The sequence below is a fragment of the Filicampus tigris genome, chromosome 2 (assembly GCF_054856515.1).
Source record: "Filicampus tigris isolate MCC_2025a chromosome 2, RoL_Ftig_1.0, whole genome shotgun sequence".
Lineage (NCBI taxonomy): Eukaryota > Metazoa > Chordata > Actinopteri > Syngnathiformes > Syngnathidae > Filicampus > Filicampus tigris.
The window spans coordinates 17,523,224-17,595,312 of record NC_141218.1 but is presented as its reverse complement, the minus strand read 5'-3'; the positions used below and the strand labels follow the sequence as shown (position 1 = coordinate 17,595,312).

Below are 72,089 nucleotides of genomic sequence, written 5' to 3'. Positions count from 1 at the left end.
CCGGAGTACCCGGAGAAAACCCGTCTGCCTCACAGTTCACAGGTCGTGGGTTCGATCCCGGCTCCGGCCTCCCTGTGTGGAGTTTGCATGTTCTCCCCGTGCCTGCGTGGGTTTTCTCCGGGTACTCCGGTTTCCTCCCACATTCCAAAAACATGCTTGGTAGGTTGATTGGACGCTCTAAATTGCCCCCAGGTGTGATTGTGAGTGCGGATGTTTGTTTGTCTCTGTGTGCCCTGCGATTGGCTGGCAACCAATTCAGGGTGTCCCCCGCCTACTGCCCGAAGACAGCTGGGATAGGCTCCAGCATGCCCCGCGACCCTTGTGAGGAGAAGCGGTATCGATAATGGATGGATGGATGGTTTTATTATTAAGTCTGCAATGCATGATTTCCGTTTGCCGTATTGCTAACATTATATACAGGGTATTGACACGCGCATACACCATGGCGTTATGGGAAAAAATGCTGAGCAGAAATCATGCACTGCAGACATAATAAACCATAAAAGGTCGGAAAGAAATATGTTTACTTACTTAATTTTCAACTGTATTTGTAGAATATAGGCCAATGCTGAAAAAATAGCATTTATTCTTACTTGCACATATGTAAGTCAAAACCCCATTATGGCATTATGGGAAAAAATGCTGTTTTTAACATTTACCCTTCAAGTACATTCTCGTATAATGTTCTCCTTTACTTAACACCTGAGACTACCAATCCATCCATCCATTATCCGCACCGCTTATCCTCACGTGGGTCGCAGGCGTGCCGGAGCCTATCCCAGCTGTCTTTTAGTAGTAGGCGGGGTACGCCCTTAATTGGTTGCCAGCCAATCGCAGGGCACACACAGACAAACAAACATTCACACTCACATTGATACTGAAAAACAATTTAGTGCGTTCAATTAACCTACCAAGAATGTTTTTGGAATGTGGGAGGAAACCAGAATACCTAGAGAAAACCAATGCAGGCACGGGGAGAACATGCAAGCTCCACGAAGGAAGGCCAGGGCTGGATTTGAACCCACATCCTCTTCACTGTGAGGCGGATTTGCTAACCACTTTGTCTTTGATTTTCATTAATAGTACAAATAAAAACCATGAAGACCCAAAGAAAAAGCTTTATGCGAATTCAGAGGCATACTTTCACCAAAAATCTAGGCAGAATTCCGAATTGTGTGACCTCAGGGGTGTTAGACTTTCACTATCCACCGCATTTATGATCATATGATGGAAACTACTTTGAACTTTTTATATCAATGACCTCTACCACACAAAGGAGATTTTATTATGTTTACAGCAACATAATAAAACAGGAGAGATAGAGAGGATAGGTATTTTCTCAAAGTGCATTTGTTGAAAGCACATGAAGACGCTGACAAGCTTAGTGCTGTCATGTGATGTGTGTTTCTCCGAGTTGGATGACGCAGATGTGACATCACCGGCTGGTGAAAGGGAGCCTTTGATAGCATGGCCGAGTCTGTGTGCATCAGTAAAATCATTTAACAACGACTTTATCTGGGGGCTAGAGCGGGCCTTCTACTCGTGGAAACCCAGAGGGACTTTTCTCATTATTTGTCGGTGCTAGCATTCTTTCGGGGCTACTTGTTGGGGTCAGTCCCGGAGTCAGTTGTGGCTGGAGAGCAGCTCGTTTTACAACACTGGAAGTGTTTTTTTCCCCATGGTTTTTTCCATGTTTCAAATGTAAAACAATGTACAATTTGTCACTGCAAGGGATGCCGTGGTAGTGATTATTTTATTTGTTTTATTTACATTCAGCTAACGTTTCTCCTGGCATTAGTGGTCATTCAAAATGCTATTTAGTTTTCACCAGAGCTGGGCGTTCCATCTATCTTGTGAAAGTTTAGTCAGACTCACCGACGGCCGGCCGTTTAAAATTAGAGGCGGAGCGGCTTATGGACGGATCCTATTTTTTTCCACTGTGAAAAAAGGGCGAATGACGAAAGGGTACCCGCACTGCAAACGGATGACGAATATCGGACGCTCAATTTTTTGTGAAATGCCCAGCTCTGGTTTTTACATATACATAGTTAAATATTTACATATACAGTACATTTATATATCCGATTTTTAACACTAATCGTTTGTTGTGTTATTCCCATCATCGTCTTAAGAAATGAATGAGATGCGACAAAAGTGCTTGAACCCTCACATTATCTTTTATGAAAATGCATCGAAGATTGAGATCTATATGCGTCACAATGTTAAAGTATCGGCACGCTCAGTCAACCGCAAGACAGAAGTGCTGGTCAAAAGATTAAATTAAGAAAGCATAATAACCCCAGAGGGGAAGAGACAGCTCTTAACTTGGATTTCGCCAGAATCTAATTTCAAGCAGGCTGAACCTTTTAATAAGGAAAAGGCTCAGAATTTAAGCATATTAGGAGACGATGGATAACAGTCGGCATAAGATGGGTTTGTTGAGTGAGGAAGCAAAAACCCAACCAGGCACACCAATCAACACTCTAGGCAATAAAACAAAAGAAGTATGGCAGATTAATGGTTAGTTTGCTGAATAGGTAAGAAAATGGGAGTAGCAGTGATATCATACTGCAGCTAATAAACATTATTAAATTAGGTGGTTTGGAACAGTCCTCAATGCTTCCTTTGGCAGACACATGCGCACACACACACCCCCACACACATAAAGAATACAGGCCAAGGCATATTTATTGGACAGATAATGTCCAAAGAGATAGTCTGCTCAAATCAAATCAAACAGGAGCAATCTGAATGGAAGCTGCTGTCCTTGCAGCCATAAAACAGCTTGGTTTATGTCCATAGGCATGCCACCAAATCTATAAATTAACAGGCGCATTTTGAATTATGAATGATCCTGGGGAAAGAAACCACAACATTAGGGCCACAGGACAGTAAATATAAGGCAATGATGGTGTTTGTTGTTCTACTGTCAGGCAACCTCTGGTGCTCAGATGGCATTTTTCTTTTCAGGTGAACTCTCAAAAAGCAGCTTAATGTATTCCTTAGACTTCTTGTCTTTGATCGCAGCTTTTCAAAAGCCGCCAGGCTGCTGATCCTAGGCTGCCAATGGCAAGCACACATCACACTGCCGCTGCCTACCGAGTACCGACTCCATTTATTTCCTTACTAACTTCACTGCTTTCATTTCCACAACCAAACAGACTGGGAAGCGTCTGGGTCATCATTTGTCTCCCTCTGTTGGCTGACTCAAGACGCCCTGTGATGAATTCAAGCATATTCCAAGACAATCCAAGACAAATGTGGCATTCCAATTGTTCCCATCAGAGGACATTTTTGCCGGTGGACAATCTGTCAATAACATCACAAGACGGTGTTCAGCGTGTTCAAGGACTCGTGGAGCTTTATATACCAGCACACATGTCATTGTGGAATCAGGATTGGCAGGGGTACGGTGGCCATCGGGAATTTCGGGAAAATGTCTGGATTTTCCCGAATGGCCGGTTCGAATCAGGGCTGGTTGCAGAGCGTGATAGACTACTTCTATCAATGCACCGATTCGCTGGCTGATGGCCAATCAAAGTGACCATTTTGCATACGGCGATCATTGGCTCATTCATTCAAATCATATCCAAACAGCACAATGACACAAACATCTCTTAATTCTTCACAATTTTAAACTTTGCTTTTAACTTGGGTTTGTTCCTGCTTGTATTATGAGTGTGTGTGCAAGATTGGTATGTGTGCGCATTTTATTTCATGAAACCATGACAGTGAAAGGTGTGGTAAACAATGACTTCTGCGACTTGTTTGCTTGCTTTGGTGTCAAAGTAACAATTATCATAGATGTTTACTGTTAAGAATTGAATGTGCAGTATTTAAGACAGATTTTTGGTGCAGTTTACATCCAGATCAACTTTTTTTTTTTTTTAATGCAGCCTATATAAATTAAACGCCCAGTTCCTCCTGAGGAAGGCCTCGGTAACCCAAGTCTGAGCAAGGGAAAACTGAATCCATTTTTTCTTATTTGTCATAAGGGGTCTCTGAGCCGTCCTTGGTCCGGTCCCTCACCTAGGACCTGTTTGCCATGGGTGACCCTGGCAGGGGCATAAAGCCCCAGACAACTTAGCTCCTATGATCATCGGAACACTCAAACCTCTCCACCACAATAAGGTTCATGGAGGGAATGCGTATTTAACGTAAAATCGGCTGGATGAGATGCGGAGATGGTGGGGTCAAACCATTTCCACATATTTTGGGAGTTATAAAAAAAAAAAAAAAAAATGGTTGGACATTCATTATCATTTGCAAAATGTATTTCATATTGTTCTTCCCCTGTCCTTTAAATCGATGCACCTGGGTAAAATGGATCTGCCACACGTGATTAATAAGGACAAGAAACTCATTTACATTCTACTGGCGGCAAGTAAAAAAGCATTGACAAGGAAGTGGCTCGAACCTAAGAGTCTAATGACAGATGACTGGAGTGAGGTTGTTAGTGAGACCTTCATTATGGAGATTTCCTTTACACTCAAGTTACAACTGGACGCTTTCCACTTAACATGGTCAGAGTGGACAGAATTTGTTAAACCTATACGAGGTGATTTCGTTTAAACTCCTACGTTTTCCTTTTGTAAAACAATGGCAGTGCAGTAGGTCCCCATGCTCCTCTGTTGATTAGTTCATTTTATTTGTCAAATGGAAAAGCAATGAGAAATTGTTTATATTTTTTATTTGAATGCGCAATGTGCTTTTCAATAAACAGTTACTTCATGGATTAAATTGACGATACACCTCCAAGGACCAAGTGAACGGGGCATCTTCACAATTTGCTTCACTTTGCGACATCCAATACGGCTGCGGCACCCACGTCCTCGAAGGTGTCTTAAGTTTATGAATTATGAATATTGACTCTGATACGTGCTTGTGGTTGTCGCAAAGGGCACCATTCAAGAGTATTGACGGAGCAACGCGAGTATACGGTGCAAAGAAAGTGCTGTCTGTAGGGTATTAGTAATAATTAGCCACCCCATGCATTTCATGTGCCCCCCCTTAAGGCTGGGCCGTGCTGATGGGTCTGGCTGTTCCCTTGGTGGTCCTACACCAGATGCTCTATAGCCTCATGCCTTAAGGGAGAGGATCAAAGAGTGGGTGTGAGGTGAGTGCAGTCCTTGAGGATGCACAGCAGTCTTTCTGCACCTACTGGTAGAATGTCTGCGGTGGTGGGAAGTCTGCTCCCCACACTCTGCAGTGCCTTCGCCCTGTGCAGCCGACGTGCACCCGCTGTGTAACGCCGTGATGCTGTGCTCAGGGCGCCCTCCACCCCACACATCTGTAGAAACTCGTCAGGGTGGAGCTCCCCGGTCCAGTTTGAAATGATAAATGGGAGATGTGCATGAGTGGTTTGGAGTTTAACGTTTGGCCCCGGAACAGATTGTTTCGATTTTAATTACAGGGAGAAAGGTTCAGAATGCGTCGTGCTCCATTGTACCGTATTTGATATTGGAATTGTTATGCGGACCAAAAAAGCTGCTGAATAAAACAAGTAGGTTCCATACGATCACGATTATTCAGGTATACCTATAATGGTGTGGCTAGTATATTCAGAGTGCAAAACCAGTGAAATAGTCAAGAGTAAGACAATCAGTCCCTTGATGGGTGTATCAAAAAATGATAGGCGTAATGATATAAATCCTTTAATATATGAAAGAAGCACATTTCAACACAATATACAGTGTAACAGACCATGTCCCACAGTTTTCATATTTGCTGACAGTATTTATTTATAAGGCCATCACCAGAGCCGTGTTTAGAATGTTCAGTGGTTTCTGTAAAGAAAAAACATACATGACCGGATGCATCTTGTCGAGTGAATTCCAGATCATTTACACTTGATTACCGACATGGCGTTGAGACCTGGCAGGCCTGATGGAGCGCATTTCTGTTGTTAACAACAATCATGCTGGCCCGAGGTGAGGTAAAATGATTGATGATGACGATGATGATCTGGTTTCTAACAACCCTTTTTCCTGAAGACACTTTCAAGCATGGGAGCCGGACAATGGCTTCTTTGCAAATTAATGTCAGTGCCCGGAAATGTAAAGAACGGAATGTTCAAACTTCTTTCTCACTCTTACATCGAGACAAGAAAAAAAAAAAAAAAAAAAACCCACTGACGACACCTTTCTATTCACATTCCTCGTTTGTGCTGTGCATTGCATAAAGCTAACTTGTGGCGTGAGGAGCGTGTGCTAGGTCCATGCTGTTTCCCACTTAAACATTCATGGGATGCATAAGGCCCCTCATGGGAATGATTTAAATGCCCACTGGGAAAGCTGGGGAATTAACAAGCTAGTTCATGCAAGGCCGTTATAATAAAAGGACAATGCAGAAGAGCTTTGTTCCCCCTCCTACATTAAAAGGCATTCAAAGACAGAATTTAAAGGGGCGGGGAGAACAGGTCACCAACAACTTTAGAGGATTCAGAACACTGCTACACAATAATATGGCATTATCCATTAGCCGGTATGCCTCCGCATGTGCCACGTTTATGAAGGTAAGAATTTCCCCGGAGTTCCCCTTTTTTTTTTATAAACACACCCACAATCTCCTACCACACTCAAAACGTGACATGGGGACCAGGTGTTTCAAACCCTGAGCAAACACTTATGTTCAAAGGCTTTCTGAACAAAGCGACGCATGACTGATTTCACTGCGCGTGAAGATCAAACTCAACATCTGTGATAGTTATTGAAAGTAAACAACTGTCACAATCACGCAAACACAGCATCAGTTGTCTTTGATGCTGTAAATAATTCTACATTGGCTCTGAAGGCAAATGCGTGTTCTCCCGTGCTCACCTACCGATGGCATCTAAAAAGTTCTGAAAAGCATTTATCAGCACTGAGAGAAAAGGCGAGGTTGCGAGAATTTACTTTGAAACCAAATAACGACTAGTGTGACTAGTTCAAACAAACGAAGCGTGTAAAAATATATCCGGATGACAGGCTACCAAACACGGTCGCGTAGGCGAGCGCGCCATGTGAAATGTACCCAGCGCTTCAGATCACACGGCGTGACAGACTGAAATTCCATATACACATTTCCACAGGTAAAAAACGTTGCTGTGCTGTTCCCGGAATATCTTTTTTTTTTTTTTTTCCTTCTTTCCTTTTTTTGGACTTGTGCTTGAGCGCATCACAGCAACGTGTTGACAGAGTGCTACATCACTTGCAAAGAGACACAAACATCACGCCATGATGACAATCCACGTGGCGTGATGGTCTGCTGACGAGTGGGACATTTGCGCTTCGGATTAAAGCAACAGCTCGAGACGAGACATAAATGGCTGAGGTGCAAATTGAAACAATCGGAATAATTCATTAGCCTGGGGCCAATACCGTTGCAAAATGACAGTAAGAGCCATCACGCTGTCATAGTCTAGTTCAAGTTCAAGCAGCATTCATATTATATTGACAATGTTTAAATGTAACGTACTTGTTTTCGTAATCTATTTCAACCATCCCAAACAAATCGCAATGACTGCACAGATGACAAATGGTGTTTCCTGCAACTATGTTCATTCGCTTCTTGTAAACTGCGATTCCCCAAATTAAAAGGGATGGTAAATTCACATTTTGCTATATAGAAAATGCTAATATTAATGTCAGCTCTTGAATAATAATTACACAATTGAAAACCATTGCTTCTGGGCCACTGATATGTGGTCAGACGAAAAATTTGCCATTTTCTTGCCAAATGCTTGGTTTAAAAAAAAAAAAAAAAAAAAAGGGATTTTTTAAAAATCTCTATACATATAGCTATATGAAAGAATATAAAGGCTAAAACACATTGTTGGAGATAGGGTTTAAGAATAAGACAAACGTGGTAAAAGGCCCCAAACCAGCAATCCCGTGTGCCTGAGGGTTGCTGTGAAACAAAAAGTCTTAGGCGGCTAAAGTTGATTCCTCTCTGCATAAAGTATGCCCATTGTAATTCACCAGACACGGACGGAAAGAGAAATATATTTTAAACAAGGCCGACACGATCGATTTTCAGACAGGCCCTGAGGTATTGTGGGCTCGTTGCAGACAGGAGGACAATCGCTGGAAATTAATGGCACTTTTTACATTTCGACTTGGGCTATAAATGCGCTGGAACATCAGAAGTGTCAGGCATGACCATCCGGAGCTCAGGGGTCACCAATGAGAAGACAAACAGTGATGTGTCCCTTAATGAGCGGAGAAAAATGACAATGTAACACTTGACCGAAAGAAAGGGGTCATTTTCCTTTGCTGGAGTCCATTCAGTGGCTTTTAATATCCCATCTTAATCTTAGGAAACTGTAAAAAAAAAAAAAAAAAAAACCGAGAGGGGTCATCATCAAGGATCTCCGTAAAATCCCAGTTGAGGGGATAACAAGGTTTACTTTGAAACTGTTCATGTGTTCGTGTCTGAAGGCTTCCCACACTCTACTATAGGAACAGTTTTGTGTAAATGCTCAGAGCAGTTACACATCTGACAGGAGGGCTGCCCCATAGACTTGCAGGGCTCCTGAGGGACTCCTCATGCCACCTCCCCGGTCACCAGTTGGCTTTGACAGCTTTGATGTCGCTGACCAGGTTTTGAGCGAGGCAGATTCCAAAAATCTAGAGAAGCCACACAGGAAATGAGAGAATTAAGGATGGCCATATTGGATTTTTGGGGGGGGAGAAAAGCGGCAGACTGCTGCGCTGCGGGGATTTACTCAGCTGTGGCGATCTCACCACAAGGTGGCAGTGATGACACAAAATCACAGCCCCCTAATCGGCTCTGGTTTCCCCATTGGTGCTCACATACATGAAAGTGACTTACCTGTAAAAGTGCGATCCCGACAAAGGTGCCGGCAACAATAATGAGGTTGTCCTGCAGCCACTTTTCAAACTGCCCCACACAGCCTTTGGTATAGATGTATTTTTGTTGATCCAGCTTCTACACAGAGCAAATGGGGAAAAACAAAAAGTATTGAGACAGAAAAACGTCTATTTCAAAAAGCACACAAGTGATCTGCTCTGACAGGACAACAACCTGCCGAACTCTGACCGATGACTAAAGCGGGACAAAACATCAAGGCAAAGAACGTTTGACTCCTGTGTCCCAGGAAAATGTGAGTGATCGCTGAGTCACTCTCTCCTTTAGAACAAGTGGGGCTGCTTCTTGTGCCTGACAAGTTACTACTACTATTAACTAGTAGATTTTGTGCCATACAGGGGAAATTCGGTATAACGGACTGATCGGGGTAAGGGGTCGTCTGTTCGATTGTCCATTACATCAAAGTACTTTTTTATCATGGCCTAAAAACATTCAATATAGTACAAATTGCTTTTCCCTTTTTTGTAGAGTAAAATGCCTAGTACAGTACAAAATTATTGTATATCTTTTTAAAAAGTTTCTAAGTTTATCCAACCTTACCTTGTTGGTCCTCGAGGGGAGGATAATAACATGCATCTGAGTGTGCTCATGAGTTGTTAGCGCTTCCTTTTTTCACCTCCGTTACAATTAAGACACCATAGATAAGGGCTTAGCAATATACAACTGTGCACTGTACCAAAAATTGCATTTTCACGCCTAGTGCCCGAGTAAAAAAACAACCATAGATATGAATAGGAAGATACGACAAGTTCCTTTTGAGCCGCGTACTTACAGGGGAAATCAACCCAAACACATTTTTTCAAGAATATGTTCCCAGCAGGCCCACTAGTTGAAACACTGTATTCTGATTAATATTGCGTTTGTGGAATATGAGTTAAGCAGCAAAATCCACCCCTTTTTAGCCATCTCGGGGGGCGGCCATTTTGTCACTTCTGTCCTCTGAAAATGATATAACTGCTCAGGGCTCAGTTATAAATTATACATATTTATAACATATAAACATATAACATATATAGTTACATATATACAATCACGGCTCAGGTTCAGAAAACAGGTTAGCCGTGATTGGTCGTTACCTGAGCCCTGAGCAGTTGTGATGTCATTTTGCTGCTGTGTTCATATTTCTAAAATACAATATTTATCAGAATGCCTTCTTTCAACTCGTGGGCTTGCATAGAACATATTCTTGAAAAAAATACGTTTGGGTTGACTTCCACTTTTAGGCGATGCTAAGTTAATTTCCATTCTTTCCATTACCTGTAATGGGACAGTCGGCCCCGCTAACACTGGCGTCACATTTGTGCATGCATTGTTTTTGATGGGAAGGTCACCCCTGCCAACATGGCCGCCACATTGACGCACTTTTTAGCCTGCTCTAGTCTACTGTAAAGTTTGTTTATCCAAGACGAGAGAGCAGCACAAGCCGGAAACAGGTGACCAGTCTCAAAGTGGTGTTTAGAGTAGATTAGAAACTATTTTCGGTCCGATGAATCTGGGGCCCATTGGTTTCGGGTCCACTGAATCGAGGTTCCACCGTACTATGTGCTGTGTTCACTAATGGGCAAAATGCTTTTGTTTACAAGCACAACCTGATGCAAAGTTTTAACCAATAAGGGATGAAGGGAGAAACTTTGTAACAAATTATTTAGGTGGTCAACTTTTTCAGAAGCTATTTCATTTTCAGCCTTGGCCGTACTGCTGGATTCTCAGAGTCTCTCCATAAACAAGCTGCGCATCACTGATAGCGCCGGCAAAATATTAGTCGCTGGGGCGTAAACAGACACAAGGAAAATGAATTCATACCTACTCCGCGGCCAGCAGTTCATAGCGCTGCAGTGTGCCTAGCAACAAGCAATCTGTCGGACTGCAGTGCAGTGAGTTGTAACTGCCACACCCACCCACACACACACATGCACAAAACGAAGACAGCGGACTGGCATAACCCAGCCGATTGCCAATTACAGAGTGGCGTAAGGCTGCACTCCAGGCTATAACGGGAGGCTAATTATACCTGCTAGAGGAACAATCTGTTATTAAGGCAGGAAGCGTGCAGAGGAGCCTGGGTAATTAACTCTGTAGATTCTCAAGTTCTGCTGTGATGCTCTACTGATATTTTAGGATATTTTTCGCTCTACTTTTATTTTAGTATGGTTATTAGGAATTTAAATCGCTCTCGACTGCTCAAGTTGTTTCAATCAGCTCAACCTCGTGAGCTCAGAAGCTTGTGATTTCTAAAAAAATAAAAAATAAAAAAAAACGGGCAGCTCCATGCTATCCATCATCATGCTATCCATTTATTATGTTGACTTTGGCTTGAATTAAACAATGCAGCATAGGGACAGGCATTCAAGAAAAATAAACCCTGGTTTTCATGCGGGAAATTAACATTCGTGTAAGCGGTTGTAATTTAAAAAAAAAATTAAAAATATCTGTTATGGGATGGGAAAATCAGTCTGGATGTTCTGAATTTGTGTTTCAATGCCAGTGCAGTATTAATGTGGCTCAACACAGTCCATTGTCATGTTTGACACTAGCTCTGACTAAATCAACAGGGGTCGGCAACCCGCGCCTCTTTCATCCTTATATTGCGGCTCTGCGTGGCTTGGGAAAATAAATTATAAGTGTCCGATTGACGTGTATGTTATTTGTCTCAAAAAGGTGCATTATGTCTTCTTAGTAAGTCAAAGTTTTTAATTTCTTCCTTCAGACCTTGTGCAATTTCGGTGATCAGCATTCGCCTTCTTCAGCACTTAACTTGTCAGCAGGCATCCGGCGTGCTCGGAAAGCCCAGTGACTACAAAACTGCTCAATATCTGAACAAAGTATTTTATTTGTGTTTGTTTGTTTGTTTGTTTAATTGTAGTAGTAAATTGTAAGATTAATTTGACCACAAAATATTAAAATAAAATTACACAATTACGATTCGATTACGTTGGCTTGTTTAATATGGATCGATGAGATGCTTCGTTACGAAAGACGAAAGTGAGGTAGGTCTCCGTTTCATTTTAATATGCACTTTAGACAGGGTTAGTTGGATCATTGTTTTATTTACTGCATCACTCATGGCTTTAAACCTGAAAGTAGGTGTTTTTTGTGTTTTTTTAAGGCCTTGTAGCCAATATGAAGATGTATTGGGCAGGTGTGTTTGCTGGTGTGACGTTTCTACTTTAATCAATTCAAGCGTCAAATTACTGATTGAATGTATTTTGTTGGTAGTATGGACCTAGGTAGTCATGTGGACGTGAGTGTGCAATAAGGTATTATAGTACTTGAACAAAGCGGTGACTGGGAACTCAAATAAGCTAGCGTTTTTTTGGAGGTTAATGTCAAAGTGTTTGCAGCTCCCAGTATTTTCTTTCTTCAACTGGCATGATGATAATGTATCACCAAACAGCTCTGCACAACCGACAAAATTAAGAATTCTGTCAAGAATTCTGTGTGAATTATTCTTAACAATCAGATAATTGATTATTATGACCATCTATATTAAGTAGAGAGACACCACAAAACATGTCTGACATTACCTACCTCTTCACGTCGAACATCGTAACCACACTGCGTGTTGATTACGCCCTGTGAAGAAAAAAAAAGAGAAGTGAAATCTAGGGGTATAATGTGTCAGTTCCTTGTTTTCATTTTACAGTTTCATTACTTAAGGACCTTGAATATTATCCAGTAAAATAGTCTCTAAAGTCAGGATTTGACTATAATTTTCAGGAAAGGGACACTTCTAAAATATAAATACAGTGAAACCCCCTCCATCGTGGGTTTATGGTTATGGTATTTCACAGATTTTGGGGGGGGGGTCATTATTTTTACATTTTCGCCGTTTGACAGCATTTTGCGGCGTTGTTTTGTTTTAATCCCAACGCGTCACGAAAAAATACCCATATGTAATGATTCAGCCAATCAGGGCATCGCTACCATTTTTTCAGCCAAATAGTGCGTTGCTATCGTTTCGTCGGCTGCTGATTGTGTTCTGTCAGTAGGGACACAGCGCACTTCACTTTTTAGAGCAGGTTTGCTAGTTTTCATTTTGTAGAAAAGCTTCATTTTAGTTTAGTTTATGTATTTATTTATTTTAGTTTTTAACATACGTTAGAGTATTTGTCAAGTGCAGGATAAAAAAAGAAAAAAGGTCACTAAGTCTTGTGTGATAAACTGCAATTCTCAAACGACTGCTTGACCTTACTTCTACTGTACACACGTACAGCAATACCGAAATTAATATATTTTAAATGAACGCTGAAAGCCCGTGTGTGATGTTAATGGACAAAGGTGCAAATGAAAGGCAATTTCACTAACTACAGTTAAGTTTTATTAACGTAACATGTAGTTCTATATTACGGATTCCACTTATTGGAGGAATGCTCTGGAATGTTACTAACCCCCTGCGATGGGAGTGTTTACTGTATTTTGATGTCATGCAAGACGTAACCAAATCTCGCTCTGTAAATGTTTTATTGGTATTTACATTTTCTAGGGTTCTTATTTTGCCTGGAGTTAATCGAAGTTTTATGAAGTGACTGATTCATTCTACTACCATTATTACTTAAAACGTAATCTGAATATGAACAAACTGGAGGTTAATCCCAGAGCAGATTGCGTTTGACCTCAGAGGGTCCACTGTATCAAATCTACGGTGCAATAATTGGTTTCAGCGCCTCACCACAGGGTCTTTGACACAGCAAGACAAGGGGACACCACAGCGCTCCCTACTGTGGTTCTGTTCAGTACAGTTGAAGTACATGTTCAAGTTCCAGTCATCGGGCCCGTGAGCGCCACAGCATGACCACTGAGAAACAAACAACAGGCAGAAATGTAACTAACTGGCAATTAGTGAACAACCAACAGACACAGATTTAGTTTGATCTGGTCTTGGAAAGGCTCTGAGAGGCAGCCCGAGCTCTGCTTGCGTGGGCTGGCATCTAACTGTGGCAAACATAACGGCTACAGATAACAGACAAAAGAGAGGCTAATCGGATTTATGTAGTAACGAAGTCCATTGTTTTCACATGGGAAACAATTATCTCTGCCACCTCATATAATTGGATAAACACAATTAAATTACTTTTGACATTGCAAGCAGACTGGTCCCCGCTGTCCACAACATATGCCTCCATTCAAGACTTCAAAAAGTGTGACATCTGCGTGGACAGGAGTTTTAGGCGGCAGCGGCAGACTTACATATCCCTGGGCAAAGTCAATGAGATTCTGCAAGTCGATGTCATCGCGGTAAGCTTTGATATTGTTGTTAATGAAGAAGTTGAGCTGGTCTTTGATCCAATCCTTAAAGACGAAGGCGAGGATTCCTGCGGCGAGCTCCAGAAAGAAGATCAAACCCAGGAACACGGAGAACTAAAAAAGGTCACACACATGGAGATGGTCACATGGAGACTCACTACCACTTAATATTATGTCATTTTACTAGCATTTGTTCATACAGACGGTCTTGTTGAAGGCACGTCTCCATTTGCTTGGCAAAAAAAACGTATTCCCAGAGGTAGCATTAAATCATCCTTTTACAGTAAACGTAGGTGGAGACAGGCTAATGATTAATGTAGCAAAACCCTATTAGCTCCTCTCTCTGACGCCTGACTTACTGCTGCTAATGGAAATCGGCTGGAGGTAATAGCTACTCAGAACTGCATGCAGCAGGTTGGTGTGCATCAGCTGTGAGCTGAACAAAAATACATCCCCCGAAATGGAGTTGTTGATTTGGGCTCAAAACTATTCGACTTTATTTCCACACCAAAAGGAAAAGAGCCATGTTAGGGAGCGCGGATCCGCGTTTTTTGATGTTTGGCGACAAGACAGCACATTCTTTTTCTGTTTGTGTGTGCGTGCGTGTGTGAGACGCAAGCTCCGATTCTCTTCCAAGTGAGTCACAGCGACACCTGTGACTTTGGCACCCTCTGCTCTGGGCGTGAACTGCTCTTCTAAAGAGGTCTGAAGTGGTTAGACTGGTGTGTGTGTGTGTGTGTGTGTGTGTGTGGCCTTTGAAAGTGAGGAGACAGCTTACAAATTTTAGCAGGCGCGTGTTCTCTCGCAGTGCTCCAATGCATCCAGCAAAGCCCAGCACGAACATGACCCCACCGACAACAATGAAGAGCCAAACGGGGTCGAAACCTCCAAGATCTGTGATGGATGACAGATTGGACAGCACGCCCTGAGGGAGGAGGAGACACAAAGGCAACAGTGAAAATGGTATTTCCATCAAATTGGATGTCTTAACTTTTTCTGTGGGATGTCAAAGAGAAATATTTAAAACTCAACTTATGACACAGATAATACTCAAAAGTATACAAAAAAAAGTTCAAGGGTTGCATTATGAATAAAACGTTTTTATTATTTTAACTGGCACATTTTGATACAGCTGACAATGCTGTGGAACAAAGTCACATTTATCAGGAGCATAGTTCACAGGTGTCTGCCAACGTTCACAAATGTGTCCTTCCTCTGCACATCCTGCCCACACCGGCCATGCTCCACCTAGTTTTCCTCTTACTAAACTGTCTTACAGTGAATGTAGTGTTTCTTTTTATTGCGTGATATACATTCTCATGTTAGTGATGTGAAAAAAGATCAAATCGAAACAAAATCCACTACACTCCCTCTTTTAATGTGCAATACACACTGCAAATGGTTGTAGACAGCCAAAGAGTGTTCCGTCAGGCATTTTCCGAATTATTATGATGTGGCATATGCACCGTAAGAGTTGTTTAACAAAACTATCAAATTCATATAACAAAGTCAGTTCAAATTACTTGATGAAAAAAAAAAATCATAATTTCATGTTGCGATCTCATGTACTGAAGATAGTAATTGATTAACTATTAATCTAATGTATACATTGGCTACCACAGATAAGAAACAGAAATAAATTGGGCCTGGCATAAGTTAGGGTTGGACGATTATGGAAATAATAGTAATCACAACCATTGTGATTAAGATTGAAACCACGATTAATACAATAATTATATATTGACTTCAAAACTTAGTATTTATTCAAACTACTAAAACTCAATACTCAAAACGATCATAATAGCCTCATGCCCACTCATCCCTGCATGCTGGACACTATTGTTTTTGTCAAGTACCAAATGAACTTGTAATTATCATGTGACATTCAAGCCTCTTGCATTTTCAGTCCGATACACCTTTGATGCCATGCATTTTTGCATTAAAGACTTTAATAAGCATCTCCCCTTTCTATTCATTCTTTTTATTTTGTCATATGTTATCTTTTTCACAACACACTCCCTTCTTCACATTAATCGTTTTTCTTCGATTATAATGTTTTGAACATCGAGAGAAGCCAAAATCAAAATCCCGATTAAATTTAACATGCCCAGCATAAGTAAGATTTTGTGTAAATACAAAAACGTAAAGATACAATCTTCATCATTACAAGTATTATTATTATTATTAATTTGTGTATTACGTCATCATTATTCTGTACAGGAAGTCCTTGAATTACGACATACGCGACCTATGACGTTTCGACTTTACGACGCCCGTGCATCTTCCGCCATTTTGTTCCCAGCACCATAGTGACTACATTTACATTCAGGCAATATTCGGTTTAAGGTCAAAATTCCGATTTCTGAAATATTCGGAATAACCCCGTTTACATGAACGAGCGCACATAGTTGCACCGGCATTTGAATAACCCACTGTGAACTGCGGCGCACTGCCTTGTTGTGACTCAGAGGACGTCATTTCCGCTTGTTACTTTCAACTGTCAATAAAACACTCAATATTCGTGTCACTCACCACAGGAATGAAGCAGCCGGTTTTCCTCCTCCAAAAGTGTGCTTTTGTGCTGCGTCTCTGAGCTTGTTTACCTCTGCTTGTGCATTTGCGGTGGGTTGCGTGCCAAACAACGCACTTCCGCATACAAGCACTTCCTGTCCTACAAAGACCAGCATTCCTTGCGGTTGTGCATGCGCAGTGTCTCGATCGTGTCTGTTTGCGTGTCGGCAGTAGCTTTGCCTTTTTCGCCCTCCTCTCCTTCTCCGTCCACCTCTCAGCACTAATGGTAATTACAACATATTATGTTTTTATTTTAATGTATGATGTAAATTTAACGGTGAAATCTTATATATACGTGGAAATTTGGGTTACATCGCCAGTGTAGGAACGGAACTCGTTTGTAAATTGAGGACTTCTTGTATTGCATTTTAGGCTATGGTGAGGAATAAAACAGCCTTCACTTGAGTTTAAAAACAGATAAATAAATGCACACTAGATATCTAAATGCAGTTGTGATGAGAATAATTATTTTAGTCCCTGAGACGCAAACCGACCATCATTACAATCCTGTACCTGCTATTAATCATTCAGCCTTAATCCCTTCAAATTATTCAAGATGTTCCATAAAGGGATTTGGGTGCAGGCAATTTGCACAGAGTTCATGGCCACACGATACTAATCAGAACGAGCTACCACAAAGACACAGAATTTAGGGAACTGGCATGTATAATTTCAAGATAATTGATGAACATATTCACTGGTAACAGGACTTGAAGATGTCTGAAATGTTTTTAATGATCCACTGTTAAAGGGAGGTAAATAACAGGGAGTGGCCTTTGATGCTCACATACGGTTACAAATACAGAGTTAGGACAGAGTCATCTAAAAAGATCCCTGATCTCACAAACCTGAAAACAACTATAATGCTGAGATAGTAGGTGGCGTGCTCATGCACTACTAATCTGCTCAGACTTGAATACGATTTGTCCGTGTATACGGTGCACTTTAAAAGTATCGGAACAGTAAACAGGAACTTTAAAAGGTAACATTATTTGTAAGAAAGAACAAATATTGGAACAGAAAGTCTTAAGACTGTTCAAGTCTCAAATTTCCTAATTAAAACTCAGGCCTCTGGTGCAAAAAGTGTATATGAAGATAAATACTGCTGATATTTGAAATAAAAATCGGACAGTAGACTATGTTCTAAAATGCTAATTAAGTACAGAAAGTCCTCGAACTACGACGTACACGACCTACGACATTTCGCATTTATGGCCCCCGTGCCTCTTTCTCTTCTGTCCCAAGCACCATAGGGACTACGTTTACATGCAATCAATATTCGGGTTAAGGTCAAAATTCTGATTTCTGAAACATTCTAAATGTCCCCTTTACATGAATGAGTGGTCAGAGTTGCTCCGGCATTTGAATAACCTACTGTGACGGCGACGCACGGCGTCGTGACTCAAATGGACGTCATTTCCGCTTGTTACTTTCAACTGTCAATAAAACACTTGATATTCATGTCACTCACCACAGGAATGAAGCCGCCAATGGCTTCTGAGAGGTGGATGTAGAAGGAGAGGAGGGCGAAAAAGGCAAAGATACTGTCGGCGCCCAAACAGACACGATCGAGACACTCCCCGCATGCTCAACCGCAAGGAATCCTGGTCTTTGTAGTACAGGAAGTGCTTGTATGCGGAAGTGCGTTGTTTGGCGCGCAACCCACAAGCAGAGGTAAACAAGCCCAGAGACACAGCACAAAAGCACACTTTTGACGGGAGGAGGAAACCGGCTCCTTCATTCCAGACATGAATATCAAGTGTTTCATTGACAGTTGAAAGTCATGACGCTGTGCGTCGTCGTATACAGTGGGTTATTCAAATGCCGGAGCAACTCTGTCCGCTCAATCATAAAAACTGGTTATTCAGAATGTTTCAGGATTCGGAATTTAGACCTTAACACGAATACTGAATGCATGTAAACAAAGTCACTATGGTGCTGGGGACAAAATGGCGGAAAAGGCAGTCGAAACATCGTACATTGTAATTCGTGGACTTCCTGTATTTCCTTCCTGCTTGTTGCAGTAAAAATATTGGAAGAATGCCCGCTATGCTTGTGAGCACTGTATGTGCATATGTATGTGTTGAAACATACCTTCTCCGCCCATGCCCACAGGCCTATGGCTAGGAATGCTGCTCCCAGTAACTGTAAAACAAAGAGCAAAGAGAAGAGGCCTTTGTCAGATAGAACACTAACAATGTGATAGGCACAGTACGATATAAAACGTATGTGAACAATTAGGAATCTGCACACACATATGCAAAATAATGCAATGTCTACATGTGGAAAATTCATCTCATTGCAAACAGCTAAATCTGGAAAACCGGTATTCGGAGGTTTCAAAGAGAACTAAAGTCTGAGAGAAGTTAAACATTGCATTTGCAGGTTGAATTCATTGCTCCAGGGCACTTAAGAGGCTGAGGATGCGATATCCGGAGGATTAGGGAAAAATCTTTCCAGCATTAGCTTCCTGTTGCTGTGAGGGATGAACACGGGTCTCACATTTGGGGGGAAAAAACAACTACAGCACTTTTAAGATGGCTCATTTATTGGACTATACTATATAAAACCACACAAAAACATAATATTTTCAATGAGAGAAGAACAAACGTTTCTGATTTTAAGATAACTTTACAAACCTAATCTAATGAGTTTCATGAGTATTTCTTGTGGTGGTAATTCAAATTGATGATATGGTATAAGATGTATTTACATTTCAAAAACCAGAAGCCATTCATTTATGAATGTGATTGCAATTTAGTTTACATATTTAAATGTTCAGATATTAAGATTTGAATGAGGCAAAATAACATGCCCTTTCTCTCAAATATATTGTTATAATCATTTGTTTCAGATGTACTGTAATTATTTTCTGTATAAAAATTAATTTGGTGTTAAAAAAACTTTTTTCAAACTTGAGTCTTGAAAAAGAGGGGGTCGTCTTATAATCGGAGCCGTCTTAATCTTCGGGCCAATACGGTAATTAACTTGGAAATAATTTGGTACTTGAGTGCTCAGTGTTTGGCATTCATGTAACAACCGTACCAACTTGTAACAACAGAGTAGACCACAACATTCAATAATCTCCTGTGAAAAATCGCCTGAGTGAACTATATTTATTTATTCATAGCACACTGCAGGGAAGGTTTGATTTAAAGCATATATCATTTTCAACTTGTTTTGCATAAGTTCAGTTTTGGTCTCACAAGTCACACTCCTGGACCAAGTTTTCTGAGAACCGGCCAAACATTCTGCAATACATTGTGACTGGCCCTAGTTTTTCATCATAAAAATCCATTATTGCATTTTCTCATGCTCCTTTATTGGACAAACAGAAAACTACAAAGTACATTGATAACTGTTGTTTTCTGTGTTTAAATCAAATATTTTGCTGTCATTGCTTGCTCCTGAAAATGTGACACGGTTGTAATCAGTCCGCAATGATAAACAACTATCAAAACAAACTGCGGTTTCATGCCTATTCGAGCTTGAAGGTTTGACATAATGGATTTTCACAAATAACAAAAATGGCTGCCACTGATGTGAAGCCATGTGTTGAAAGAATTTTAAATCACAAAATTAACAGGCAAATCGGACAATATGTTTTCTCCCAAAGAGGGCCAAGTGCAATTCAAGCTGTTGTAGACGAGAGATGTGTCTGCATGAATCACATGTTCGTGTAGCTGACTGGGTGTGGGCAATTGCTACTTGAGGTAAGAGGAACTTTCTTGTGTGACTTAAGATAATGAGATATAAATACAGATTAAGAAATTCTGTTTTTTTCTCAGTCACTGACGGTATAGTGACTCACTCCCCTGAATTTCGTCTGGGGAGCATGGGTTTAGTTCTCACTCAATGACTGCGTGAATGCGTGTGTGAATAATTATCTGTCTATTTGTGCCCCGTGACTGACTGGCAACCAGTACAGGATGTCATCTTTGCCTTTTTCTTGTGTCAGCAGGGATCGGCTGCAACTTTCCGTGACCCTGACCAGGATAAGCACTGTCGAAAACGAATGGGCTGACAGTCTCTTCTCGAAATTAGCATTGTTCTGAAAAAGTAACTACAAAACTTTGTTACTCAACCAGATGGTGGCATTTCATCACTGGATGAATGCCTTTGATTGACTTTAACTAAGCCACCGCTGATCGGTGTCACCTATCTTTTGAAAACAGGAGGCGACAACACTCTTTTCACGTATAAGTTTACTACCACAAGTAGCAGCAATAAAGATCACTGCGCAACAAATGAGCAACAGGATGCATTTCCCAGCCAACTTCCCAATTGCCAAACATGTTAAAAGTCACAGCACTTTAACAACAATTAGAGGTGCTATTTGTATACAGTATCTTAGACTATGTATACAGTATGTTCGACTCTAAGTCAAAGATGTTCTAGTGTAGTTATATAGTTTTATATATATATATATATATATATATATATATATATATATATATATATATATATATACAATTAAGACACTAGGCAGACAAAAAAGCTTGTTTTGTTATCTACCCAGCAATATTTTGCTTACTTCCTATTAGGTAATTGCACAAAAAGAAATTGCAATATTCTTTTCACAGCCTGCTATCTTAACTACATTATTGCCACGCTATGAAAAAAAGGCACAACCCCCAGTCTAGATGTTTTGTTGTGTTATCTTACACTAGTAAAACCTTGACTTCAAATTGTTGTGGGAATAATATGCATCGAGAAAATACAATGAACATGAACAACCAGACAGCTTTTGTGCGCATGGAGTTGATGATTTTGCAGGGTCTGAACAGACACGCAGAGATGACAATGTCTTAGAATGTGTTCATCTCTTCCTGCACTGTGAATCACCCATAAGTTAGAAGACACAGCGGCGTCTGGTGGCTCCTATTGATTTTCTGGAACAAATCAGTTTGTGAGTTTGCAAACAATATATGCCTCCCTCTCCATGGTTGCGTTCGTATTCGGAAAAAGTCCAAGTAACAAAATGTGTCACGACAAACTACATGACATGGCTCTTCTCTTCGTGATCACGAGAATGTTAACGGGCAAAAACATTGCTGTACGAACTAGCGATTGATAAGTGAGTAAGGCAGCACACATAAAAGGACCAAAACTGGCATCTCTTGAAAACTTAGCTGAGTGTAAGATCCTCATCCATGAGGTGAAAACAAGATGCTTGCATGCTGCCAAAACACACATCCATTAAGTCAATTGTCAAATCTATATACATGCCAGCCATCGTTAAATCACCTGAAGAATCCTTGAACATTGCCGCAACAGATCAATAACATCACCCTTCATCCTAATGTTATGGCTAGACACATACTGCATCAGAGGAATCCAGCTACAGTTATTTCCTTTCAGACACATTAAATATGGTATGAATCAGCAATAATTACAATTTGAAACAATACTACTAACCATTTCAAACCACAAATATGTGAAATTACAAAAATATGGCATACTATTCCTCCTCCTCCGCATACAGAGGAGCCATATGAGGTGGCTCGGGCATCTGTTTAGGATGCCTCCTGGACACCTCACTGGTGAGGTGTTCCAGGCATGTCCCACTGGGACATGGAACCAGGACACACTGGAGGAGCTATGCTTCCCGGCTGGCCTGGGGACATTTCGGGATCGCCCCAGAAGAGCTGGACGAAGTGGCTGAGGAGAAGGAAGTCTGATCTTAGCTTCGCTGCTTATGTTGCTGCCCCCACAATAAGCACTAGAAAACTCAGCAAGTACTTACACAGTATTACTTCCCTATTGAAATTCCCCAACAGTGTAATGTGACGATACGTTAAACATCAATGGGGAAAAAAATATATCTATTATCAATGTACATTTATATGCATAGCATCCCCATGGTGTCCTTTGCTTAATGAAACAAGTATTCAACAACTTTTGGAATATATCTGTCGTACATTCATTTAATTAATTTCATTTTTGGTTTACTTTATTTGCCAAGCATTCTATGAGTTATTGCAATCAAACTTATACCCTCATTACGCTGGCTTTATTTACGAACATTGGATCAAATGAAATCCTCCTAATGCTTCTCCAGGGTGTTATTAGACTGCTGCTGAAAAAAAATGGATGACTCAAGAAATGTTTAGTCTCATTTTAATGCATCAAAATTGCCTTATGAATAATAAAAAAAGTAAATAGGGCGCACTGATTATAATCCAATTGCAGAAAAGACCCGTGCAGGTTTACAGAATGCCAAATGTCTATTGTTTGATGAAATCTGGATAAAATGAATGCCCTGAGACACAAACGCAGGCTGGGTTGGCCTTGGTAGTTAAGAACATTCTGGGACACACACACCCTCGCTTCGACACAGAGACACACTCCTGTCCTTAGTGTCGACCCTTACCCTAACCCTAACCCTCACAATGTATTCATCACAATTGATGACTTGAGAGGAAAAATTACAATGAATGTCCACCACCTCCATTCAGACGTGACTCACTAAGCATTTTAGGACCAAATAGGCACGTGCACTGAGAGTTGATGCTGGCTAATAACACACAGCCTCCATCCAAGCAACTCAGCAACCTGGTTAGCGCTTAACACGCTCTTAATTACAGAACGCAGAGCTTCCAAACATTTCAGCAGCTCAAGCAGAAAATGTGATTAATTATGTGGATGTGAGAAATGTGTCTATTCTGAGGAACGACAGAATGTGTTTTGTTCCCAAGCGAGAGAATGCCTGGCTGTCAACATTGAGCATGCTTGGGCACTGGAAGAATCCAAGTAAAAAGGATTTTATTGCTCACAATATTTAGACTCTTGGGCATGTTAGTCTTATTTTAGGCAGCATTGTCAAGGCTGACAAGAGAACAGCAGGAAAGACAAATGGGTTGATTTGAAGAGAATAAACTCCATTGCTCTCTATTCAACAATGCACTGGCTTGTCTAACAAGTCCAGTATCACGGCTCATGCAACAAGAAAACATCTTGTGATTATTAACAGAAAAAAAAACAATGAGCTGTGACTTGTTTAAGTAAGAGTGCACATACAGGACTTTTAGTTTGGCCAAAGTGTCAAACAAGACAAAAACAAGCCTCAACATGTTAGCCCTATGACTCACTGCTTCTTGCTTGATAACTCAGCTCTATTTGAGTTGAGATTTTTTTTTTTTTCAACTAACTGATAACATGACAATCACACCATCTCTGATTTGTACCGGATATTATCAGCCCCAAATTTGGAGGACACTTGGAGGAGGTGATGAAATGATGGAAATAAGGAGGACTGGGTCATTTGCATATGTGGCTGATGAGCCAGACACAAGCAGAATATATGAGCCAAGACAGCAAACCATTGCTCCCACTAGTCATTGTCCTCACCATCACTCTTTGTGCATTTATGGGTGTGTAAGTGAGAGAAACAATGCTGACCCAGAGGCCACCCTCTATAGTGCTGGAGTGAGTGAAAAGGGACACGTGAAAGGAAGGGAGCCTCGCCGTCTCCAAGCATGTGTGTGTGGGAAGACCCTGTGGGTCACACAGACATTATACTACTACACCAGTCACACTAGGGCCCATGCTGACGGCTAAATAGGGGGTAGCGAACAGAGAAACGTTGCTGCTGAGAGGAGGTGGTGGTGGTGGTGGTGGTAAAGATGAGGTGGGCAGATGAGTGCACAATGCAGATGAATCTTGTGCCATGCCTAAAACAATAGTGCCAACACTTGAGTGGCATCATTTCCACCTGCACACATAATTTCCAAGCTTATCTAACCTTTACATAATGTTACGTATGATAAGAAGCAGGCATTTATGATCAGCACAGTCCTCTTTGTTTCATAGCTGCTGGACAAACACAGAAATAGGGATGGGGACGGGAGGATGGTTGGAAAAAGTATATATTCACCATACAGTATACTATTCGGTGTTTGATTTGTACATAATCATTGTCAACAACTACGATGGCGTCCTACTAGTTACTGTTAGGTTAAGCATAATAACAACAACAAAACATATTGACAACAACAAAACATTTTCCCACAGTAATTCAAATACTGCATATTCACGTACCATTCCAGTAAGAGTTGCTTGACATTCAAGAGCATTTTTTTCACAACTACATCGCTAACGTTAAGCTAATTTAGCTAATTTCAAAATATGAAGATCCTTAAAATGTAGCAATAAACACTTCACTACATATTTATATACACCATAAATGTTTCAAAAGACCGTGTTTACTTACCCAGAATAGAATATTGAATCCGAATAGAAAGTATTTGACGCAGCAGCTGACTTCTGCTCCTTTAAATTTGTGTTTTCCGTTCATTCTTCCAAGGATAGGTGCTAACGAGCGAGCTAAGGAACTACTACGGTCGCTGTGGAATAAACTTGACCAAAACCGCAGTTGTGAAACACCTGAGGTGACGGTTAACTCGCTCCATAAGAGAACAAAAATAAGTTTACTACCCGGGCAGACTCAAAAGCCACGAACATAATGAGCCTTCCTCATTTGGACCGTTAGCATGCTAGGCTAGCTAGCACACAACTTTCTCCATTAACATCATATGCTTAAAAAACAACAACAACAAATACGATTCCACGTATTCGTATACGCATTACGACTAAACTACGTTTACACGCGTCAACTCACTAAAGGGAACCACAAAGCGCTATGTTTTAATATTCGCCCCTTCGAGACGGGACAACACCCATACGTCATCATATGTCGTCGAAGCTGAAGTGAGAGAAGTAAACACTAAACAGACGCAAGGGTGAGCCAGATAGTTTTCATCATAGTTAACAAAAACGAGCTTTGCTCTTACTTTATTTATTCATGTTTTTAAAAATCTCCAGCCCGTCTTTTTTCAGTCGTCTAATATATATGAGTGACATTACTGTCTCTCTGTTATGTTGTCCTGTAAATTAAGTTTTTCCCCAAAAGTGTATAGCTGTGTGTAAATTTCCAAGACAACAAAACAGAGTTTTTTTGTTGACAGAAAATGGATTCTGTCAATCCATTTTCAATAGCACTTGTCCTCATTGGGCTTTAAGGCTGCCTCGGGATTAATCACAGCCACAGGGCATAAACAAATGGGAAAATAACCAATCATATCCAAACCTTGACAGTTTTGGATCTTCAATTAAACGATTGTGAATGTTCAATTTTGAATGTGTCCTTTTTTTCTGCAATGATGTATTTCTCAAATGTTGTCAACATGGGACCAGGATTTTCCTTTTGTTGCATAGTCGTGACTCACAGATACAAATGTTAAGCACAATAAAGAACATGCTTTAAAAGCCTCTGTAAAACATATAGTGTGTATGTCATACTTTCAAATAGGGATGTTCGATGCCACTTTTTTCAGACCAATACCAATACAAGTATTCACTCTTTGAGCACTCACCGATACCGAGTGCAAGTACTTTTGATATCCATCCATCATCTGTACCGCTTCTCCTCACAAGAATCGCGGGAGTGCTGGAGCCTATCCCAGCTGTCAACGTCAGTAGGCGGGGACACCCCGTTGCCAGCCAATCGCAGGGCACACATGCAGAGACAAACAAAACATTCGCAATCACACATAGGGGCAGTTTAGAGTGTCCAATCAACCTACCATGCATGTTTTTGGAATGTGGGAGGAAACCGGAGTACCCAGAGAAAACCCATGCAGGTACGGGGAGAACATGCAAGCTTCACACAGGAAGGCCAGAGCCGGATTCGAACACACGACCTCTGCACTGTGAGGCGGACATGCGAACCAGTCGACCGCCCTACTTTTAATATGTAAAATTTAATTGAACACAATGACAAACCATTGTGAACATAACCTTTCTTTGTGACACAGATGATGATTTGCTGATGTGTCAGACTGATGCAGTGTAGCGCCAACTACTCCCGAGGAAGACTTAACTCGATGTCCAGTTTTCTTTGCCATAAGTATTGGTGGCTCGTATCGGCAGCCTCCACCGTAACCCGATACCTAAAAATAAGACAATACCGATACCTTGTGTCATTACTCGCCCATCACTACTTTCAAAAGTTGTTTGAAATTAGGTTAATGTACGGCGTACAAAAATATCTCTCACTATGTGATGTCGGCTAGCCAGAGGCTGAACTGCCCTGTATTTGGTAAATTAATGGCTAAAGCATAAGGCAGCTGTACTTCCTTTTGCCCACCTAATTATATGTATGTAATTATGTGTCTCCATGTGAGAACTTGGTACGCCTCTGTACTAAAGCAGAAAAGAAAAATGTAAATAAGAATGCATATAATTTTTTACTAGCTGTACATGACGCTCTTTTGGGTCCCGACCCACCAGTTCAGAATCACTTCACTAGATTATGTCTAACTGTGTATTTTCTACACACATCTCAAACATATTGCATTTGTTTTCTGAATTTTCTTTGTGTACAGTATATTTTAAGATAATGCCCATAATGGTAATGTTCAACTCTCTTGAGTTTGTAGTTAAACAGACAGTCATAGTGATCCTTATTACATTTTGCCACTCAAACTGAAAATGCATTTTTCAGAAAACATTTATAAACTGGACAGAGTACCATATGGAAGTGTCCACTGCAGTATGCACGTGTCATCACGCAATGCGCCATCCCATCAGTGTGGCATGACTCAGGTGGTAGAGCTGTCGTCTCACACCCCGAAGGTCGTGGGGTGTGAGACGTGGGGGACGTTTGTCTCTGTGTGCCCTGCGATTGGCTGGCAACCAATTCAGGGTGTCCCCCGCCTACTGCCCGAAGACAGCTGGGATAGGCTCCAGCACTCCCCGCGACCCTTGTGAGGATAATCGGTATCGATAATGGATGGATGGATGGATGGATATTCATCATACTGCTACAAAACTCAAAGGATGATGCTTCACAGCTTCACAGTGGTGACAAATGAACCCAAACATACTGTGAAAAGAAGTTCAAGACTTTTAAAGGGAAAAAATATTTTTAATGGCCAGGTCTGAAGTGACTTTACAGTATATAAAGCCAAAAGAATGCACTTTCACCGCAAGATCCACAAAAAGGCAACAAGTGAAGGTGTCTGCAGTTGAGTCTTGGACAATCATCCCTAAGAAGGAAACTAAGAATTCGAATATATTGCAGTGAAATTCTGCAGAAAATATCTGTTATTCCTGGCTGCTATTTGATTTGTATACCAAGCAGTCAAAATAATACCACTGACCTCGCTCTAGCCTTTTTGACCTCAATAGCGGCCTCTTGTGTCTCAAATGACACTTTCACGTTCAAATGACTAATTCCTGTTTCTTCCGGTTTTTATTAAGTAACTCGGAACAGGCGGGGCAACTGCTAGATTTCGTGACTCCTGGTGTGATGTAATGCTTGGGTGTGATTGCTCAAGTTAATTTCACTGAAATACACGGCCCTAATGAGGACAAGCGGAATAAAAAAATGGACGGATGAGTTCATACAGAGAGATGTTTGAATTTTTTCCCTATACGCTGGGATTTAGGGAGGCCAATGCAGATCAAAATCTAAATAATAAATTACAATTAAAGAAGTAATCACAATATATCTCTGTAATGCACTGTAGCTCAACACCACTCCAAACTAATCACAATAATAATCATTATTATAATATTCACAGACAACCCCTTGTAACAATATTTTGTAAAGACTATGTGTTATCTAAGTATATTATTATATATGTGTACTTGCATACTGCTCGAGGTGAGTTGAACTTGAGGAACTTTTATATCTGGATGCGTTTGGTCATTTGAACTTCTGTTTAAAGTCCTACAGATGGCACTCTCGGAACCTGAGATAAATGCGGATTTGGACACTGGACTCTGACATTTTGGCAACGCACGTTTCACAGAGTACGTAAACAACTTTCAAATTAAAATGGACACCAGCGGGTGTGAGGTCAATTTGCAGGTAGCCGTGTGCACATTATATTCCCATTTGGCAAGCTGATAGTGGCAAATTGCAGGTTTTCATCTGTGTCCAATTATTCCAACCTGATTCATTAGATAATTATTACGGGGCTATCAGAGGCCTTCAGATCTTGTAATGGCCCAGATTAAATTGAATTAACCACTTGAAGTCTATACTAAGACACAAACTCTGTAAGGTCTTAAAGGTAGAGCTCACGAGAATAAATTTACACGCCATGAGTTTTTCAACCTCTGCTTGGGTTGTATCTTAAATTTTAATGAATACTGGGATATTTTCCACAACTTGATTAACAAATGGTCTTGTGTAGTGAAATAATGTTACAAGGCTTTACTTGTGAGTCACCACTTTATTTTTCATTGATTTGCAGACATCATGCATGTATGGAATGTTAGTTGTGTAAAAATGCAATTGCATAATCGCAGAGCCCTCAAAAAAGAAATGCTTGCAAAAGTCCAAATAAAAAGGGTGTCAGCAGCGGTTGGCCTGTCCAGAGTCCTGCTGAAACCAGTCCATTGACAGTGAGTGACAGGTTTAATCCTGCTGAAGGTCAACACCGAGCAGGTGTCCATGCCTCTCAAAAAACTCAAGTCGGTGATGTGCTGTGTTTGCTGACACATGATGGGGCAAGACGAGAATGGTGTAAGGGTAGCTTTTATGATCCATGCTCAAAGTAGAAGGTGTTGATTTGAAAGCCACAACCAATTACATCCATTTTGGCAGTTAACTGGATTGTACACAACACTACTTTGAGACAGTCAAGACTGAGATTGGTTGGTTTTGCATTGGAATGAAATGAAAAGTACAAAAGTGCATATCAGGTTGCCAATCGAAAGAACATTTCTGAATATAAAATGGATTATAATCTGTATTCAAAATACATGTGCATCATCATTTTCACATATTCACAGATGAACATGTATGTGTTCCTCATGGTTGGTCAGCAATATGCAAAAATAGGCATACTCAATTTCCTTAATGTGATCTTGTGGCTTTTATCAACATGAATATTATGAATGGGCATTATAATAATTTATATTGATCCTGATTGGTCTTCAGTACTGTATGTATAATTGATTGTTGCCAATGGGCAATTTGTTGGAGAATCTGTTTTGAAACACATTACATCAAAGTTGAGCTCCATTCATACAGACCTGTGAAATTCCTAGTTCTCCACATATCATGAATCTGCTCAGTATGACAATGGCACAGAAATAGGGGTCCAGAACATTCAGAGAGGTTTTATCACCCCATTAAAAATAGTAACAAAATAACAATTAATCATCTGATAGTTGATATTCCAACGAATTTACTTGTCTTTTCACAGTCCAACCATTCAATCCCAGGAATTTATTTATCCTTTTTTTTTTTTTTTCCAAATTTTTTCAAACGTCAGGGTAAAAGAAGGTCTGAAAATGTCTGGCTATGAATGAGTTAAGTTACACGCCCTTTTATTTGCACCAGCATTTAAAAGCTTGTGGAATCATATAAAACATTTGATTAAATGGGTGTAACAATGCCACGTCACATACTCCCTACTCCCTTTTCTCTCTCTGTAAAGCGTACATTCACTCCAAGAAATGCAATGGAAAGCAACATATATACACTATGTTACACTGAGTATTGCACTATGTATTGCAATTTGCCATGAATTATAATAGTCATCTGTGGCATACACTGCAGCCATGTGTGATAGTGTGATTAACGATTACCATTGTGTTGCATATTATTATGAGCATTAATCGATGTGGTCATCAATAAGTAGGAATGTTTTAAAAGTATGTGTTTTGACCAGTGATATAACATTCAAAAAGCTATAATCAATCATTGATAATGAGCTAGGAAAGCTAAGGGATGCCTGGTGTGAAACTGTGTAACATTCATTCGAAGTGAAGTAAACAAAAAATCTTTGGTTAATTTGCCCTTTTAGTATGCCAGAAGCGTACAAGCTACCACAATTATTTATGTAAAAAAGCTTGTTCTTGTCAGTAGAAGGACATAAGTCGCATCAGACACTAATTGCATTATGAATCAAAAGTGTTGATGGTTCAACAACTCTGTTTACAACGCCAGCGAAACCCCAATAGTTGCAACCTCACAGGTCAGTCGAGATGGTGCTTTTCTTCACCCTCAGACTGCCACCCCAACCACGGGGGCAGGTGTTATAAGAATGCATGCCAGGTGACCGCAGGCCCGAGTCCTCGGACTCAATGGACGCATCAGAGTCGGTCAGGGAGCGCGTGTTGTAGAGCCTCACGGGAGAGCAGATCCGCTGTGTTGGAGTTAGAGGAGGACTGGTGAAGGTCGGCGACTGGCCCCCCAGCGGTTGTGACTGGAATGGTTTGCAGTCATAGCCATGGTGGGAATATCCCACAGGTGAGATAGGCAAGCTGTGACCGCTCAATGCACCAGGAGAGGGGCTGTTTTTACGTTTGGCTGCATTGATTATGTTCTTTGCCAGCATTCTATGGTTGGCCTTTGAGTCTAAATTATTATTGATTGGAGACATGCAGCGACTGTCCTTGGGTAGGGGAACAGGAGAGGAGGCAGAGGATATGGACCGACGGTGAGTAGAAGGGAAAGACAAACTAGTATGAGAAAATGCAGGAGATTGGGAACGTGAGCCCCAAGGTGGCAAGACAGGAGAAGTGGTTGTTGGTGTTTTGGAAAGTTTGGAAGTGGAAATAGTGGAAGGGTGGACAGTCTGGATTACCATTGGTGATTGACACCTTGGACTCCAAGGAGGAGAACGGTGAGATGCAGTTGTGGATTTTTGAAAAGGTCTGGAAGAAGAAAGTGAGGAGAGGGCGGAATTCTCGGCACTCATGCTCACCATGGGAGACTGGCACCTTGATCCCCAAGGTGGAGAGCGTGGGGAGGTGTTTGTGGATGTTTTCGATGAAATGTGTGAAGCATTTGAAGATTGCGGATTGACTACCGGGGACTGGCATCTTGAACCCCACGGTAGCGAACAAGAAGAATTGGACGTTTGGAATCTGAAATCATGACCAGAGGAATTGGTGGATGATTGGGTATTCTGGGATACCATTGGGGAGTGGCATCTTGAACCCCACGGCGGGGAGCATGGAGATGTGGATGTCGAGGTCTGTTGTGGCCTGGTTATGGAGGGTGATGAAACTGTTGAAAGCTGGATATTTTGGTTGCTCATTGGAGATTGGCATCTTGTAACCCTTGAAAAAGGAATGGGTGATGTGACTGATCGGCGGGAGATGGTTGCGGAGGGACCCTTAGTTTGAAGACCGGACGTCCACGTTGTACTGGAAAGACAGTCGGGGCTGCTGAACTTCCTTGTAAGGCCCAGCCGAGTCTCACTAGGGGGTTCAGTTGCAGAGGGTTCCTTTGGTTTCTGTTGGACCATAACAAATATAGCTTTTTACTGTGCAATCCTTCATAGAATATAATGGCTGGCCAACTTGGCAGTATCACATACTCATCTTCACTAATTCTTATGTTCGTTTCTAGCCCCCCGAAAGAGTTACATGGGAAACAACACATGCCATTTTAAATAGAGGGACTCTCTTCAGACTAAATATTTATTATAATCACAGTGGCATTGAGGTCATAGCTATGAATTTTAATCCTCTGCATGTGTTTGTGCACTACGCCTGGCCAATAGCCCATGTCGACCTAGTTTTATGTGCCGTTCTCAGGTTACTCTGAATACGAATGGCCTTTGCAGGCAGGGATTTGATGTTACTTGGCAAAACACGTAAACACCCCCAATGAACCTTTTAATGAATACTCACATCTCAACATCTCAGAGTAATAGTAATATGAAGAATACTTCAGCTGCTTATGAAAAATGAGTGAGTGTTTGCCTTTTGAAAAATTAAGTTAATTTCTTCAAATGCCTGAGCCATTCATGACCAGTAAGACCATACATGATTTGCATTCTCAATGTGCAACAGATATTGAAGTGATGGGCAAAATATAAATTAACGCGTCAGGTCATGCAATGTGTTTCTGTCGACAGCCACCGCTATGTTAGATTATCAGAGTCGTATTATTTATTTAGTCAGATCAAGTGTTTGCAGTGTCAGCAAGAAAGGGAGGAAAGTTGTAAATGCGTGAAAAGTGAAACTAAAATATGAAATTAGAAAAAGGAGGAGGAGGTCACAGATGAGTGAATGCATAAAGCTTTAATCAGAGAAGAAGTGATTCAGCTAAAACACAATTAGAACAGAAAGTGAATGAAGGTTTCCGAAGTGAAACAGACATGCAGACTCTGTGGACAGAATTACCAATGACTGATTATTTCCTTTGAACAAACAATTCTGGAATTGCTGCTTGAAGTCATGAAAATAATGTAGATAGGGCAGGTCCTGGAAGCAAATTAGCATGCAGTCTGCAGCTGGCAAACATCAAAGAATCCAAGTATGCGGAAACATTTTGAGTAAAAAAAATGGTGGTGAGCGGAGCGAATTACCCTTAAGATATAAACACAAAAGGAATTCTATGGCTGCATTTTCACTTCAGTGAGAAGCATTAAATTGCAAATTGCAGCTCATAAAGCAGATGCCGAATCTGTCAAAGTGCTTTGTAACTACATCACCCTGCTCTTCAAATAACTAAAACACACAGTATGGAGGAGGGAAAGCAACGTTGTTATTCATTTTATTTAGACACTCAAGAAGGGGGCATTTTGGTGCTAAAGTGCCTTGCAGCATTGGGCACAAAAACTCATCTGATCATGTTAACACATTTTAATTTTTACTCAGGTTAATGCCTTTGGTGTTATCTGACGAAATCAGCAACTTCAATTCAAATTGACATTTTTGTTTTCTCTCGTAAAGAATAACACATGTAATGTGTGGCATTTATATTATGCCAATACTTCACATCAATAATGTCTATTCAATAGGAGCAAGGGCAGAAGAAGATGAAGAAGCAGAGAAAGGTGCAGGAATAAGAAAAATGGTTCAAATATTATACCAGATATAAAGTCTGGCAATCACCACGTTACCACATAAAAGTTTTTAAAAGATAAAAGGCCTCCACACCTGTGCTTCAATCCCCGCTTTCTTGGCAGAAAATCTTGGCCTTGGTGCCTGAATCCCCAGCCGAGGAGATGACACACGGGCTGGAGAAAAAGCAGTTGAAGGCTTACCACAAGCTGGATTTGATGGATACTCCACTCTTGTGACGGAGCTGACAGGAAGCTGAGGAGATTGAGACTGGGTGCGAAAGAGAGAGGCAGGGTTGTTAGGTAAGGAAGTCTGTCTAGAAAAAGACTGAGGGGACATCTCGTTCTTGGACTGTGGCGCTCCTTTCGGTAGGGTACTCAATGGGTCCTTGACTGGCTTAAGGATGAAGAGGGATGAGTTAAGCTGGTAGGGTCTGTGTCTTGAGAGGTCCATCTCTATTTTGGAGCAACCATTCTCGAGAGGAGGTGTCTCTTGAACTTGTGTGGCTGGTGCCATTTGTCTTGGTTTTGGCTTGGCAGTTTGTTGGGCTTTCATATTTTGTGCAAGTTGAGCACACATGTCAGAGTTTTTAGCAATAGCTTTGACCCTACCCGGCATATTTGATGGGTAAACCCAAGATGGTGGCAGAGACATTGTTGGAGAAGGAGATCGAATATTTTGACCTGCATTCTGATTCTCAACTACATATTTCTCCATCCTGGACTTGCGCTTGGCAAAAAGATCTGCGCCTTTTCCTGATGCATCATTGAGGGTCTGTTCTGGTTTATGTTCGACCCTTGCATAGGTTCTGGAACTCTTCAGACAGGAGGTCCACTCTGGGACTTTAGCTTCTTCAGCACTGTCTTCCTCTTTGGCAAGGAAGTTAGATGCTTCTGCGCCCAGAGCAAGTAACTCCTCCTCAGATGTTGGCTCGGGCACAGATCTTTGCCTATGTTTCTTCTTTTCATCCACCCCTTGCACTAGAGAAAGCAGCTCAGGGTTCGGAGCTACAACCTTCTTCTCTTTGAATGTGAACATTGACTTTTTAGTTGGTCGTTTGGCGGCACTATCCTCAAGTAATCCTGTTTTTATTGGCGGCGTCGACTTCCTTTCCGATAAAGGCTCAGGGACAAAGGTAGAAGGCTTTGGAGCTGTTGGGGGTCCATAATGGTGAAGGGGTGAAGCAGCATTCTGAGATGCAGTAAAGGCAGGCATTGGTGGAGGGTTCGTGGGAGACGTAACAGGTGGACTGAAGTAATCGGTCTTTGGAGGCCTGTTTGTGAAGGTTGGTAGGGGAGGTGTGGGATATGCTGGAGGAGGCGGAGGTGAAACTGCCACTGGCACTGGCTTGGGAGCAGTGAATGCAGAATGAGTAGGGAGGTTGTCAATGATAGGACTACCTGCCTCTTGAGACTGCACTGTGAGTGGTGAGAAAAACGGCCGGGCAGTGCGATTAATGATGGTGGTCTGCTTTGATATCGACACAGTAGTCATCGGAGATCCGTGGCAGCCATTAGAAACCTTTTCCGGGGGATCTGATGCCGTATGACCTCCATTTATCGCTGCCTCACTCTCCATAAGACTCATTGCAATTGGATTGGTATTTTCTCTTTCAGGTGGAAGCTCATCCATGACTCTGCCTTCAAGTTCTTTGTAGACCGGATCCTTTTCGTCCTCCTCCTGCTCATCTATTTCTTTTACAGGTAGGAAATGTCTTTCTTGGATAGCACTGGGCTCAGCGACATCTTCTTTAACATCAGCTTGTTCCTCCATGGTATCACCTGTTGCTTGGATACTCCCAATAGGCACGAATAGTGGGCTGGTAGTGCAATTCTTGTCGTTCAAGTCGTCGTCCTTTTCCTCACGACTTCTCTCTGCCCATGTTAGTTTGCTACATGACGGGTCAGGTTTCACATTCCCGGTTATGTGCTCCTTGGACCGCACTCCACCGCTTTCCAGTGTAAAGGCGCTGACCCTCTGCTTGCGCCGGTTGAAGAGTTGCACGCCTCTGGAGCTGGAGCTGGAAGGGACAGTGAGCTGAGCAGCAATGATGTGGCTCCGCTGGCGGGCCTCCTTTAGCTCCTTCTCAGATAAGCTGACACTCCTGGTTAGATCTAGCAGGGGAAACAAAAAGTAAAGGGCACTTTGGTTAGTATAAGACAAATAAAGGCCATCTTCTTTAGGTGTGTTTGATTAATGCTAATTGTATTTCTTATCAAAAATGTAAGCAAAGACAACAAAATGAAACAAAGGCATGATCAACTTATTTTAAAAAATAAACCACAAGGTTAACTCTATTGACCAGAATTTAAAGGCCAGTGCTGTCCATTTGCTTTGTGATGCTTAAAAATTATAGCAGTCAGCATGCCTCTGCTTAAAATTATGGTTTGCTTTCTGAGCTTAAGAGTTCCATTCCAAGCAGCAAAGTTATTTCCTCTGCAATCTGGTCAAGTCCCTCCCTGAGCATTCTTCCACTGGAGAAAACCCCCTGCTTAAACTTCCAGCATGACTGCTTTCTTACGGCAACACTTTTAAGTCTAACGCGACCATTTTAACAATGTAGAGTTTCACAGCCCTCTGTTCAATGCTGTCAGTAAAAACGATACATTCAAGTATTCTCATTTTAAATTAAAAACACTTTATATGTGTATGAAAGTATTAAGTATTAAGGAACCCCCAAATGGTACAATGTGACGAATAATGTGGATTCAAATTATAATTACTGTTTCTGGTCACTCATTATACATTATTCATCTCATTCACATAATTCCGACTGGTGGAAGTAATGTCATGTCCCTTCAGGAGGTTCCCATGACAACTGGAAGGAACCATGACTCATTCTTTGTTCCGTACATTGATTTATTCAGACAGCTACATTATTTAAAGTAATTATGTGTCATTCAAAATAATTACAGATTGGTGTAATATGTCATTTCTAGCTTTCACGGTCACAGACTAAAAGTGAATGTACTATACGTATCTTTAATTGATTCTCCAGATAAATGCTCTTGAGTGATCAGGAATACACAGTATGAAACGTTTTTTTATTTGAATTTGAAATTATATGAATGTCTTTATATGGTTTATTAAGATTTGAACTCGGGCCCAGGACGTCTTTTCAAGGCTGTTTGTTGGTCCATGTCGCCCAAAACGACTTTTATCAAGCACTAACTTTGAATAATTTTGGCCTGTGGAATACATCTGAGCGGTGAAGCTTGAAATGAAATGTCCTCACTGTAAACTTTTTTCTCAAGTGTGAGCCAGATTAGTTATCAGGTAACATGCAGGTGCAAATCCGGCACATGATATTCACATCGTGAACAGCTTCTCAAAATAAACGCTACCCTCCCTAGCAACTGAAGGTGTTTTTTTTGTTTGTTTCTTATTCAAATCAAACTAATTTAATTTGATCTACCATGATGACAGTGATTAAAATGTTTACAAGGAAACCGAATGAGTATGTTAATTTACATCATTTAGAATCAACTGGTTTACATTTAAACATTAGTGAACATAGGATTTCCAATAATCAAAAAGTGTTTAGGGAAACTAGATGTCATCAAAGTAGCAAACGGCATACTATTAATATTTCTTCACAACAGAAAAACGTGATAAATCCAAGTTTAAATCTACTAATGAGTTTCCTGTGAGTTTGTGCAGTTTCTCCTATCGCATATGATTTTCTCTTACCTTTCCCCTGTCACATTCAGAGCTCCGCCGTTTTGTACGTCCCAAAGAGTTTTCCACTGAACTGCATCTGCTGGCCTCACACACCCCTTTCCCTTTCTGTAGTGTGGCACAAGCTCCAATTTCCTTTTCTTAGCAAGTCCAGCAGCACACAGAGAGGGAGGGTGTCTGCATCTGGAGCCTGCGCCGCCTGCCTGCCTGCAGCTCTGTTGCACTACATCTACGGCTTCATTTCTTTAAAAAAAAAAAAAAAAAACATCAGGACTTATGGCTTCTGTGGAGAAACTATGGATGTCGGCTCTGGCGTTTGTTTAGACAGTACAAGAGAAGCGACCAATCCGCCAATTACTGAGCGGCTTGTGTCCGTCTAATGTCGAGCGACTGCAGAAAAGTGTCTGACCCTTGTTGGAAAGGGAGATACTCCAGTTTATGTGCATATGGATTAGTGTACTGAGACCACAGAGCCCCAGTGGCTGACCCCTGCTATCCTCCCTGTCCGTGTGTGTGTTTATTATGCACTCTCCCTGAGTGCCTGGCCTCTTTGAACCCTCTGGGCATAAACTCCAACCTGCAATGGCTGGGATAGGAATTTCCTGTCTTGTAGCGAAGACAAAACTTGAAGCTCTGAGCCATGATATCAAATCGTCCACACCCACTTGCTCTCACCACGTCCAATTTCACCACCTCATCCCTCTGCTATCAGTCCCCCCCCCCTCAGCCTCCCCTCCGTGGAATAGAAAACTCCCACACAGCAGGGGGATTTTAAAGTCAGAGGGCTAACCGTGCATTTTGTGTATCAAAGGTCAGATTACCCCGTCGGATGTTATCTTTCATCAGGCCCGGCTGAGCGGGATGACAGCACTGGCCCCAGTGGCTGTTGTGTGAAGCGGTATGGAAAGACAAGGATTAACAGAGGTCCTGGGATCTCCTGGACTGAATGTGACCTAAACTCCAGGTGAATCCCATGGGGGCGGGGGGATAAGAGATGAGCCCAGAGGTTAAAACCAACCCTATAGTGTTTCTGTGTCAAAGGTCTCGCGCAGAGGTGTAGCCACCTTTAAGCTGTGTTACATTTGTTGATCTGTATGAGGAAACACTACATACACTTACTGCCCACAATTTTGGGGACACCCACGCAAGCTTTTGTGGATAGAGAAAGTATTTTTTTCTCTGATCTGAGTTGAGACCATCCCATATGCTTTGTCATACAAAATTGTTGATAACTCTTAATTAAATTGGATCCCATTTCATAGTAAGTGTACCTAATCGAGTGTCTTCTGACTGAATTGTTATTGACACAAATTATGATTCAGTGTTTTCATTAATAATTATTTTGACAATGCAATCTTTTTTTAAACGGGGGCTGAAGCGGCTTACATAGACACGCCTGTCAGGAACCGTGGTGTATATTTTATTGATTACATTTCCATTGCTGATGGGCTTGCAAGGAATTTGACTGTATGGAAACAGATGTTTCGTGGAGCATTTTGCCATCTCCGGTTACACAGAAGGCGGAACTTTTTGTTTCTGACGTTTTGCCTTCTACCCTTTCCTTCCAAGCTTTCTTTTTTTCCACCGTAACGCGGCACATTTAAAGACACATAGCGCCTATTGGGAAGAGACACTTCTTCTGAAGTGAGAAGCACCAGATGAACAAACACTCACTTGTTTTGCTACTCATCTGTTCCATGGTGAGTCCAGTCGTTTCATGTGTCGTGCTGCACTCCTCCACAGTGGCGGCTTGCGCCGCCTGGGTAGGTTTTGTCACTCCTCCTGGACTCCAGCTCACTCCTCTACACAAAGACATACGTCCCTTCTCCATCTCCATTGTTACGCCAAGTTCAAATCACTCTTCTGCAGCCAAGCAACAGTCCTCTATAGAAGGCTTTCGTCCCAGTGGGATCAAAGCTCCCTGTTAAAGTTTTAGTCCTCACTGGTATACAGGAAGAAAAAGGGAAAAAAATGTGTCAAGGAAAGTAGCTCAGTTCTCCAATTGGCTCCTCACGGCCATGGCTGTGCTTTCAGCACAAATCTTTCCAAGTGTTTTCTTGTCGTCGACTGAAAAATGTCAAAAAGAAGTGTGCTCTGGCTTTTGTCTTCATCAAGTATAATTCCCTATCCAACTGGACCTCCCTCTAGGGCCTAGGCAACGTTCCCCAAATGAGTTCCACTGGACGACTGCCACGAAAAAAATTGCACAATTTTGGCAAGGAAAGCCAAGAAACAGCCCAGTCCTCTCTAATACTCCTTTTTTGTTTTCCCAGACGTTGCTCTTCCTCCGCCGCTATTTCAGTCACCAAAGCCTTCTCTCTGTCTGCATCCAAATCTCCAGCCCCAAGATTATTTTTCTTTCAGCAAAAAGATCTGCTCTTCATCTTGCCGATCAAAACTCCAAGTGACATGAAAAGGGAGCATGGCAGTTTCCTGCTGTTCGGTGCATGTGAGGAATGACATTTCACTCTGCAAAGGTCATTCCAAAGTCGGCTTTGTATTGAAGCTGTTCAATTATATTGCGATGCTGTGTGACTTTATATATTACAGTCAAACAAAGTGTTTACAGCACAGACTCCTCTTTTTGCCACTAGATGACAGGGCAAGTTTGTTTGGATTGACACTGAAAAGCAATAAAGGAAGCCACCATCTTGATTTGAGTTACACTTTTTGGGTCTGTCTTCACTTTGTTTATTTGTATTTTTTTCCCCAGTTTGCAAATTGTTTTAGTTGTGCCGAGCCTGTTTTGGCTCCGACCAAAAGTCTTGTTGAAGGGAATCTGGCGCTTAAATGCAAGAAGGCAACTTTATCTAATCTCTCCATGAAGCCATGTCCTCTCCAAGGTAACCTGCAAAACAGAAAGAGATGTTTTATAGATCCGGTAGAGCCGTTGGTTCAGCATTAACAAGATGAAATCGGATCATATTCTGCCAATCTACTTTTAGCTGTTGAGTCGGAGAAGTACTGACTGACACTTAATGGAATTTTCCAGCGAAAATAATTTTCTAACAGTCAAGCTGTTTCAAAATTACGTCAAGTTTATTTGTATAGCTGGTAATCTCAAAAGAGATCTTTACAGCCCACATTTGACAAATACAAGTATTAGCGTGATCGTGAATGGTTCTGGTCTTAAATTTATATACTCGCCCTGACCAAATTGAGAACTAATGTACCCTTAATTGGACTCTCCTTGAAGATTCAGTCTTTGTTTTTTGCTCAAGAATCGCCATGGTTACCATCGCCATCGTAACACTATGTCACTTAATCATTGTTATGACTAAATGCCTTTCCATTGTTGCTTTGTGTTTTTGCAACTGCACCGCAAGCCTTGATGATAGCGGCGTATTAATAAGAAAAGGCACCCGGCAATGTGTTAGCAGAGTCATAACCTTGAAGACAGTCAAAACAAAACTGCCCCCGGCAACGAAAAAGCTCCACAATTTCTCATAGTGGCGCGATGGGGGCGAGTGAGAGCAGATGAAGGCTGGTACTGTTTAGACTCTCTGACAACAGCTCTTTGAGTCTCACAGATGTGCCATGGATCTGGATATCATTGGAGACTGACATTGTCTCTTTTTTTTTTTTTTTTTTTTAAAGATTTTCTTAATTCCCCAGCATTCTCATGTCCATCTCTGCTCCCTAATAGCCCCGGTATGGCATTGCTTCAAAGCTTTCTTGAGAAATCCACACCAGACTAATTGTACTGTTTGTACTTTTCATACTTGGCATCTGATGTCATCTGCCCTCCTTTCCCTCTATCTAGCAACCAATTACCTTGAACTTCAAAAGCTGCCCCACCGTGCCCACCTGTGCTGCTCACCCACAACTCCATCCTGTGCCACTCGTTGACCACCATGATTGGAGGTAGGGATATCATTTACAGTCTGGGGCCACAATAGGCCACTCTAGCGTGTAATCACATTTTCATTGTCAGTGAATGATGCATCCACATGTAAACAGACATATAAACTGTAATCAGTCTTCTCGTGTGTACGTATACGGGATGCATCAATGGCTTGGTAATAGGAAGGATGTCAGGGTAGTGATTCACTGACATGCATGCTTTCAATGTTGTTGGATGTACATGAATTTAGATATGTGATCTGTGTAGTCTGAACCGCTCCAAGCCTTGAAGGTGTATCACTTAACGAGTTCATGAGGAGGCATCTGCACACAATTGACACCTTCAGGTGCTGCCATGTGTCTGCTATTTTTATTGTATTTTCCTGCACACTGCACATGCGCATACCGAAAAAAAAAAAAGTTTTGGCTAAAAATGCTGATGGATTTTTTTTTCTTACCCCCATACAATAAGCAATTCACTGCCTTCTTGGCAAACTGAGGAATGATTTTTGGTTGTACTCCAAAACTGGCATTCCTGGTTCATAACTCCTGGGGGGCCATTATGGTCAACATGCCTCAGCTTGCGCTGGTTGATGACTGACATCAAAAACATGGCAGAGTTCCAATGAATCTCATGTATCATGCCTAAAGTATTCTTTTATTTTCAGGAAATAAGAGGAGGTGGGGGGTGAAATCCAGCCAAGGATAACCTGGTTTGCCACACATTCCACTCCCCTGTTCACAGGTGGGAAAGTTCAAGCGACAAAGTTTAACACTCAAGGTGTGTGTGTGCAGCGGTGCCAAGAGGGAGGCACCATTACCTGAAAACTGTTAGACATCAAAAGAGTGAAACACTTTTTGTAAGTATTATAAGTGCTGTAGGGATTCTTTGTAATGCGTCACAGGGAACTATAAGTGCATGGATACTATATAACTACATATATATATATATATATATATATAAAATGGAGATTAATCTTAATTTTATATTGCATTAAAAAAATAACTATGTTAACTTAGTTTTCAGAATCACTATCCCACATACGGACTTTTTAATGTAGTTTTACTGTAAAAAGTTGCTCGACAGCTCATTAGAGAAATAAATAATAAATATTAAATTATTTGCACACTTCGCAAAGCCAAATTCAAATACCTTATTAGCTGTACGTCTTTGGTGTATCGTTCAACTGTTGTATTTTACAGGAAAAGCATCATATTCAAGGATCAAAGAAAGCCATTAGAACAGTCTTTGAATCAAAATATACCCTAATTTTTTCCCCATATTAATTCCAACATTTTTCTTTGTTGCAATTAATTAGTTAATGTTTTAACTTTGACAGCCCTAATAATAGTGTCCACATATATATATATATGTGTGTGTTCCAGTGAGTGCAAATGAGTGCCTTATAAGTGCCTAGCAGCTCCCCATTGCAATTCCCGTTTTACCAAGGTGCATACAGTGATTAATAGTCAGTACATAGTCCACATTTGCCCCTAATGTAACATAACTTATCATCACAGTTTAAACAGGACCGTTCTGCCCCGCGGAGCCGCAATAGTGAGGCAAAGAACCCTGCATGTCCCCAATGAAGGGAAAAACAGCTATTCCAGATGTTTGCCATCACCTCCAAACTTTCCCTGCTTTGTTTCAATTAGTTGCCTGTCTGCTCCCTCTAAACAAAGATAGCAACTTACCCCCTGAATATAATGGAACGGCCCGCAGGTGACGAGGTCTGCAGCAGCAGTATTCCTTGCTGTGGTCCACTCGCTGCCGCTCACCTGTACTCTGCTGGGTCTGTCTGTGTGAGGCAGTAGCAGAGTGGACTGCCCTCTTTTTCATTCCTATATGACTCTGCACACACACACCTCCCTCCCCTCTTCCCTCCTCATCTCACTCATGAAACAGACGATGGATGGGGCGGGGTGGAGGGTCAGTTGGAACACAGAGCGCTCTTTGTCTGGGATCTTTTTCATATGGTTCCCTTCAAGCTTGCATACTGAACACATTATGCTATAATGTATTTTCATATTCAACACGAGGATGTTGAGCAGTTTTTGGGCACCACTCTGTTCTCCCCTCCCTCCTTCTCTGTTTTTAATTCTTGACCCACTTTCCCGCCAAGTGCATCGAGCAGCCTGCTCCAAACAGAACTAAAATGGCAGGAGAAATGTAAACAAACTGTTTGAAAAAAAAGAACAGCTCGTTTGTGTGCTCCTTTCTTGTCACATTATCCATACACAGTAAGTAAAAGCCAGATCGGGTCTTTCAGCAGAAAAAAAATAACATCAAATGTGAATTTTCAACAAAAACTATACATACAGTATTGGAACAAGCTTAATTTAGTGGGAATTATTCAAGATTTCCACATTATTTTGGGAATATGTACAATGACCCTGACTTTATTTGGGAAAATATGACTATTGTAATCCTCATGACTCCAGCACTTCGATGCATATCTTTCTCCCACAGTGAGGGAATGCCAAATGTATTTTGTCAAAGAGCATTTAATGTATACTGACAAATACCTCGATTAGTACGTTAACAACCATTTCAAAGATTGCATTTGGCTGGAGTCCATACTACAAGCGCCATATGATAGAAACATAGTCAGTAACTGGTGCGTGAAATTTGGAGTCGGATTAGTTTATTTATGTTAACAATAACACAAAAACAGGGCAACAGTAGGGATAATTCCAAACAGACGTGTCGGGTTGTCATGAAAAACACTGACCACCCGCCCACCACACACACACACACGCACACACGTGTTTATAGTTTACATTCTCCGTAATCTGAACAATAGCTGACAGATGTTTGAAGTCCATTTTAACCTTAATCCACTGAATGAAAATGTTATATTGCAATGCGTCTCTGCTCAAAGAACGAGTTGTGATACATTATACTATACTACCGGCATTCGAAACATTCTGAATAAGTTTGTCCTTTAGTTGCTAAAACACATCACTGTTTTCACATTAAAAACGCCCTACACAACCACCAAAGCAGCTCATCAATCACGACAGTATTCATTTGGATTGAACTTAATTCATGTTAGTAGCATCTTATTTCTAAAACAAATTATAAATATATTTTAGAATAGCAAATAAAATGCTGGAGGGGTTAACAGTGGCTACACAGATTTCTGATGGGGCTATGCCTGGTTGCTACTATTTTCCATGTCTTCTGATTTTTTTTTTTCAATGGCCGCTTTTCCGGGCTGTCACATCAGACATTTCCCCCCCCCCCCCCCCCTTTCCACCTTCTCTCTGTGATGTATGCACACTTATCGCCATTAACGACGCATTTTACAGCAGCCACACAAACCCAAAGCCCAGGGCCGCATGCTTGCTAAGTTGGAATTGCAAAATAGGTTTAGGATTTCAAAAGTAGGCTTCAAAGTAGCATTAGAGTTTCAAAATATGGTAATTTGTAACAGTGGCTATGGTTAGGGTTATGGATGATGAATGCAGCCATCAGAATGTATGACCACAGCTTTCAAAGTAGTGTGAGGGGTTTAAAAAAAAAATATTCTCGTGCCCTCGCTATTACGCCTTTCTCTGCATGATGTTCATGTAGTCACGGCCTCTAAAGCGACAACGGCAGCGGACTTTTCTTTGGGATAATACATTTCCGGGGTCAATGCATGGCTAAATGCACGTCACAATTGTGTCGGATATCTGCTTTCAGCAATTATCTTCAGACATGTATTTCACTTTATAGGGTCGTTAAATGTGTTGTCGAAAATATACATAAGATTTATTTTCGCAGTGCTAGGCCCCCCCGATTGGGGAAAGCATAATGACCTGGCAACAAAAATTACTGACTGACATCCCTACAAGAGCATCAATTCATACATGATGATCCCGACTGAGCACTCCTTTTATTTATTGAACACGTGACTTAAACTGCGCCATCTGCTGATGTCATAAACCTTTGCGGTGATGCACTGAATCGATACATAGACGGATGGTACAGTAAGATAAGAGCTTCGCGATGGAGTTTAAGTGTACGAGACGGATGGGTGGCGAATCTGGAGGCATGCGGGCAGTGGAAATGAAGGCACATGGTGGAAAGTAACATTTTTCGAAGGTCCGACAAGCTTCAGCAGACATTCTTAATTACCCCCCAGCTCTTGGATAAGATGACTTTAAAGTGTATTTCTTCTGGCTGTGGTTTACCCCTCCATTAAACTGAAGGTCACACAAGGTTTAGGAAAATGCTTAATTTTGCTGCCCGTCCACCCCCCAAAAAAATACTTGATCTTTATTTTTTAAGGTGAAAGTGGACGGATGAATGGATGGGTGGATGGTGAAACTGGAGGTTTATGTTGGAGTGAAATGTTTCTTGAATGCTTGCTCAGGAACGTCTTAATAACCCTCCAGCTGTGGGATAAGCCAACTTTGAAGTGCATTTCCTCTTGGTGTGGTTCACCCTTCCATTTAATGGAAGGTCACACAAGGTTTCGAGACAGGCTTCAATAGAAATAGAAAGATATTGGATGAGTTGCCTCATAGTGCAAATGTCTGGGATTAAAACTATTTACTGACCCACTGTGCCACTTAGAAAAAACAGAAATGAAAACACGTTTCCGCTACTCTTTGGCGTCAGCCCTGTGTCCTTATGGTCCTACGCAGTGTGTTGCAGCAGGGAGAGATGGAAAACATGCAGGATAGGTGCTCCCGAGGACCGAACCTGGTGACCTCTGGCCTAGTGTGTGGCAGGCAGTTGTCGACTCCTTTTTTTCTTGAATGGTCCATTTCATTCGCTTCAAACCGTGTCGTTTGTTGTGCAGCGGGCCTAACTTCAAACATGTATTGAGCAAGCATGTTTTTTTAAGAAGGAATGGAGGAGGACAGCCTATCATGTCAAGCTGAAGGACAGATGTTTGCTGTATGAAAGCCAAGTGTTGTTTTCTCATATTAATGATTGTGACGTCTGCCTTGGCTTCACAGAGCACATGGCCGAGATGTCATTGTTTGTCATACCATCCAGCCATGAAATAAAATGCACACGTATACAGAATCTTGCCCAACACTATACTAATAATCAGCAGGAAAAAGTCAAAGTAAAAAAGCAATGTATTGCTGAGCTTCATTTACTAGATATTGCCTTTTCGCTAGCTAACAGCTAGGGTTGAACTGAAAATCGAATAGAATCGGGGCTTGAGTGAAACGTTACATCCCTACTAACAGCCAACCAGAGTGATCAATTGTCACTGATGTCTGAAACCATTTTGCATACTGCTATCGACGGCTCATTCATTCAAATCATATCCAAGCTGCAAAATGACACAACAATCTCTTAATTCTTCTCAATTTGAATTTGACCTACATAATTGGGTTCATTCCTGCTTGTATTTTAAGTGTGTTGGGCAAGATCGGTATGTGTGCATTTTATTTCATGAAACCCCGACTCTGGATGATAAGATAAACAATGACTTCTCTGCCATTTTTTATTGTGTGCTAATGTGTAAAAGTATACGAAATCTTGATTAATGCTCACTACCAGTATACCATTTTTTTACATTTATGAAAGATTCTTTTACATTTGCCACTACGAAAAGACCTTTGTACTCCAAAAATACTTAAAAAATATACTGAAACTGTGTTTTTCAGAGTGAATGTAAGCATGTGAGATCAGATTATTACAAGGAACTGATTACTTCCGCTTTTACTATATCAAAGTGTACTTCGGTGATTGGTGCCCCCCGATCTGGCCGCATGAACATTTTTAACAGAGAAATATATCTAGTCTTCTCATTTCTGATTGAAAGGGTGCTCCTGGTGATTTTCATGTCTGAACTTTTTTTCCCTTCAACTATTGCTTACCTGATGGATGGTCTCAGCGAGATGCGCGCACAATCCATCACCTCCAGGCTTCTCAAGTAACATCTCTGCTGCTTCTTCTCCTCCCTCAACACCTCTTTCCTCCTGCTCTCACTCATCCTCTCACTGTATTTATCTGACTTTATCGTTTTCATCTCCTCGCCTTGCTCACACATCTGTCATCGCAGATCGGTTTTCGCTCTACCTTCAGTTTTCGCTCTACCTTATCATTTTTCCCCCTTGTGGTCCCACTCGAGGGTGGCGCAGGGACCTAGCGGTTAGCATGTCTGCCTCACAATTCTGAGGTTTGGGTTTCAAAAGGTTGTACCGTGCCTCTCTCCAGTTCAGCCGCAAACCCTAATGAGGACAAGCGGGATCAAAAATTGGTGAATGTTCCCGCTTGAGGTTGCTTATTAGTCTTCATCACCTTTCCAGTGTGTTGTTGCCTCTTTTGACCCAGCCTTTCCTGACATGTATATGTGTTAGACCCTATGCACTTGGGAGCAGCCATTAGTGGCGGCATCTGCTTTTCCTTCTTCTGCTTCTCCCCCTTAGCATCTTAATTTTCTGATGCGATGGCGGGACTCTGTGAAGGGCAGACAGGTACAAATGTATGGCAGCTGAGGGGAAATGTTAGCACACATTCCTTTGGAAGGTCGCTTCTTGCGACAAAGAGGGTCGGCGTGGAATTTCTTAAGTGATCTGGTTTGCATTGGCTCCTAAGTCTGATCCTTCTACACTGCTCCGACAGAAGTTATTAGATGTCGTTTCCTACGTGGCCCAGTCCTGGATTGATTGGAATCATACGCAGGCCCTGCTCCGTCGAACCTGGTTATGTCCCTGTGGATGTAATGGGATACAGTGACTGGGCTGTTCAAAGGCAAAGCTTTAGTCTATACAGGCGGAAAGGAAGAAAAAAAAAACAATTCTGCATGTTTGTCAATGTTTTGGTGGCTGGATGTTTGGCAATTGATGGTATGAGATTACAATCCGTCTGATCACCGGCCTTCAGGGTATTTGATATGAATGTAAAAGACTAATTCAGTTAAGGCACGCTCATGTTTCACTGTTTCCTGTGTTTATTTTCAGTAGAGAGGACATCTCTGTTTCACATATAGACTGCCTCAGACTAGTCTGAAACAGAAAATGGTAAAAATGGGCTTTTGTCGTGTTGTCGGTTTTGTCGTCTGTGGGTCTACAAAACATTGACACTTTAGGGAAAGTTAACTGTTTATTAAACATAAGATCACACTACAGTCAACTGAGCACGACAATGAACATTAACAACACTTCTATGTGGTGTATCAAATTTATAAGATGCTTGTATTTTCACTTGACAGATATTTTAACATTGATGTACACAAACAAAGAGATGTAAAATAAACATTTGAACTTCTATCAGTGCAGCATGGACAGATAAGCAGTCCGTCCACTGAAGCTAGTAGCAAAGGTTAGCGGCTAGGCTAGGTCCCCAGCCAGCGAGCATTAACCACACTGATATATATTAGGGCTGTCAAATTTAAAGCATTAACTATGGAGATTAATTAAAATTTTATAAAGCACTAAAAAAAATGAACTCAGATTTATTTATTTCCTGTAGCAACTGACCTCTGCTCACTATGCAGTCAAACTTAGAGGAGAGTCACTGTTGCAAAGACGGGCCTTTACGTAGTTTTACTTTCAAAAGTTGCTCTACGGCTCATTGGAGAAATCCAAAATGATTTTCACATGTTGAAAAGCCAAATTCAAATACCATATTATTTGTAGGTCTTTGGTGTATTGTTCAACTGTTGTGTTTTACAATGCAATACAATACAACTTTATTTTTATAGCGCATTTCATAACAGCTACAGCTGTAACAAAGCACTTTACATTACAACAACAAAACAGCAATAATATAACAAGTGAAAGCAATAAATGAAAACACAAAATAGTACATACAATAGACACCGGAAAACAGTGGAAAAACCAGCAGTCCCACGTCGGATCAAAAGCTGGAAAACAATCGTATTCAAGGATCAAAGAAAGCTATTAGAGCTGTCTTTGAATCAAAATATACTTAATTTTTTTTCCCCATATTAATTCTAAGATTTTACTGAAGTAAATATCGGTTCCAAGCTTTGTAAAAAATTGTAGTTGAAAAATACGATTAATCGCGATTAATTTTGGATAATGTTGCAATTAATTAGTAATAATTAATCATTTTTAATAATTTTAGTTAATAAATTAAAATCGTTTGACAGCACATATATATGTGTGTATATATATATATATATATATATATATATACATATGCGCTTCAGAAATCATTCATTTACAATCAATGATGCCAGCCTGGCGCCTGCTATTACCTTATTGCTCCCACAAACCTTCTGAATCCAATATACAATATTAAATATACTCCAGAGTCAGACTACAACATAATTTTGTGGTCTAAATTGTTTCCACAGACTGGGCAGGGCATCAAAGAGTGTTTTGAAATAGTTTGCAAGACTTGGACCCACAGACCTATTAGTGTACTGTGGCAGGACCAGCATACAAGCTAATAAATTGGGACTGGGTCCAAACCACAATCAGTTGGCACTATTCTGCGTAATGTTGAAGTCACACAGGTTTTGGTTTTGTTTTTTTAGTCATGAAGAGAAACTGATGATCATAATAAGGTGTAGGCAACATTGTCTCCCTTCTTCCCACACAAGGTTTTCAACCCCGGAGGTTCCATGAACGCTACACATGAATCTCAGGATTGAGTTGTTTAGATAATTGCTGTTTTCTTCATCTTGTCTGGTTCTCATCACATTTAAATGCAATACATAAAACATGATGGTCTCCAGTTGAAAACCACACTCATCAGCGTTCACATGCCACCGGCAGCCAATTCAAACAAACGCCGGATGTTGCTTTTCAGCTCATTGTTTCCATGTAAGAACAGTCTAGCAACACCTAGTACATGAGCGTGGCTTCATTAATGTCTCCCGTGGGATGTTCTATTGTTATTACGTGACACAACAGAGGTTTGAATACGACACTACGAAACATACTGCTTATTTTGCATTAATAGTTTATACTGTCGTCCAACGCATGACAAATGTAAATCAGATCAGAACATTAACATTAAAATGAACCAAACTACACTGGAACCCATCAAAACATTGTGTACTACTCACAAACATATCGATGATCGCATGTGACGGCCCTTCTGCTTCTGTTTGGTGCAGACTATTCCCATGGAAATGCCTTTCTGCTTCGTACTGGGCCTGCCAGCAGAAGGATGGAAACAAGGCGGGAATTATTGTCCCAACTAGAGTGAGCGTCTTGTAAAGAAAAGGCATGCTGTAGAATGCAACCCAAATTTACCAAGAGATGAAAATGAAATGACAAATACAGTACTATCATGCTAGCTAGCTTTATACAAAATATCCACACAAGGACTTCATTATTCAAGTGACATCAGTTCACGGTAAAAGATCTGCTGCAGTCATTCTCAATGTGCAGTAACCTTGAAACCGGCCACCCTGGATGTGTATGTGTGTGTGTCTATAAAGTTAAGTGTAAGTAAGTAAGTAAAGTGATTTTATTTGGATGTTTACACCAGGCTGACCTGTTTTTTTTTTTTAACAATTAACACTTTGATTACAGATTAGTCTAACATTGTGATTTAGTAACTCTGCGTGCTCAAAATACTACTCACTTCCTCATCTTAAAATGTACCCCTGGGCCCCCCCACCCCCCACCCCCAAACTCATACATACACACACACACTACCCCCTCACTTGAATTGCATCTGCAAGCAATTAAATTGATTCGTTCATACCTCCAGCCATCTGGCCTCTTTGCTCTGAATTAAGAAAGTACATTGGATATTTTCCATTCCGAGGGCTCGTTTTTTTTTTCCAAGGACACAAGAAGCTTTGTAACACATGCACCCGCCCCGCTGTTCGACATTTCTCAGGGCAAATAAGCCACTGGAGATCTGTTCTGTCTCAACTGGGAATAACTTATTGTAACAAGATTTGCTTAGAAAAGTATGAGCTGGAATGGAATATTCTTGGAAATTGATGTTCAAGTTTGAGACAATTAAGCACAATTTAGGGGTGGTACATTTGCACTACTGGTTCCACTGGGGAATTTTGGAAACCTTTTTGTTATATATGCCAAATATTACACAGGTCAATACATTTTTACATTTTTTTTTTTACCAGCAATGCAAGTAATCTTTTGGAGATAATTTTTTTCCCTGATTCCGAATCTTCCCTAAATTTTTTCTCTAGCATATTAGGTTTTAATAATAATAATAATCATAATAATAATAACAATATTATGTGATATAGTCATATATTTAGTAATACTTATGAATTAAAGGTTGATTTCAGCAACAGCTAGAATTATTCTCTGAAGCGTCATAGCTATAAATTACAACGCATGGTAAAATCCATATTGCGCAAGCTTAAAAACAGAAAATGAAAATATCTCAAAAACCTGATGCTACAAAAAAAAGTCAAGAAATATTTTAAATCAGCGTCAAAAATACATTTAGGGACACATAAAGCCATCTATGATTAAAATTCGCTTTTGACCAGTCTTATGATTTGACTGGTAATTTGACTGAATATATACAGTTAAAATTATTCATACCCTAATTTATATTTTAGTTATAAAGTGTCTCTTTAATTGCTGCAAGTAACTGCTGCAAGATTTGTTGTTGTTGCTATAGACTAAACTTGAAGTTGTTATAAGGTTCCTGTTAATTTCCAAAGACTGAAGTCCTGAATGTTTTGCCAAAGTGGCGGTAATGATTGTTTCTGCTGTTCGCATTAAAATTCCTCACCCTACGCTCCTCTTGTAACTATCACGGGACAGGTGTAATGAGCTAACATTGACCTGCAGAGGATCCCATTACTTGGGAGACGAGTCAAGAAACAGCAAAGGACACATTGTGGCCATTAAAGAGAGTCAGTGGAGGCCAACAGATGGGTCACGGAGAAGCTGCGTCATTGGATGGGTTTTTTTTTTTTTTTGCATGGTTATTTATGGTGTTTGGTCAGTAGATGAGGAGTGAAAGGCCGTTTTTTAAAAGCACCACTCTGAGCCGTCCGCCAGCTGCATGACTGAGGAGACCAGCGACAGGCGTGTTTTTCACTGCCTCCTGGAAAAGTCATTCTCTAAAAATGAACTGTCACTTCCATGGTCAGCCTTACAATCTTTTTTTTTGATAAATACATATACCACATTTCCACAAACGCTGTCCAGGGGTCTTTATTTATTCAACTGAAGGTGGAGGGTTAGTACAAATGGAATACAATAATTCCCTCCTCACAGCAACTGGTTTGAGTGGTTTTTACATTCTACGTTGTAGTCTCGAACGTAGCCCCATGTGACAGGAGTCACTCATTGATACAGTACACACACCTACACGCACACATAAACAGTATATATTCATATATACTTGTACTTGTACAACAGTGATTTGTGGCCCCCTAAAAAAAGATTCCAAATCCTCCCCAATTTAACCTTAAGCAAGAATTTCCTCTTTTAAAGCTATTTGGATGTAAAGGAAAGTTCTGACTCACTCCCAAGAGTTCTGATGCGAAGTACATCTGCGAGCTTCTATTTAGGATACAAAGAAAGTGAGATTCCCAGGTGTGACAGCAATACAGTGTCTAGACACACACAATGGCTAGGAATTGACAGTCACAGAAATGGTGATAAATGGGAGACAGATGCTCTTACGTTACTTTTACGTCCTCCTTTGAATCTGTTCCTTTGGGGTGGTTTACATCAAACGCACAACAGTTTTGATTTGATGTGTGTTTATAATCCCTCTGAGGTCGAAAAAAAATAAGAAATCGGTCACACAGTTGGAGAGTCAGCGTTATTGCTTGGCAAACTATGACCGCCTTCATTTGCACCATATCCATATAACCATTGCATAATACCATAAACTACATGCAGTGGCTACGTGTAAAAAAAATCTCAAAGGTCAAAGATAAGTCTTTTCAAAACGTTTTTAATTAATGTGAGCAATAACATGTATGACTCAATTGAAATAAAAAGAGTCTTTTCAAGAGGGAAAATAATTGTGGTTGCACAAGTGTGCAGTATGTCCTATATCCCAAAATTTTGCAAATGCGAATGCATCCGGGAAAATGTGTTATGGCCTGATGAAATCAAGGTTGAACTTTTGGGGGCCTAATTTCAAAATGGATGTTTGGTCCAAACACAAGTCATGATTACCACGATGACCAATAAAACAAAACGTAACAGTGCCCCCTACCGTTCTATCCTTGTTCGGCCGGAGTCACGCGAGGGACCGATTCCAAACTCTCCATTGGAAATCATTGTACTTTCATTGCTTATAACGGCGATCAATTGGCACCAAAAATGTATGTGGACATCCTTACTAACCACCACTTCAACATATCAAAAGGATTAACCTCTACGTGGCTGAATTATATGAGAATGAAGAAATGTGGAAGTGAGCAGAGCTACATAGATTTATGCTGGGATGAGCGCACACTGCTTCGTTGCTTAAAAAAAACAAACAAACAAACAAACAAAAAAACAACAACAACAACACTGCCTCTTTGCTGATCCAAGTTAGGACGGGCGAGGCATTTAACACCAGTCAGGATATTTACAGAGACTGAAGTGGGAATGAGTGGACGTGCACATTTATTTGGATGAGGAATGGCCACCGTTTTTCGACCGACAACACGCCGTCAAATGGAACGTAACAGCCGAAATAGTGCGTTCCAATGCGGCCACACTCGGCGGTGCAGTCAGCCTCCTCGATGGAACTTTTTGTTCGCTGAACATTGACGGTTGTTCGATGAAGGCTTGCCTCACTCTCACGCCGCTTCACTCACGCCAAAGCTGGCGGCTGCAAGCGGACAACGCACGCGACTGCTTGGGAGGCAACCCCGCGACATGAAGACGCAGGCTCATGTTCACCTCCACACGCTGCATGCACAGTAAGGAGCTAATGTTGTTGTGCTAACACCTTTTGTTTAAGTTAGTTGTTGCTATTAGCCGTCCTGTTATCCTACCTTTAGGGAAGGGGGTGGGGGTATAAAGCTCCAAACTGCCTGCTGCTGCTGCGAGCCGCCGTCTCCCTCCTGGGAGTTGACAGGAGTTTAGCGTTGCTAAATGTCCGAAATATAAACCAGTCCGGGTTTGTGTGCGCATTCATGCTCTTGTCCGCTTCAGCTCGTGAAAGTGGAGGAGCAATCGCCACGGTATTTTTGATTTGGTGGAGGTGATCATGATGAGATCACGTTTTATGTCAATAAATCCAAACTATTGTGCAGAACACTTTTATACTTTCACAGGTTGAAGTGGACAAGAGTAGTAATGTGCATTTGCATTTTGGTGGCGATCGGTCGCTGTTTTAGACAACAGAACTGACAAAGTGAGCAATATTACCACGCATGCCTTCCTCTCGTGACGTAGACAGCTGAGACCAAAAACATAACATAAGCCAGGCCCCAAAAGGGGGCGGGCTAATTAGTCGTAAATCTAATCACAAAAAAAGACCTTAAATCACGACTTAAATCAGTCTTTTGAGAGGGGCACTTTAGTACTGATGTCAGTTTTACATGCAAACCTATTATATAAGTGCCAATGTTAAGCTCACCTAAGTGTCCCTTTAAACAGCCATGTCAGCGGGCGGCCATTTTGACACTTTCTGTTGATGGAAAATGACATCACAGTTGTTCAGGGCTCAGGTAACGACCAATCACGGCTCACCTGTTTTCTGAAGCTGAGCCATGATTGGTCGTTACCTGAGCCCTGATTTTTCAGTCGACAGAAGTGGCAAAACGTCCGCCCCCTGACATGGACAAAAACGGGTGGATTTTAATGCTTAACTCAAATTCCACAAATGCAATATTAATCAGAATGCCATGTTTTGACTAGTGGAAGCGCATGGAACATATTACAGTAAAGAAAATGTTAGTGTTGACTTCCATTTTAAAGACATCAAAAACTTTAAATTGCTCTCAGAGGCAAGAAAATACCAGCGTAAGAAAGTATGCATTTTATTCTAGTCGTTAAACTTGATGTGCACCCCGGAGTCAGTTTTGCACCACGCGCCGTTCAACTCAATCAACGTCACCTCACACTCACCTGAAAATGCAAATGTTTTACATGACATTATCCCTCCAAAGTGGAGGTTGTAAGCATAAGCCCATAAAGACCAACGTGTGGGGTTGTTGGATGAGCCTCAGGTGTATTCAGTCAGTGACAGCAACCGGTACGGCCTGAGCAAGATACGCCAAGGATACGCTTCACTTTAGACACGGTCGCCCTCGCCCTCAAATTGCCATCTTCTTCGTCATGTCTGCTGGTGCATGAGACCAGACGGGCACTTAGTAAGGCAACACAATGCGGAATGATTATTCGCGCAGCGTGCAGAGGAAGTGTCCTTTCTAATTTAAAGTGAACTTGTTTGTTATTACAAAGAGGTTACACTGGAGGCCATCCGAGTTGTTTATCCATCGTTGCCTTTTGAATCGCATCTGCCTAGCATATGGAGTTTGGATAAAAAGGGCTCTGTGCTGTGTGAAAAGGCCAATTAAGAAAACGTGTTTTTCCACCTGATACAATTAGTTATGGAAAACCTAGGTGCCCTCTATAAACCCATCATCCACTAGCATTAGCGCGCAGCCACCCACCTTGATGGACACCACTGGGGAACGGTGCGAATCAAAACTGACAACAGAGGCTCATTTTAGGCCGTCTACAAGCTTCCTTGCAATCTTTTTTGACGGAGTGACCGAGGACAGAGTACGGTTCATGCAAAATGCTGAATATCCATTGCCTCTTTTGTGTGGATGCGATAGCCCGCAGCTGTTGTCATTATTGCTCTTCCAGTCAAATGAAAGCATTCCAGACAGCACTGCCTGTGTTGTAAACAGATACAACACGCTTCAACAGGCTATGAAAAAATGCTCCCTTATTTTTAATGTCTTTATTCCCTACAGCCTTTGGACAAAAACATTGCACCTTCAGGAAGTGAAAATGGAAGTACAGTATATGCAGTCCTTTTTAGCGGAGAACATAATTGCTTACACTCAGCTGTGAAGACTCTTCAAGATGTTGGGGGTGTTGTTTGTAGCATTTTTGTCCAATCTCTTTTCTCTTTTACCCCAAAGGTGTATAACAGAAATTGTTATCTACACAGTTGAAGGCAATCAACACCTCAAGATAGTCAACCTCTTCGGGGCTCGAGACTGCAACCAAAATGGTCGCATGTGCAACCTTTTTTTTTTTTTTCCCAGCGTCTGTGAGAATTTCATCTGGTCGTGTGTGTGCGAATGCATGTTTTAATGCTCCCTCCAACACAGGTATTAAATAATGTGGTTGAAAGTCACCTTCTTTTTCACAACTCCATAGTTTCCGCATTGTGCATATGCAGATCGCTTTGGACTTGCACGCGGACTGCAAGTGTTTTCTATAGGGATGTAACGATTCACTCAAGCCCCGATTCGATGTGATTTTCGATTTTCAGTTTCCGATTTTTGAATCGATGTTTTAAAAATTGCTACCATGCTTGTCTTTGTGCACTAGTGTGGTTCTGCAGTCATCCACAAACGCAATACGCAATGATGTTTGGGGCAAAAGCCTAATTTGATCTACCCATTCAAAATGTGCTATGCATCAGGAATGAAAAAACGTTTCAAGACATAATTTTCTAGATGAATTTAATCGACTCGATTAATTGGGGCGAAATGATTTTCGATTAATCCTTACATCCCTAGTTTTCAACAAATATATCAGTTTGCGGATTATTATACAGTAGAGGTGGGTTTGTAGAGAGTGACAGCAGCTGCTGGTCTTTGGTTTATAAATGTAGGAATTTTAACATTCAACTTATTTTTTGTCAAAATTCACCTGTTGTTGTTTGTTTTTTGGAAGGTGGAAGGTTTGGTCTAAACCGCTGGACTATCAAACTTTCTTTCCATTTTTTGACAAATTTTGTCTAGTTAAGGCCAAATGTCTAAATGAATGACTTTATTAATAAGTGTGTCCCAAAACTTATGCCCATGTGATGCAGTCCTCTTTGACTTTCTGTACATGATCCTTTTCCCCACCCAATATTCCACTCTGGCAAGACAACAGCCTTACTCTATGCACCAAAATAAGTTGTTTCAAAAAATGTACTGGAATTAAATTGTCAGAAACTAATCCATGCAGTTAGAGTAGAATGTTCCTTACTTCTTTCGCAGAGCTTTTTACAGCACGAACATGAGGTGAGGACTTCTTTTTAGGCAAAGTAAAATCACAGCTGGCAGAGATGCGTAAGGTTTGCGTGTGTGTGAGCGTTGCCACATGGTGGTGCCGTCCAAAGTGGATCAGCTCAGTAGAAAAAGGCAATTCTTATTTGTGCCTGTATATATCCTCTTTGTATATACTGTATTGTATATACAGTAGAAGTTCTAAAGTGTGCTTTGTGTCGCTGTGTGTGGTGGCATGTGCTGGTCTGGACACCAGTGTGTTTGGTCTAGAAAGCTGGCTTGGCGAGGATAAATAGATCACTTTGTGGCCACCTATCAGCAGATGACATCATTGCTTCCACTTTCACTGTGTTGGCCAGCTGGCGGTCGGTTCAGTATGGGGATTCGCTCACGCACAATAGGCAAGAATGTCATGGGAATATGATGTCAATATTTGTGTTATTTCAGTTGAAAACAACACTTATTCTAGTCTTTAGCGATTGTTTTTCAGTTGTTTTGCTAACAACAAGCTGCATCGGTACTGCAAATATATGCGCAACACACTCGCATAGCAAAGATCTCATTCTCTCAAGACTTAGTCCGTCTCATTTCAGATTTATTTTTCTTAAACGGAGGCGGAAGAGTAGCCGGCCAAATGCCAGCAGAAAACCCAGCTCACAGCCGGCCATTAAAACGGCTTCATTTCTGCATGAGAGGAAATAGGGTGAATAACGCATAATATTACAAATCCTTCGAGTATTTTGATGAAAAGCATGTGGCAGATGGTATTAGGACCAAACTGTTTAAAATTATGAACAAAATTGCATAATGTCTCCTTTAAACATAAGTGACCTTGCGTGTATTCCATTCTTGCTATATTAATGATGTAAAGGGTCCAATTAGTAGTGTTCCATTTTAAGAGGCTTGCAAATGGGACTGTTAATGTGGCATCCCGTCTTTTTTAAACACCAACGAGGTGCATTAGCCCTCTATAAGCTGCTGCTTTTTTATTATATTATTATTATTATTCCCCCGCCCCTCCCAAATGAATCGCCTTTTAAGGGGCTTTGTCATAACATAAAAAATCAGTAAACTTGGCAGGCATGTACGTGCAGTGGAAATTGATGTTTTTTAGGGGTCCCAGATATGACCCGAAAAATTGATTTGCTGGCACCCCCTGGAAAGTTTATTTAAAATAAAAAGTCCCAGCACCATTTTTTAAAGCCTTTTATACGATTTATATCACTGACATCTTAGATACTGTAACAATCACATCGAAACGCTGGCTTACAAATACTGTGTTTTCTAGCATTCACAAGACAACCTCGTAAATTTAACCGCAGCCCGTGACTAAGTTCTCAGCGGGGTAGAATCATCGTGAAACCAACAGTGTATTTGTTAGTTCACTGACTCTCTGAAGAACTGTAATTTGTTACTGTTATCACATTTCCTGCATTTCTTTTTTGCTCGGCCTCCTTAATGTTTCCCACCATTTTCCTTTGATTAGATGCACATCTGACTCCCATTAAAACTTCCACAAGCACCTCCAGGGACTGCCTCTGAGCTGGTTGGGAGTTTTTTTTTCCCCCCTCCTATTTTATGCGGCCAAGGCCAAGTTAAGCCATCCAAAATATCTGACCCATGGAAAACTTGTTGTTGTCCGAGAAGCCATGGATAATGTTTTCTCATCAACACAATGCGGACTCTTTGTCACTCGATTCGCAAAGTGTTTAATCCATGAATTTTAACAAGCCATATATTCTGTCTCTTGCTACTGAAGACAATCGCCCCCCCCCCCCCCCCCCCAAACACTGCTCAGCGTCTAGGAATGATTTTATAATGACTGTTCCATCGCTCTTGGCTTTTATGGCTAAAATTTCCAAGCAGCCAGGGCAACATTTTCAACCCAAATCCGGAGGCATAAATATGTATTTCTTATTTCCTTTATCCCGTAGTAAGGATGCAAATGCGGTAACTGAAGTCGCTAAATGCCTCACATGACGTGAGAAGAACCATGAAAGTCGTGATTATAATGAAGTCACATTTGATTATCTTGACGTTCATGTAAACTGTACTGATGTAACATTATTGTTCCGTCCACTTCCTTCACCGCTTTTATCCTGGTTAGGGTCAGAGGTGAGCTGGAGCCTATCTCAGTGGGCTTTGGGTGAGTGACAGGCTACACTCTGGACTGGTCGCCAGCCAATCGCAGGGCACGTTTTAGACAAGCAAATATTCACCTAGCCCAGTGTTTTGCAAACTTTTTTGAGTCAAGGCACATTTATTTCATTGAAAAATCCCGCGGCACACCGCCAGCTGAGATAGTGAAGAAGAAAAAAAAGCTTAATAATAATATTGAAGAATGACGTTATATTATAACGTCTTGAATAGGAATTAAATAAACACAAAGAAAAAAGTATTGTATAATGTTTCATATTGATACTTAGTGTGAAACATGGGCCCGTTTGGGTAAACATGCGTCACTAATTCATTTGTCTTTAAACAAAGACAATTAGCTACCTGCTGCTGCTACCTGCTGGTATGGAAGAGTACTACAATGTAGCAAAGACATGATTACGCTGCCAGGAGATGGACCGCACAGGCACACAAATTAGATAATTTCCCACGGCACACCTGACAATATTTTGAAAAACACTGACCCAGCCTATGTAGCGACCCACTGTCGGTGCGATTGTATATGGCGCCCCTGTCCTTCATCCACGATTTGCATATCGTCGCCGTCCTGTGAAAAAAACGTATCTCCGATTTTGGTTACTTTTTTACTTTTCACATTAATACGATGTCTGTAACACTGTAAAAATAAGAAAATGAAAAAAAGGAGATAAGTCTTTTTCACATGACAGGTGGCGATATGCTTACAAAAGAAGTTGAATTCTTAACATTGCCTTTAATTCATAACAATGTCAGCCAATTTTAAATGTAAAATGCAAGGTTTTCCTAATTATATAACTATTTTGTTACTGTCCAACAAATCATGCGGGTGACTTTATTGGACATACAAAATCATTTTCATATGTGGGTTCATGTCCATACTTTCTAATGTAAATCCAGCAGACTCTTTTTGTCAGTGTTTTATCATTTGGAATATTTATTGGACATTGCTTTACATTTTGATTTATGTTAACTGTTCCATGTTCCGGTTTAGCTGTCAAGTTATTGTAAATATGCGCAGCTTCCCCACTTGAAAGAGATTCATTCAGCCACAGAAGATTTTATCGGGATTTATTAAAGGATAATGCAATGTTTTTCTTTTGTCTTTTTTACTGCTTGGTAGTTTGGCAATTCATCAAGAACTTTTATTACCTACATTAGTCGCTGGCAATGAGCTGTATTTGCATTTGAATTAGATTCAGGACTTTGAGAAAAATTGACAAAAAAAAAAAAAAAAAAAGAAAAAGAACTATTGTGTTATTGTTAATACATGTAAGTAGTAACAGAAACATAATACACTATTTTAATTTCTCTGACAGCTTTAGCCTTATTCACTTTTCTCAACATCAAATAAGACTATCGCTGTTGTTTTAACGTTTTAGTTGAACATTAGATAGTTAATCTATTAATTAGTTCATCTCATTGCCCTTTACTATGAAATATTTTTACAAAAAATTAATTATTTCAAATTTCGTTACTGGACCATGGAATGCTTTTATTTTCATATACCATTAAAAGAGCAACTACCGCCACTCTTCCTGGGCATGATTGCTTTTTCCAAATTAGACAGGAATTGGGCTTTATTTTTCTAGACAAGCGCATGTGCCCTCGACGTAAAAACTGGTTTATCTTCATTTTGGTGCCAGGAAAGTCGTTTACCGTGTTTTGGAATTTTAATCATTGAATCTGAATCATTGTAGAAATGACATCAATTGAATGCATTTCTATTATTATTATTATTATTTTTATTATTATTATCATTATCCATCCATTATCAATACCGCTTATCCTCACAAGGGTCGCGGGGCATGCTGGAGCCTATCCCAGCTGTCTTCGGGCAGTAATTATCATTATTATTATTATTATTATCTGGTGTGTGTGTGTGTGTGTGCGTGTGTTTGAGGGATGGTGTTGGAGGCATGGGGGTTTGTCACACTCAGATCCACGATCGGTGGCATACTTTACAGCGGCCAACTTTATATCATCCACAATTGGAGATCTTGCAGTTCCTTATAAACTTACTTTGTGTGTGCCGATTCGCATGGTCTCCAGTTCATTATGCTTCTGCCATGTCGACAGTGTGCCTCACCTGCACTGAATTTAAAGGGAATGAATCAATTGGAATCAAATTGGCCGTGTTCACTCCCACAACGGTGCAAACGCTCATCTCTAACTGCCCCTGTCTACCAAAAGAAATAGTAACACAGCTAGGCCCTGTCTACACGTAGCCGGGGTTTTTGAAGACGCCGGATATAAGCCTGCGGTTAGCCCTATCATCAGTTTTTTCAGTGAAAACGCAAAACTCTGGCCGTAGTGGAGATTTGCGGATATATCCGGATATCTCCTGATCCGCGTTTTCGTCTGGACGGGTATAGCCGGAGATTTACGTCGTCACCGTGCGATAACAATGCTTTGACGTCACTTGCGCGACTTGTGTTTTCATTCGAGTCAACATGGACTCTCGAAGTGCTGCGTTGGTTATAGCCATTCTCGATGCGCTTTTTGCTTACTTATTTGTCCGCAACCAAGCACTGCTTCTTGGTGAAAGGTTTAAAAGCAATTCTGACCTTTTGTCGGTTCTCCCGAACGCGTTTGGCGCCGTGTTTTTGCTTTCGTAGAAGTGACGTCAAAGGACGGAAGTTCCTTCCGAATGGACAGTATTTGGCTAACTACTGCCACCTAGAGGCTTGGAGTGCGTTTGAAAACGCACTTCTGCGGTTTCGCGTGTATGCGTTTTTTATGTGTATTCCAGCGCAGGCGGGCGGGGGGGGGCGGTTATACGGCTGTTAAAAAACCCCGGCTACGTGTAGACCAGGCCTTAGACTGCACCTTGCGCTGGACTTGCGCTGGGCTCAAAAATAGAGCCCAGTATGTGATCCCATGTATCATCTTGTTCTGGTCAATTTCACTTTGTGCCTTGAACACCACCATAATTCTCTCTGTCACGTCATGCATGATGCATGTCTGTCCTTTCACATAGTGTACGCTCATAATGTCAACCTCATATAAGGACAACAATTCAGTCGGAGGGGCAAAAGGTACATCATTGTTAGTTATTTATCGTGCGTCCAAGTGTTTCAAGTTTAAACACAAAGGGAAAAGTAAAGCAAACATTTTCACACTGCTGTGGGCAGGGCTCACCATAAGGCCACAGAAATAGTCATGGACAAAGAAAGGCCGAGTGGGCGGCTGCTTGGCAGGGACAATAGGAAGTGATTTGCCTGATCTATGGATTCCAGAGAGGAAATGACACAGTGTGGAAAGCCTCAGAGGCCTTGAATCCCACAGACCGTCGGGACGTGTGGGTTCAATAGTGAAGGAAATAATCCCTGTAGCTCTCTGCCCAGTTTCATGCTGCTTTTGAGGAAGATGATAACAAAAATCAAGAATCCACATGCTGTGCACCTTTCTCACAGTGTCAGTCTGATGCGTGGGGTGTTACTATTGTAAAGTGTGGGCCGAGCAGGAATGTCCGGATGAGGTCAGCAGGGAAAATATGCATGTGCCACGCACTGAACAAGCAAACCTTCTATCTCAAATATTTCCTGGGCTGAAACCTGCAGTGGGCAGGTCTCTCTTACAGAACCATTAAAGAAGTGTTCTTTTTTTTTTTTTTTTTTTTTTTTTTTACAATTTGTAACATTTTCCAGTTGTGTTAATAACAGGTCTCTCACATTCTTCTGTAAAAATACAGAAAGGATAAAGAGTTACAGTACACTTAATATTAGCTTGTAAAACTGCGGTTGAAACCATGCAAAGCCTGAGCTTTTATTTGATCCTTGATTTCCATCTGAAGGTCCATGCATTAGTTCTCTTTGTTCTCACTAAGGTTTTTTTTGTCCTCACTTGCAAGATCATTCAATACTAATAGAACAACGGGGTATACAAAGGTGGGTATTTTACTAAATTTTGCTGGTCCGTGATTCCGGGGAGTTTTTGCCTTTGTGGGCCCTTGTGAGATTGAAATAGTCTCGCTGCATCCCTCATTTGCATCAAAATGAGGGTGGTCGGAGGCGCAGTGTGCATGAGTACGCCGTGCTAGAAAGTGTGGAAAGGGAAATTACACTCACTGGGGTCCATGCATGACATTGGCAGGTAAACTGTAACATCTCCCCTTTTCGGATGATGTAGTCGGCCGTGCATGTGACGTGAGCAATTGGAGACCGGATTGCACCCCCAACGTGTGTCTGTGTGTGAACTCCCCCACATGGGTTAGCAAAATGACTACAGTTGTGAAATAGATGCGTGTATCGTATGTGTATCATAGCCTTTAACTCTGGCATCTCACGTGCGATTTAAATTGTTAATTTTAAATGACGTTGGCACAATGATCCGAGCTTGACATCCATCTAACATGTTTATCAGCTCTGACTGAAAGTCTTAAAACTGCCTTTGAGAAGGGATAAAAGCGAGAAAGACCACATGGAATGTATTACTTTTCACACCCAGTTCCATATTGGCGAGCTACCACATTTTATCATCGCAGATTCATGGCACTGACACATCAGCTATTTCGGGTCATGCACTCCTGCCACAGCAGAACACGCATGTTGTAATTTGAGCCTGCCACTGGAGCTTAATTGTCTGCTTTTCTGCCAATAAACATAAATCTGTTGTCTGCATCCTTTAAGCGTCTTTTCTTGAATTCATTTAAACAGGCTGTCAGGCCAGATGAAAATTAACCAACTGAAACACTGGAGTGGGCTGTAATCAACCATAAAAACAATGCTCTGGAGTATATCATTTATATAATGGTGGCTTGAGATACAAGTGACCCACCCTAGAGTTTTTCAATGTACTAGTCATCACTTCACAGTAAGCAGCAGTTCGACATATAGTCAATATTCCTACCAAAAAGAGAAGCTTCAAGCTGTTCATTTAAACTCCCAGTTGAACTTTACTGGCAAACTAAACATCAAACAAAGGTAATTAGTAATTACACATTTGGGTATTTACAAACTCCAGTTACTTTGCTATGAAGTCCGCTAGCTTAATGCTAACACATAATTGGAAACTGGCTAGCTAACTAGCATCGGTGGTGTTACGTTATATAACTCTTTAAGTGACGTATACTTCAACACAAATGGTGGAGCAACACGTGCAGACAGGTAATATAACAATACTCACAGGCATACATTATTTTTTCAATGCAAAGAACGACAAATAGTTCTTCAACTTATTGAGGAATTGCGACCTTCTCCTTCATGTATAGGCATATGTCTGTATTATATATTTCCAGTCATTTCACTGGCGGAAATATAATTCAATATACATATTTTGGTTTGTAAGTGTGTTGAGCTACGAGCATGGTCACGGAACAAATTAATCTATGCAAAATTGTTTTTACAAACATTCATTCGTTTTGACCATTTCTATTGACAGTCAGAGAGGTATTGATTTAACAATGCTTGTTAATATGTGGGAGTAAAGCGTGGTTTCATCCTACTGAGGGGTGCTACTAATGCATTTTCATTATGCTAAATAAATTATACTTCATAAGTGTACTTATAATGCTTAGAATTCCGGATGGGACTGTGTATAGGGAGGGCGAATTACATTCTCTACACACTACACACTACACTCTCTAGTTTGTGTTCATATGACAATATTATAAGATCAAGCCACAATACAAAATATTTTGAACTGTATAACAAAAAAAAACAATGATTAATATGCACCAACATTTAACTTGTTTTTGCAATGTATGTGCCACATACCACCAGATTTTATTCAAATTAGCGTTGCAGGTATTGAGTAATCGTTCTAACTCGAACACAAAAACAATACGGCTCAATTTTGCACTTGGAGGTAGTGAGCATGAAATATGAAAAATCACCTCTGTGAAATGATAAGACAGTCAAAACACATCAAATTATTATATGGCTTATTTTTATATAAGTGCTTATATTTCATGTCAGTGCGCTCAAAATGAAATGATAACATCTACACACACAATCAATAGTAACATATTTATAATGAATGGGGCCAACTTGCCTCGTGCTTGTTTTCATAAGTTCCTATTTCCTGAATGTCTGGCACTTTTCTGAGCTTTGCTAAGTGTTTGCAATGTCCAAGTAAAACAAAGGGGACCATGGACCACTGCCTCAGCCCACCATGCCAGCTATCTGCTGATCTCAGCCCAGATCCTGTCCAGACAATACACTGCTTCCCTCTGCTACACCAATCCAAACATGCACCCATTATATGGCGGCTGGGTGCGAGGCTGAGGCACCAAAAACAAAACAAAAAAAAAGGAGAGTGATCGAAATAGAGGTAGTAGTGTTTTCTGTTCCCCGCAAAAGTGCATTCTTTACAAATTCCTCAAAATACATTACAAAGATTGAAAAAGGAAATTTAGCAACATTAGCCGGGTTTACATGGAGACTGTTTTGTCTTATCGTGTTTGTGGCATTTTTAAGTCCTTTAAAGAAAAGTCAACCCAAACATATTTTTATCAAGAACATATTCTATGCGGGCCCACTAGTTGAAACAAGGAATGCTGATAATCATTGCATTTGCGGAAAGAGAGTTAATCCACCTGTTTTTAGCCATCTCCGGGGGCAGCCATTTTGTCACTACTGTCGACTGAAAATGACATCACAACTACCCAGGACTCAGGTAACGACCAATCACGGCTCACCTGTTTTCTGAAGCTGAGCCATGACTGGTCGTTATCTGAGCCCTGAGCATCTGTGATGTCATTTTCAGTTGAGAGAAGTGACAAAATGTCCGCCACAATTTAGGCTTTAATTGACCTAGCACGCTAACATGTTTTGGAATGTGGGAGGAATCCGGAGAAATCACACAAACTCAACCCCACCTTAAATAGATTAAATCTCAGAACCTGAAAACTGTACAGCCGATGTGCCCACCACTATTCCAATATGATTTCTAAAGTAATCATAACAATTCTAAAGGTCAATAATACTCTATGACTAGACATTTCTGGAGAAATTGTGTGGGAAAAGTACAGAGAGATGTGGAATGATTTTGAACGATATGTAACGATATTGAAAGATGTGCATTGTACAATGATGTGGAATGATATTGAATGGTGAAAAATGTTCAATATGTTGCTGAAAAATGTGGATTAACAGAATGATATTGAAACATATGGAATTATACAGAATGATATAGAATAGTATTGGTGAAAATTGAGATTGAATGGGGAATTTTAAGGTGAGAAATGTGAAACTGTGGGAAAACTGTGAATTTTGGGAATGAGAACATAACACCCTGGCGGGCATGAATGTTAGCAATATGTTGAAATTGTGTATGAATCGGATTAATTATGTTGAAGAAAATGCCTGTCAAAAAATTGAGCAGAACAATAATAATCTTTTTTTTTTTTTAATTAATACAAATAAATTAATAATAATAATAATAAAGAATAGGATAACATATGGTGTGCCTCAACATTCACACAATAATGAAAAACAACGTACATCATCTACTTCCACGAGTCGTTGTAGCCTTTCGTTGTCACCGCGCAGAAGTCATTCTGCTGACATCGTCATCGCCACTCCTTTTGGCTCAAATAAAAACAAACTCTCAGAGGGATGGAGAACAGTCTCCAGTCTCTGCGGGCCAGTGCTCTGCTGATGGCAGCCAGTCGGGGGCAGTGAACTCCGTCCTGCTCGGCCGCTCCCTGACGAGCCTCAAAAACCATTGAAGTTAAGTCCCAGCTGAGAATCTGAGGTCTGACAAAGCCAAGCTCTGTTTGATACACGCCACTGCGTTTTTTTGTTGTTGTTTTTTTTAAGATATTACAGATGTGAGGAGGTATAAATGGGCATGGAGCAGATTAACTGGACTCTAGGAACTTAATTCGCCTTTTAACAACAGCCTGATGGATCCCTTGTGTCTGCTTCCCGTCACTGTGCGGCATGGCTAAGTAGGACAAACAAAATATTCAGACAGCCAATAAGTGCCTGGTGGGCATTTCCAAAACTGCTTTGGTGCATTTTGGATGTGGGGACAGCTGAGCCCACTACTTCCTTGTTGTATACAGGGCAGTCGGCCAAGCATCTTATCAGTCCTGATGTTGTCTCTTATGGTTTCTGTCCTCATGCTTCCCCTGAGTATAGATGGGTCAGATGACGAATTAAATTCATTTTGTATGGATTTAGCCCAAAATGTTCTCAAGAGTGATTGCCTTTGAAATTAACCACTGGAAAATATGTGTGAATTGGATTAGGCAGTCACGAAAAAGGGGTAAAGCTAAAAGTCAAATGTGACATTGATGATGAGCAGTAAACAAGATAGAAAACAGTTTATTGAAGATAACGGCAAGGGACATCAACAAGTGTGTTTATAAGGACTACACACATCTGCGCTAAAATGAATGATTTCAGAACCTTTTCCACATATAATGCAAACAATTGCATCTTACCCCAGATAGGTGAAGAAAACTGGAGGTTATTGTCACATTATTGTTAACACAGCCAGTACCTTCAAGAATCTCCTTTAACGTTAGCGTCGGCCTCTTTGAAAGTCTCCCTGACCAGTTTGTATTAAGCGGCTCCCACTTTTTGAAGGACCAAAAGTAATGGGATAAATTAACAATCATAAATCAAACTATCACATTACTAATCCTTTGCAGTCAATCACAACTTGAAATCTGAAGCGCATAGACAACCAGACACTAGATTTCATTCCTGGTGATGTTCTGCCAGGTCTTTACTGCAACTGTCTTCAGTTTCTGCTTGCTCTCTGGGCATTTTTCCTTCAAGTTTTGTCTTCAGCAGTATACTTTGGGTCAATGTCTATTTACAGTCAAGTGTCAAGTTTTCAGTAAAGATGGTGGCAAAATGCTGAAATGATTCCTATGGGTCTTATTTTGTCACTGCAAAAACCTGGTATTTTAACATGGGTGTTAAGACTTGTTATATCCACTGTATGTATTTCAGTCTTAGTGAAGCTTTTGTTTCTTTCGAGGTGTCATTAAAATGGCTCACAGAGATGTATTCTTTTTTGGGGGCTGATCAAGGTGTAACATGGGAGAGAGAATCATCACATCATAAATTCATGAGGTGAAAACCGTGACCTCTGCTGAATGAATATGGAATTTCTTGAATTGAATTTGCAATGAGCCAAAATACACATTCAATACAATGGAGTGATTCATTATGGGAGGTGACAGATGACCGTGTCATGAGCCTGATTTGGAGTGGACAGGCACAGGGTGTGTTGGTTCAACCAAGCATTATGAAGCGTGGAGATGAATGACAATGTCATATTTGGCAGAGGAGAATAGGTGTGATTGTGTTGGACACTTTCTCGTGTCACATCCTGGCCACTTGAGGGCCGGCGGGGATCAACAGGAGGATGCTTCTCTGTTAACCTCGACAACACCCTTTCCTCCTCCTCCTCTTCCTCCTGATCACAGAGTGCCATCAATTGCAGACTGTGCCGACTGCACTTAGGAAAAAAAAAAATGTAGCCATGTTTCATTCTTTTCATGCAATTCCAGAGGAATGAAGTAAGATTACATAACGCGTGGGCTGCATTTCCACTCTCATAAAACAAATATTCCAAGCAGACATTGTTCCGAAAAGTGTTCCCAAAGTCTGAAAGATTTGAAAGGTTTACTAGATGATAATAGGACATATATTATATGAAGATTCAAAGCCGCATGTTTTAAATTGTGAGGCGTGCTTCCCCTGTGGGGCATCAGAAAAACTTCAAGGGAGGTGCAGCAGCTTGAGCGAACAGTGAATGACACAGAAAGTGAAAAAGTTCAAGGGGTCTGAATACTTTCCGTACCCTATGTTAGGGGTGTAACGGTTTTTGTATTCGTCCCGTCCCTTCTCGGTACGGGCATCACGGTTCGGTGCACGTAGTCATACGAAGAATACATACGGAGCTAGAGGAGCCGTCTGCCTTATACAAATCAGCCGTGTGGGAACATTTCGGCTTCCCATTTGAATACCACGGCGATGGAGTGCGAGTGGTGGATCGAAAAAGAACTGAATGTCGGCGTTGTTCGACCTCCGTAAGGTATGTCGTAGGTAATGCTTAACACGCTAACACATGTAAGATGGCATCACCCCGATAAAGTTACCGGGGGTAGAAGAAAGAAACCCGCAGAACACAACTTATCCCCGCTACTTTTAACCAGTCTGGAGAAGTGAAAGCAGACAGATAAGACAAAGAAATTTCTGAAGCAATCGGCATATACTTAGCAACATCTATGCGCCCATATGCTGTAGTCCAGGAGCCGGGCTTCAAACGCTTTTTAAACGTATTGGAGCCCCGTTACAATGTTCTGTCCCGGGCCCAGATTATCCAGACCGTGGTCCCTGCTTTATACAATCGCACAAAAGCCGTGGTGGAGCATGAGCCGTCCTCTGCACCCTAACTCTTATCATGAAGTTACCAAAGTTGCTAAGTTGGCAAGTGCTACCTGACTTTATCTGCTACCTCAGTCTATCCATACACGAAAGGGAGTTTTCCTGTGATTTTACTCTTTATTATTATTATTATTATTATTATTATTATTATTATTATTATTATTATTATTATTTATGAACAAGACTAATGCGTAAGTTTTTATTCTATTGTGTCCCATAGAAAATCTCGATTCTGACATGAAACTAAAGGTTTTCTTACAAACCTGTTGGGGTGTACTCATATGCTGGGCAGTATAAATTTTAAATAAATAAATTATATATGTATATATATATATCACATTGTGACATTGTTGGTTTAATGCGCACTATCCGCACTATCCAGCAATAAAGGTCTTTTCTTTCAGTGAAAGAAAGTTACCATGAAAACTAAATTTAGACTCTTGATCAAAACAAACTTCTGGTATTGAAATGCATACAGCTATGGTGATGTAATAAAGAATAATGTACTCTCTGGCCTTTTGGGATTTGATTTTGTGTTTTCGTCTGCGGTGTTTGCCGCTCTTGGAATAGACAAAAGGTCAAGAAATGTGCAATAGGCTTCCGTGTGTTATGACAGAAAATAATGGGGTTTGGATTTTACATTTCACAGTACTGCTTTACTGTTGGAGTGCAGAAAATCAATAGTCCATGCAGGGTTGTGACACCTCACCATTTCAGAAGATTATTTCTGAAAACTTTTTGTGTTCGGATGACACAAGAAGAGTTTTGGAAGTTTCGACAAAGGAGTCTCCAGCAAGCAAAGTTATCTTGGCAATCTACCTTTGCCATTGATAAAGACTTTTTCTTGAGCAGCATTCCTGAGATGGGCACTTTTTTGCTGGTCCGTCGTCTGTCCTCTGTCCGCAACCTTGGTACCCTATCGTCCTTGTCCCTCCGTCCTTATTCATAAAAATAATCGTCCTCAAGCCCCGTCAGTCCTCGTCTTCTTAAAACACCTTGTCCCTCCGTCCTTATTCATAAAAATAATCGTCCTCAAGCCCCGTCAGTCCTCATCTTCTTAAAACACTTGGGTTCTTATATTCCGCCAGTCCGACCCCACCCTCCTCCGCCGCCCAAAAAATTTAAAAAAAGCTTCTGTTGTGTTTCTCTCGTTGCAGGGCGCTGTCGGTGAAGGAAAAAAAAACAGCGGAAGTGACAGATCATTTACATGTTGGAATAACTTCAAAATAATAAAAAAATTTTTTACTTCAGCCTTTGCTGTCAGCAGTGCAAAACTACAGTATGAGGGAAATCATTATAAGGTATTGGAGTAAGTGTTATGAGACACACCCTAATAATGTATAATGCCCAAAATAGACAAAGCATTGGGGTGTCTGATTACAGAGCAGAATACGTTAAAGTAGCCATCCATCCATTCTCACCGCTGATTATCCTTTGTTGGGCCGTGAGCAGAGGCGGAGTAAGGTGGTGGCCAGAATGGCCATGGCCACCCCCACATCTAGAAGATTTTAATATCTGTGACTTTACAACCATTTTCACACAAATGCAGTATTCTTAGATCCCTTGAAAGTCTGCCACAATACATTTATATTAATCCCATATTTAAAGAATACATTAAGAATAGATCCCTACGCAAATTACAATCATTAGTCTTTAGTGAAGAACATTTGATTCTTAGAGTCAGTATTATCCTTTAAAAGCATCACTTTCACAACATACCAAATAATCAGCTTGGCAGAGTTGACAGTCATTGTCATACCATCCAAAGTTATGGTTTCGGGAAATAAAATGCACACATATAGCAATCTTGCCCAGCACACCCATAATACAAGCAGGGATAACCTTGAGAAGGATTATGATTTGTGTCATTGTGATTTTTTAGATATGATTTGAATGAATGAGCCATCAATCACAGTATGCAAAATGTCGTGTCGGCTAACAGTGACAGTTGATTACTGATTGGCTGTTAGCTAGCGAATCAGTACATGAGATAGAAGTAAACTATGAGATACAGTGCTACACAAAAGCAAAGAAAATGTCATTAGAAAATGACATCACAGATTCTCAGGGGTCAGGTAACAACCAATCATGGCTCAGCTTCAGAAAACTGGTGAGCTGTAATTGGTCCTTACATGAGCGCTGTGAGCAACTATGATGTCATTTTCAGTCGACAGAAGTGACAAAATGGCCGTCCCTGGAGATGGCTAAAAACAATGAATTAACTCTTCCATAAACGCAATATTTGTCAGAATGCCTTCTTTCAACTAGTGACCCTGCATAGAACATACTTTTGAAAAAAAATATGTTTGGATTGACCTCCACTTTAATAGACTTTTTTCGACCTTGTATTATGATTGTATTGGGCAAAGTTCTGTATTTGTGTATTTTTATTTCATGAAACCTTGACTGTGGATGGTATGATAAACAATGACTGTGAAGAATGTGTACAAGAATGTGTCTGAGTGAGACGTTGTGTCGATCTGGCAACCCCCGTAAAAACATT

At 40.9% G+C, this 72,089-nt stretch overlaps 2 protein-coding genes and 1 long non-coding RNA gene across 4 annotated transcripts; 1 reads left to right on the top strand and 2 right to left on the bottom strand.

Moving 5' to 3' along the window:
• Window positions 1-5,638: 5,638 nt before the first annotated feature.
• tspan17 (tetraspanin 17) lies at window positions 5,639-25,381 on the bottom strand. Of its 2 annotated transcripts, XM_086023600.1 has the most exons (9): window positions 24,896-24,988; window positions 18,778-18,828; window positions 16,645-16,903; window positions 14,891-15,037; window positions 14,056-14,226; window positions 13,538-13,663; window positions 12,397-12,441; window positions 8,812-8,928; window positions 5,639-8,606 (listed from the first exon to the last, which is right to left on the bottom strand). In XM_086023600.1, exons 3-9 carry the CDS (start codon window positions 16,765-16,767, stop codon window positions 8,541-8,543), a joined length of 795 nt encoding a protein of 264 aa, XP_085879726.1. In that variant the 5' UTR covers window positions 16,768-16,903; window positions 18,778-18,828; window positions 24,896-24,988; the 3' UTR covers window positions 5,639-8,540. The 2 variants fall into 2 exon arrangements, with proteins under 2 accessions (XP_085879726.1, XP_085879725.1); XM_086023599.1 differs by lacking the exon at window positions 16,645-16,903 and having other exon boundaries at window positions 24,896-25,381.
• Window positions 25,382-28,794: 3,413 nt separating this feature from the next.
• synpo (synaptopodin) lies at window positions 28,795-42,832 on the bottom strand. The gene is made up of 4 exons (XM_086024229.1): window positions 42,718-42,832; window positions 38,854-40,027; window positions 33,598-35,615; window positions 28,795-31,943 (listed from the first exon to the last, which is right to left on the bottom strand). The coding sequence occupies exons 2-4, from the start codon at window positions 39,014-39,016 to the stop codon at window positions 30,672-30,674; spliced, it is 3,453 nt and encodes a 1,150-aa protein (XP_085880355.1). The 5' UTR covers window positions 39,017-40,027; window positions 42,718-42,832; the 3' UTR covers window positions 28,795-30,671.
• Window positions 40,648-50,112, top strand: LOC147151635 (uncharacterized). Its single transcript, XR_015085791.1, has 4 exons — window positions 40,648-40,830; window positions 40,943-41,043; window positions 41,691-41,803; window positions 50,067-50,112. It is a non-coding gene; the product is annotated as an uncharacterized LOC147151635 (long non-coding RNA).
• The last annotated feature ends 21,977 nt before the right edge of the window (window positions 50,113-72,089 follow it).

Excerpts from the sequence above, each read along its gene's own strand:
- tspan17 (XM_086023599.1), bottom strand. The coding sequence starts at position 24,979 with ATGAACGGAAAACACAAATTTAAAGGAGCAGAAGTCAGCTGCTGCGTC. Across the intron at positions 15,038-18,777 it reads TGTGGGCATGGGCGGAGAAG|GGCGTGCTGTCCAATCTGTC; the intron begins GTATGTTTCAAC and ends CTCCTCCCTCAG. Across the intron at positions 8,607-8,811 it reads TCGGGATCGCACTTTTACAG|ATTTTTGGAATCTGCCTCGC; the intron begins GTAAGTCACTTT and ends TGGCTTCTCTAG.
- synpo (XM_086024229.1), bottom strand. The coding sequence starts at position 39,016 with ATGGAGATGGAGAAGGGACGTATGTCTTTGTGTAGAGGAGTGAGCTGG. Across the intron at positions 35,616-38,853 it reads ACAGATGAGTAGCAAAACAA|ATCTAACCAGGAGTGTCAGC; the intron begins GTGAGTGTTTGT and ends TTCCCCTGCTAG. Across the intron at positions 31,944-33,597 it reads AAGCGGGGATTGAAGCACAG|AAACCAAAGGAACCCTCTGC; the intron begins GTGTGGAGGCCT and ends ATGGTCCAACAG.